This window comes from Eriocheir sinensis, chromosome 31 (assembly GCF_024679095.1).
Source record: "Eriocheir sinensis breed Jianghai 21 chromosome 31, ASM2467909v1, whole genome shotgun sequence".
In the NCBI taxonomy this organism is placed as follows: Eukaryota; Metazoa; Arthropoda; class Malacostraca; order Decapoda; family Varunidae; genus Eriocheir; species Eriocheir sinensis.
Window position 1 is genome coordinate 17,569,339 of NC_066539.1, and position 72,089 is coordinate 17,641,427.

The window sequence follows — 72,089 nt, forward strand, 5'->3', positions numbered from 1 at the left end:
TCGCCTCACCTGGATGTTAGTACGTTATACCTGGAGAGACAGACAGACACAGACAGAAAGACAAAGAAAGTAAGAATGACGATTGAGTTGTATGAGGAAAAGTAAGATAAATATTCACACAGAGGAGGCCGCAGTGTCAAGGTGAGGTGAGGGTTTAGTCTTCACAGCCTTCCGCCGCTAAAGGTAAATTCACTTGACGAAGCGAAGAAATGCGCGTGATACTCTGCCTGAAGTGTCTCCATGGACTAGTGGGCGTTCTCCGTGGGTTGAATGGAATGAGTGGGAGGGAGGGAGAGAGGGAGGATAAGGAGAAAAGGAATGAAGAGAATGAGGAGATACGGGGAGGGAGGGATGGGAGTTAGGAAGAAAGGAAAGAAGAGAAAGAATGGAAACAGAGAGAAAGGGACGGAAGGTAGGGAGAAGGAAAGACCAGAAAGAGGAGGAGATACAGGTGAAGCGTAGATAATGAAACTACGCGGTTGGCTAGACCGAAAGAAATGGAAAAATGAGTTCAATTAATCAAGCACTGGAAGCATTAGCCGGGAGCCGCGTTGTCTAACTCACCTTGCTGGCCCCTTTACCAGCCTAAGGAGTTCATGAAAGCCATCCCCTTTGTATTGTCCTTTACAGAAATAACTCATGAGCAGGATTGAATCATGTGTAGCTTGCCACATGTCTGTATAGCTAGAGTTGGCGTTCGCGGACTTTGCAAGTAATAGGCTTCGATTCTGTCATTAAGAGAAATCGTCAATTTGGAACATTCGTTTATTATTACGGATTTAATTTTCCTAACTTAAAGTGTAAATACAGAAGGGAATGTAACGCTAGGCAACACTAATTTTCACTTAACAACAAGCACACACGCACAGGGGGCCAAGCAGAAACAACTTCATTATTATTTAAGTTTGTAATCAACTTCATAAGAAAATTTTCACTCTAATAATAACAAGAAAGTGCAGGGCGGCAGAGCTTTTCTTTTAAGGATTCTTTATTTTAGTTCTGTACTCAAAGGAGCCTTGGCGTCTTCCTCCATCGCACTCACCCGCCTCCTCCTCCTCCTCCTCCTCCTCCTCCCCCTCTTCCTCCACCGCCTCCTCCTTAGCGAGAATGTCGGGTCAAGGGGGAAGTTGTGCTCCTCCAAACACAAACTTTTGCTCTGCTGCTCCACCGCTTCCATCACCTCCTCCTCCTCCCCCTCCTCCTCCTCCTCCTCCTCCTCCTCCTCCTCCTCCACCTCCTCCTTCAGCACCCATGAGACTTTCCTCGGGGATGATGGAGTTCGGAGGTCTGGGAAGGAATGACGACAGGATGAAAGGGAGAGAAAGGAGGGAGAGAGGAAGGGACGAAAGGAACCAGGAGAAAGTGGAATGGATGAAAGAGAAGGAAACGGGAAAAGGAAATGTATCTGCTGAGGTAATTGGGTGCGAGGGGTGGGCTGGATGGAAAGAAGAGAGCAAAGTAAAAGAAAGGAAGGCAAAGGTGAAAGAAGTGAGAAGAAATTAAAGAAAGGCAGGTAGAGGAAAGCAACAGTGAAAAGTGTCCGCCGAGGGGAAGGTGTGCAAGGGTAGAAATGCTGTCCACAAAGGCTAAAAATTCTTCCGAGGTGGGGAGAGAGGGAGAAAGGGAGATAGGGGGAGAGATAGGGGGAGAGATAGGGGGACAGAGGGAGAGAGGGGGAAAGAGGGAGATAGAGGGGGATAGAGGGGGATAGAGAGGGAGAGAGGAAGAGAGAGAGAGAGAGAGAGAGAGAGAGAGAGAGAGAGAGAGAGAGAGAGAGAGAGAGAGAGAGAGTAGGGGGGGAGGAGGGACGTAGCTACTATTTCTCAGTTGACATGGTTCATAAGGCAGTTCTAGATATCTTGCAATTTTTTCGCTGTTTATTTATGGGATAGAAATACCGAGAGAAAATAATAAAGGAAGGAAGATTTATATTGGGAGCCGTGAATAATGGCGCATATTATTTTGTTTTTCTTCGATGTAAAGTTCCCTTATTTATGTGCGCTCCGGTCATGAACCTTTTTTGTGGGTCTGTTGGGCCGCGTTTTTAGCACCGATCGTTCAGTCGTCGATTCAGATTCAGTTAAGTATTGAATTATAAGCCGCGCGCTAAACTGAGTACCACGAGTGTGTCTGTATTGTTTTCAGTGTGATATTTTTGTCCCTCACTATACGTAGCTGTGTTACCGGCTCACTAGTATCAGAATACACACAAATATTACAGGCTGTGTATTATAACCACACCAAAAGCAAGTATTACATAGTTTGCGTTTGGTTATTATATTGTTTAAAGTCGTGCATAGATCGAAACCTTTGATCTGGCGCAGGTGTAAATATCCCAACACCTGTTCCTGCGCCGCCACATTCTTACCTTCCCACCCGAGGATCGGACGCTGGTACTCACTTTTAATACATATATTTATTTTCATCAAAGCGTACTGCAAGATTGGATATTTTTTTTACAGATTGCTGAACTTTTAATTAAAGATTGTATCTTTGTAATTTATTTGGAATCCCAACGATCTCTCTCTCTCTCTCTCTCTCTCTCTCTCTCTCTCTCTCTCTCTCTCTCTCTCAAGGTTGTTCTTGCCCCTAGAACATCACCGCTGTGGTCGTGACATTATAGCTTGTTTTATGTCACTGCATCAAGTTCTTTCTGCCCAATTTAGAAATAATAATAAGGTCTCATGGAAAATATATCAATAGGAAACAATAGCAAAGTACAGCTGTCTGTAGTATATTGTCTTTGCGTTGTGTAGCTAATATGTTAAATAATGCAGATTGGAGTCACTGGCATAAAGAAGGAAAGATAAGTTTTATTTAAAAAAAAAGGATCTTGAATGAACAACAGAAAGAGTCGAATATAAAACAGCACCCTTTGGAACACCACTCTTCTTAGGTGTACCACAACGGTAATCGATCGGCCATAAAGGAAACCGAAGGTGAAGGTACCGGGAATATTTACGAGCACTGATTTCTAATGTGATACTTGTTTAGGGGCGTTGGATTGGGACCTTGGAAGGGGACTGGAAAACCCGCGGAAAGCAGGGCACCCCTTTAAACACCCTCTCACTGCTGGGTGAACCTGGCAGGATTGGAAACATCTGTGGTCTGCTATCAGAACACAGACAGACTGACAGACAGACAGACAGGGGCAGTACAGTCCGACAGACAGAGTGAGAGGCAGTCACACATTCACACAGGCAGGTTAATTAAATTAATTACTTTATGTTTGCAGATAATTCCACATGGAAATAATATACTAATGCAATTAACAGTTTTAAACACGTCAAAAAATTACGCTCGAAATTACGCAGTTTTAAATCAGCACCGTCATCACCATCACTATCAGCATCGTCAGTAATTAAATGTGCTTGTGTAATAATGGCAAAACTAATTCGCACACAGTACAGGAGGGAGCCCTGTATGGTATGTTTTTTTTTTTTATATTTCTTTCACTTATTAAATAATACAAATAATTAATATTTATGGAGAAACAAATGAAGAGGATTTTGCCGACATAGTGTGAATATATAATTTTGTCTTCAATTCTACGGCATCACCCACCTCTCTCAGATCCTTGTTTGTGGATGGGTTAAGGCAAAGGTAGGCATCGGCATGGGGGCAGGGAGGTAGGGTGGGAGGAGAACGAGGGGACGTAGGGTCGAGGCCGGCGGGAGTGTGGGGAGACAGGGAGAAAGAGGGAAGGGAACAGTAATGAAAATGTGGGAGTTGCACATCAAAGTCGGAAAATGAAAGGGTTCACACACACACACACACACACACACACACACACACACACACACACACACACACACCACAGTAAAGTAGGTTTCATCAAGGCTCACCACGCAGCACCATGTCTAATACCTAACACAATTACTTATACGACGACTATCTATATCGAGGCACATGTATTCTCTGGCAAGAAAATAAAGATATCCGGAATGTGTTTATTGCATACTAAGCCGGGGGAAGCTGGAACACCCGCCAGAAATATGTAATATGTCACAACAGGGCGAGGCGGAGAACATTTCAAATATGCGTCGAACAATTCAGCGACCGACGTCAGTTAATGGCTCGATCATGTATTTACCTTTGTCTGGTTTAGTTGCGAAGATCATGGCCCAAAATATGATCCGTGAGAGTTGTATTGATAGAGATAGATGAATGATAGGTATTTTGAAACGCAGAGAGAGAGAGAGAGAGAGAGAGAGAGAGAGAGAGAGAGAGAGAGAGAGAGAGAGAGAGAGAGAGAGAGAGAGAGAGAGAGAGAGAGAGAGAGAGAGAAAGGGGGAAGGAGTTGCAATTGATCCTTTCCTCTTTCTCCTTTCCCTTCCACTCACCTGCTAATGCCCAAGTGGCCTGGCCGTCAGTATTGGTCTTCTGGAGAACTCTAATTCACTCTCCCCCCGCTAACCAGCACCACCACCACTACCACCAGCAGAATCACTACCATCATCAGTACCACCACCAAAAATATTAAAGAAAAAACACAACCACCAAAACAACCACCACCACAAAAACCACCCCCACCTTCAAAACCACCACCACAACCAGCACCACTAACACCATCTTCACTACCATCACCACTACCATCAGGAACATCACCACTACTAACCACCACCACCACCACCACCACCAGTAATTCCCTCCCAACATTCGCCTGCATTCCCTGTACCTGCGTTCCTCTCTGCATCCCATCTCCCTGCATTTCCTTCCCCAGCCTCCCGACGGCCTCCTCCCAGCCTCCCCTCACGGCCATCCAGCAACAATCACCTTCCACTCTATCCCAGAAACTTGTTATCCGGAGAACCGGAAGCTGTTCTTCCGATAACGTCAGGGTTCCTGCTGACAATACCCGCGGCTGATGGATTCGTCGCCCACCCTAATGGCTTCAACGTGGAGGGGCGGAACCAGAAAATCCTTCCCTGTCCTTCGTGTTGCCCTCTTCCTTTGCTGGCGTTGTCTTGCTGCTTTTTAGGTAAAGACGCGATGTCCTCCTATTTAGAGATACAGTAAATGAAAATAATTACTTACCCGTTCTGTCGCCCTTTTACTTTGATGTGTCGATGCAAAATAAGCAAATTCTTCCTGTATGTCCCCGCTTTTCCTCTCCTATTGCCCTAACTGCATCTTGTCCTATAGATATAAAAAAAAAAAATCTTCTGTCCCCTTCCTTCCGCTAGTTCTACTGCCCTGTTGCTTCGGCCGTTAGAGGCGCAACAGGAAACCCCTCCTTCTCCTCCCATTGCCGTCACGCCCCATAAAGGAGGTACTCGAAGGGACGGCAGGTGGGTGGGTGGGTGGGTGAGGGCGGCGGAGTGAGGGTGATGTCGCCTAATAATCCGTTCGCAGCGGTTCAAATGCCTCGGATGTCCTGGATCCAATTAGGCCACCGGACCCTCGGAATCGGTGGCGTTTAAAGTCCGGCTCAATGGGTACGGATGGCCGGCTCTGGTGCTTTATTGGGCTGGCGAGGCGCCGCTGCCCCGGCCACTTTTCTCCCTTCCATTTACTACGGCGGAAATATTTGTTAAGGGGAAGCAGAGGGGCAGCGTCATTTTTTCTCTGTATCTCCCCTCTCTCTCCTGCGTTCTTTTTCCTTGTGTGGTATTTGATTCTGTTCAGCACACGAGGAGGAACCAAGGTGAATTCATGACTTAAAGGAGGCGGGAGCGAGTGAAGAAGATAAAGGGGTGTGGAAATTTATTAAGTCTGTGTCTCCTGGGCGAGTGAAAAAGCATGCAGGGGCGAGGAAGGGAAAGGAAGGCAAGGGAAGATGGAGAATGACGAGGGCAAAGCGGTGGAGATGGTGGTGGTGGTGGTGGTGGACCGGGACCGGGAGAGAGAGAGAGAGAGAGAGAGAGAGAGAGAGAGAGAGAGAGAGAGAGAGAGAGAGAGAGAGAGAGAGAGAGAGAGATTTGACACACACACACACACACACACACACACACACACACACACACACACACACACACACACACACACACACACACACACACACACACACACACACACACGCAAACACACACACACACGGATTAAAATCGCAGAAAGAGGGGCTGGCAGTTAGATAGACAGAGAAACAGGGAGACACACAAAGAGCAAGGGACGCAAGACGGAAGAGAGCGGCTAAGGGGCTGCCGTGGTCTGAGGTTCAATCTTTGGGTTTTCATTTTTACCCTTGGAGTGGCTTGACCCGTTGCTGCTGGTATCTTTTTTTCCCTCCCTCACCATCCTTCATTCCACCCTTCCCTGCTCATTGCTTCCTCCCTTTCCTTCCCTTTCCTTCCTGTTTCCTCTCCTTTTCTTCATCCCTTACTCAACCCTCTACACTCACCTCCTCGCTCTTCTTTTTCTCTTCTTCCCTTTTACACTTTTTATCATCCTATATCTCTCTTATTTCTCTCTCCTATCATCTCTCCTATTTGCTTTACCTTTTTCTTTCTCTCTCTTACCCATTCAACCACTCCCTCCTCTTCCACCATCATACCCACACACGGTAACTCATCCTTTCCCTTCTACCCATTCCATCTCTCATTTCCCCAACCACTCCTTTTTTTCCACTTTCGCTCATTCATATTTTTCCTATTCCGCCTCCCACTTCTGCCTCTCACTTCTCTCCTCTTCGTATCCATCCCTTCAACCTCTTTTATCTCTCTTCTTTTTCATCTTTTATCTCCATTTCTCTAATTTTTCGTCCTTTCGTTTTTGTTCCCATTTTCCCCGCTTTTCATTTTCCGCAAACGGTGTCGTGTGCAAGTGTTCTTTTTGCGATGAATGTAAAAAGAAATAAGTACAGTCTAGCCTCTAACGAAAACATAAACTCGCATGGCTGGCTGGCGTGATGACTTGTTGTGCGCGTAGTAACTCTTCCTCTCGGCTTGTACGTAACTCTTCCTTTCTCTTATATATTGTATATTTTTTTTCCTGGCAGTTAAGCGAGAACAAAGTGCATTGGCGTGAAGAATGTATGTGTGTGTGTGAAAGAGAGAGAGAGAGAGAGAGAGAGAGAGAGAGAGAGAGAGAGAGAGAGAGAGAGAGAGAGAGAGAGAGAGAGAGAGAGAGAGTTTTTTATGTGTCAACTTCGTTCTAATTAACAGGTCAGTCCTCGAATATTTCTTTCACGACTTTTTGCGACGAATTTATCGGATGGTTGGCTCAAAGTACTAATTGCACAGAGAGAGTTGGACGAGGCGCTGATGCATAAAACTGAGAGGAGCAAAAACAGTAGCAAGTGAACAAAGAACAACGACAATATTCGCAGCACCTGACTAACACGATGCTGCAAGAAGAATCGCGAATAAAGTCTACCAAAAAATCCCCAATTACGTCGATTCACAGTTTTCTTTCACACATCACGCCACTGCTCGTTTATGGAGCGTCCAATATACATTTTTTTACAGCAAAGGAGACAACTCAAGGACACACAAAAAAAGGAAACAATAATAAAAAAAAGCCCGCTACTCGCTGCTCCTAAAAAGAATCCAAAGAGGTGGCCGAAAGAGGGGTCAATCTACTTTTTCTTCATTGATCGTCGCTTTCCAGTACTATCCACTCCCTCTTTCCCTTTCTCCATTCCTCGCTGCTCATCTCTCGTCCCCATTCTCTCCCTCTATCCTTTAATCTTTTATGTTCTTCTCACTTCTTTTCTTGATCCATCTTTCTTTTCGTCTTTCCTTACTTTCCGTTCAACTCTCTCTTGCTCTTTTCTCCCTCTATCTCTCTTTTCCTTCTTCTTTCCCACCCTCCCTTCTTCCATCCTTCCATGCCCATCCCCACACAAAAGAAGATAAAGAAAAAAAAGTTTGTCGTAAATTCTGCACGGCTATCTTTCATGCCTCCCGCCCGCCCATCCGCGCCGCACGTCCCCCTCCCACAAGATATATTGCCGACCAAACTTCTCAGCAGCTGATCACAAGCCTCCAAGTGCCGGAGCTGCCTCGCCACTCCCCCGTCACCCCCTCCACACCAAGGCACGGCAGGGATTAATTACTAGAGGCAGGCAGGCAGCAAGCACTCTCCAGACCCCAGCACAGTGCCTCGAGAACTTGCTCTAATGGCCATCCCTCTGTGTGTGTGTGTGTGTGTGTGTGTGTGTGTGTGTATGCAGATGGGAATAAATCACGATGCCAAGTCTCTTCCACGCGTTTCCATACATTGTTAAGTTTGGTGCCATTCTTGCCGTCTTATTTGTTTGTGTAATATGTCTTTTAAGAATGAGTCTCAATATTCAGTTCTTCTGTCAGGCGAGTCAGCCTTAGCGTGGGCTTGTTATGTACGTCAAAGTGGAATGATTGATTGTCCAAGTCTTGTATAATGCCCCGGTGAAAACAGTATGTCCTTTTTTGTTACCAAAGTTGCACAAAACAAATGAGTGCACGGTGAATTCATTGGCCACTCAGTTGTGCAAGTATAGGGGTACCTTCTTAATTGTAATTCTAATTATAGAAAAAAATTCAAATTAGTAATTTTTGAGGGTGACTTTGTTTCTTGCGTCGACGTGGTAAAAACAACAGGATTATAATTTAAAAAAAACGGAAAAAATAAAAGTGGAGTAGAGCATGTGGTCCTCTTTGTATCGCTTCGCTGCACGTGGCTCACCCAGATATGTCTTTGAATATTCATAAGTTGCTTCATCTCGCTCTACTTACAGCTGAGATAATACGTAATGCTCGTGTAAGTATCAGTGAATGAAAGAATGCACTGTAGAGTTTGGTAGGAAGTTACCGAAGAGCGCTAGTTAAGGGTAATCCGGCTTCATTGCTCCGTCCCTTATCATGTCGGAGCGCACCTCAAATTTTCATGAATCGCCGGAAGTCTTTGTTCGCCTCATAAAAGCCCAGCGACGGATCGTTTGTCCAGAGTACTGTAGCAGCGCGGCTTCCAGACAAAGAACTGGTTGCTCCGCGTTGTAACCAGTACTTCCACCCCATGTTTATCGGCCGAGTGCCGAAGTATTTCCCTCCCTACCTCTCTTTGCTTCCTGTCTTTTTTTCTTACCTAAATACTTATCGCTCAACCTAGATACCTAACATCCTTAATACTTATACCTGTTTACCAACACACAAAGAACTTACCCCCGAAAACATCCATTAGCTTGCTTATATTCGTAATTTGTTATTTACCTGCAACCTTCTTACCTTCCTACCTACCTACCTATCTATCTATTCACATACAGACCGACCTGCCTACCCACCTACCATCTAACCTACCTACCGACCTACATCCCTATCTGCCTACCTTCCTGCCGATCTATTTTCTTACCTGCCTCTCACCCTAAATTAGCTTCCTCAAGGTTGGGCGTTCTGTGTCGTCTCCACCAATTATCTTTCCCCTCCCAGATGCTAATCATATACAAGGGCCTTGTCTGCCCCTGTATAGGTTATGAATCGCATGTGCTGTTGGCTCCACACACTCAGTCCTTATGGACAGAGTAGTCAGAGACTTTTCGCCGTTTAGTTCTCTTCTCTTACCGATAGTCTTCTACCGCTCTAATGTTGACACTGTTGCCTCTCTTTCTATCGTTCATGCTTAAAACTTTTCTGAATTTGCAAATATCATGGTTCCACCCCTTAAGTGTCCCTTCTGCATATGACTCTTGCTCTTCCCTAAGCTACCTAGATTACTTATGCAAGAGTTAACCAACATCTTCATTCTCTCATCCTTTACGGTGCTAAATCCTGGAACAGCCCTTATTCGCCTGTAATATCTCCTTCGTACGAATTTAATGCTCTCAAGGGGGGGGAGGGGGGTATCAAGATATATCACTAACTGAATCTGATGCTCCGTTTGATTACTCATACTTTTTTTTCTTTGCGGAAGCATCGATTATTTTTTTTGTGTGTGTCTGTCGATGCTGCTTCCTATAATGTTGAATAAATTTAAAACACCGTACCTAGACCCAGAAGGAAGCAAAAATAAAGTCCTCTGTAAACAGGTTTGCGACAAGCAAATTGGTTTATCATTACACAAGGAATATTTTACGAATCCGTAAGTGGCCTCAATCCCTTTGACCCGCTCGTGTGCGCTCCCGTCGGTCCAAGCCACTCCAGCCGTCTCTGAGGCACGTGACTCTTACCTTTCCCTCTGAGCCGCCGCTTTGTTGGGCATGCGTGAATGCAGACGGGGGATGGAGGTGCGGAGTCTGAGTGTGGGAAGGGTGGCAGCGTGCAGCAAGACTAGAAATCTTAGTTCATGTGGATGATGAGATAAAAAAAATCCTAACAGACAGTTTCTAATGATTGGTTGTTCTTGTGGTTTTCTCTCTGCCTCATAAGTTTGTTGCATGGTCTTCAGTGCTTCCCTTGGATTGCGTCTTTCTGGTAAGGTTTTGATGATGCCTGAAACAAGAACATGGAGGGAAGAGAGAGAGAGAGAGAGAGAGAGAGAGAGAGAGAGAGAGAGAGAGAGAGAGAGAGAGAGAGAGAGAGAGAGAGAGAGAGAGAGAGAGAACTGTTTTGTTATGGAATTATCGATGAGGTGTTGAGCGAGGGGAAGCATCACCGACCTGGCTCAACAAGAAACGGGAGAAGAACAAGCAAACAAAACCAGAGTAAACAACAGAATAGACAAATAAGCAGCAGCGTAAACAACAGAAGAGACAAACAAGGCTCAGAGTTAACTTCCGAACACACAAGAAGAAAGGAAACAGACATGAGTGCGTACCGACGGCCGAGTGAACCGAGATATTTCTAGACCAACTTTCTCGTCTCTGTTCTCTCAGCTCCACTTCGTCGTTGCCTAAAGTCGTGTTACAAAGGGAAAGGGGGCATCGTAAGCTTCATTTTAAGCCCCTAAAGAACCGTCAGCTTGAAAGTTATACGATCCTTGAGCGTCTATAGACTATAAGGAATTGAATCACTGAGACAGTACCATTTCCTTCATTCCTTACTGGGGAAATGAGTGTCTAAAACCAATACAAAACGAGAAGAAAAGAAAGTAGCATCTCAAAAAGTATATCTTCAACACTTTAATTATATATCAAGAAGCTTTCCGTTTTTTCCCATTTTCCACCAAGAATTATTGAAAAGAAGTTCTCTTCCATATTAGAAAAGAAGGAAAGTCAAATAAACGTATCTCGGGAAACGTCAGGTACATTCAGAAAGGGAAAGTTGAAATACTCGATAGTGAGGGAAGCGGCGAGGGCAAGGTAAGGGGAGGAATAGGAAAAAACATTGAAAGAAAACTTAGTGTTGCAGCTGAGAAAGAGAGAGAGAGAGAGAGAGAGAGAGAGAGAGAGAGAGAGAGAGAGAGAGAGAGAGAGAGAGAGAGAGAGAGAGAGACGACGACGACGAGCTGATAAAACTAATACAAACGAACATACAGGTTGGCAATGACAGTCCTGCAGGCAGAAAGAAACAGACATCAACCTAAGGGTCAAACAGACAGACAAAACAGAGGCTCTGGGACACACAGGGAAGACAGTGTGGGAAGTGTGGGAACGAGGCATTGCAGGAAGAAAAAAAAATATGTGAAGGAAAGCAGGAATACTGATACAGAGAGAAACGGAAAGACAGAAAGACATGCACAGGCAAATAAATATATAGGAAGGCAGAAAAGGGAAAGAGAGGGGATTATACGAGTAGAAACACACAACACAAAGAATGTTGAACTGCTCCCAGGGGTTAGAGGGTCGAGTGCCTGCAAGCAAAAGGGTCGAGACTACAAGACAATCAATATTTAATTAACAAAATGTACCGCGGCCACAGGTGAGTCTGAGGAAACTGACCAGGTGGGGGAGAAAGGGAAGGGGGAAAGGACGAGAGGGCGTGGAGAGAGATTGGAAGACCAGGTATTTTTTTGGAAGATGTTATTTAGATGGATTTGCTGTGTGTGTGTTTGTGTTCTTTTTTGTGTTTGTGCGTGTCTGTACGTGTGTGAGGCTTACATAGGCTTAAACGAGTACACATAAAGTTACAGGCAAATATACCCGTCAAGGGATGCGAAAATATGTAAATCTTTTCGTTTGTCGTATTTTCGGACGGATAAACTTTTCCCCTTCCACACGCACGCACGTCCCTTTCTAGCCCTTTCTCTCCTTGTCAGCCGCCTTCCGTCCGCCGCTCCTTCCCTCGCGTCAGGTGTGAGGGAAAATCATACATGCAAATCCTTCCAATTACCAACGTGTGTCGGTTTTTGCTTCCCGCATTTCCCAACACTCCGCGGCTTTTATTTCAGAGCTCGTGTGTATCTGGGCGAGTGAAACTTATCCCTCATAGATTGCTGGGCTGTGTGTGTGTGTGTGTGTGTGTGTGTGTGTGTGTGTGTGTGTGTGTGTGTGTGTGTGTGTGTGTGCGCGCGTAGACTAACAACAGTTCTTACCATTTCATTTCTTTTCCTAACTGAGACTGTGAACGTGGGGGGAATATTTTTAATGGCCAAAAATATTCCGTTTTTATTTTATATTTTCAAGTAAATGTCCTGCACAAAATATTCAGACCTCGTGTGTGGGGAGAGAGGGAGGGGGGGCGTGTGTGCTGTGTATGTGTCAGTTTAGAGTGTGTGTGTGTGTGTGTGTGTGTGTCGGAGAGAGAGAGAGAGAGAGAGATAATGGAGTCAGAAGCATGCATATACCGTTCACCTGTTATCTCGCTCTCAGAATGATATGCCCTTTTCGTCCTCCCCCAATCTTTCCTCTTTTCGCGGCATCTTTTATCCAAGCCAAGACTGACTGGCAATCCCGCCGCATGAGATGAAGATATTTGAGTCGCTGTCGGAGGTTGTGGTGGTGGTGGTGGTGGCGATGATGGTGCTGGCGGGGGAGTGGGAAAGGTCGATACTCTCGTGTAGACGCTTCCACCCCTCATATCAACTACTTCCAAAGGCCAAAAATAAGATCAATTGGGTTTTAATGAGTGTTATTTTAGGTTCATGGCACAGAAGAAGAGTCAAACTACCACCACCAGGGTCAGAAAACTATGGACCCCTGGAAATGCCCACAAACTCCTACGAAAGCCTTGTCTAATATGTTTGCTTGGGCTCCGAAATGTTTAAGAATATAACGTGAAGAGCGGAGACAATACTTCAAATTATCGTTGTTTTGTTGGTGATATTCTTGGTGGGTTTTTTTTTATGTGGGGGGATGGGGGGGTAGGTTGTCATGTTTTGGTGGTGGTAGTGGTGGTAGTGATGGTGGTGCTCCCCTTGCTTGTTGTAACGTTGAGGTCAAAGTGTCAACGGTGGGGATGGTGATGGTGGTATCGATAATGGTGGTGGTGGTGGTGGTGGTTTTGGTGTTGGGGGGGGGGGGAGGGGGGGATGCGATGGTGAGGACGGAATATCAAGGCAGGGGCGGCAGTCTTCACATTCTTCTCCTTAATATAGATGCTTCCGTTAGTTCAGTTATGTCATATTCTCTTCAGGGTCCGTTTTTTTCCCACTCTTTTTCTCCGCCCACTCTCTCTTCCTCCTCCTCCTCCTCCTTTTTATCTTCTCTCCTCTCCTCCATCTCCTCATTAGCCGCTTTTTTCTTATTCTCCTCCTTCACTTCCTCTTCACTCGTCTTCTTTTACATATCGGTTTTCACATCCTCTTTCTTCTCCTCGACCTCAAACGTTATTAACTATTTCTACTATCTCTCTTCCTCCTCCTCCTCTTCGTTATCTTTTCCTCTTCATTCTCGTCCTCGCCCCATGCTCTCCTTATTTCGTTCTCCTTCATCTATTCCTCCTCTTCCTCCTCCACTATGCATCACAATAGTTTCCGATGCTCGACTCGGAATAAATCAAGGGTGGGAGAATTTGTCACTAAAACCATTCGCCTTCAGCCCGTCACCTCTTCGTCAATCCTTCAGTCAGTCGGCCGGGGAGAAATTTCGTTGGGCCTCGCGTGGAAGGACCTTAGTTTGAACCCCGCGCCGTGTTCCTTTCTCTAGGTTAACTCTATTTCCTTTTATCGATCATTTATTATTTTTGTTTCTTCCCTCTTTTTGTTGGTCACTCCTTTCCTTTTTTTTTTCATTCCTTCCTCCTGGCATTCCTTTCATCCTCTCTTTCATTTTTCTCTCCTTTCTTCTTTCTTCTCTCTCTTATAACCAGTGCTTTTCGTCGTATGTATTGCCATTGGTCTTTTTGCTTCCCCTTCCTTCCTTCCTTTCTTCCTCTCGTCCGTTCTCTCCACCGTCACAGTCGTTCACGTTTTACAGTTCGTCCTCGTCCGGTCACTCACTTTTACGCCTTGCTTCGTGCGCAGGATTTCAGTTTGCATATGTATTCCCCGTTCAGCTTGGTACGCTACACTTTTCCTCTTTTTTTTTATCCACGTGAGTAGTGTCCTGATATTTATTATTCTTTTAGTTCATTGTGTTTTAGGGTAAAGCCGGGGAGGGAATTCTGCACACACTTAATTTCTTTATCTTCATGTCTCAAAGATTTTTAATACACGGAATCTGCTGCCTTGTAATTGATGGCACGCAAACTGATGCACCACAGCAGTTTACTTTTCATTGTTATGCCGCGAAGAGAATATTGTGCATGCATACACCTTTATCGTATACCCATGTGTCAACAACCTTCCGTGCTCAATGCCGCTTCCATGACTCTCATAAACATACAGACATGAAAACCACAACGGCCTGGTTTGTTTGTCTGTTTCCTCCCGCCGCGGCCTCGTGCCGTGTGGAAGTAAAACGGGCGGCAAGGAATATCTGTCCAGGCGGTGAATCCTGCCGAGGCGGAGGTCTCGTGGCTGTCGCTGTTAAGGAGGGACGTGGCGAGCTGACTGTCGGGAGGCTTCGGCCAAAACAACAAACGGCGGTGCCCTCTCGAACCCTCTCTTTTTGCCACTCGTTTCCCAGTGCTCTTTTCTTTCTCCTTTTCCTGTTCCGGCTTTTCTCCTCCTACTCTTCCTTTACCTTTTCCCCGTCCTCTTCCTCTTCTTTCTCTTCCCCCTCCTCCTCCTCCTCCTCCTCTTTATATTCCCTTTTTCTTCCTTCTCCCCCTATTTCTCTTCCTCTTTCCCTCTAACCATATTAACAGCCAATATGACAACGAAAATATCTCTCACTAAATAAGAGCCAATTTACGTACGGGGAGGGATCGTTTTTCAATTCACATGTAGTTCCTCTCTCCTTTTATAATTCTTTCTCTATGCGTGTTTTATATGTGGAAGGGAAAGTGAATAAATTAAGCTAACAATTGAGAGTAACATAAGAACATATGAACTAAGGAGTCTGCAAGAGGCCGGTAGGCCTGTACGAGGCAACTCCTCTGAACCTAAGCTCCCGTGTAGCTCCCGTGTATCTAACTCCACCTAATATCGCTGTCCATGAATTTATCTAATCTATTTTTGAATGTGACAATTGTATTGGCACTCACCACATGACTGCTAAGCCTATTCCACTCATCCACCACCCTGTTTGTAAATCAATTTTTGCCTATGTCCCTGTTGAATCTGAGTTTATCCAGTTTAAACCCATTACTTCGTGTCCTACCCGATTCTCTTACCAACAAAACCTTATGAATGTCTCCCTTATTAAAGCCCTTCATCCATTTATAAACCTCGATCATGTCTCCACGCACCCTTCGCCTTTCTAGAGAATGCAATTTTAACTGTTTGAGTCTTTCTTCGTATAGTAAGTGGAATGTTAAAAAAATACAAATCCATCAGCAGAGGAGTTTAAACGGAAAGCTGAGTAATGGAACACTTTTTTTTTAGCGCTTTTATATTTCTCTAACGTGTTTTACCGCGGCACAATCTGTAGCACACTGCGCCGGTGAAATAATTGCTCCTAAACTCTGGCAATTATAACATATCGTCTCGCAAAATTACGTTTAAACCCTCTCTAATACCTGTCATTAATTTTAGAAAACACCAAGCTAACCTCGGCATTCTTTCCCTGCCTTGTTTATCCCTTCTTGACCTGCAATTCCCACATTTTTGCACCTCATGAATCTCGTCTCTGTTTACCTTGATAGCCCAAAACTTTTCAGGTAGATCAGGTTCCTCCGTGATAGCTCTACCTGTCATACTATTTATATTTCAGGTTGTTTCTCACTTTCACGTAAAAAAAAAAAAACTCTATTCACCAAGCTCTTCTCTTTCATTCTCATTCCCTTCCGTGGTATACAATCTCCATTTTTCTGAGGCTCTTCCAGAAAATGAGAATAGGGGGGGAGGGAAAGAGGCCGGTGTTTTTTACCCTCAAAGAATGAAAGCCGCTCCGTAATAATTTGTATAATTACAGTGAAAATTTTATACTGTCAGTAGAAAGGGTAAATGAAGATTATTTTTTCCTTGAATGACTTTTAATCTTTACGACTCTTTGAATTAACACTAGAAACTTCCTAGACACTTCTTTCCGTTTTGATATTTTTAAGTGTTACTATACATTTTAGGAGACCTCCCCAGGTTCCTAAATTATCTGGTCTGTTTTGTTTTTAGCGTATTACACGTTTATTCCGCCGTAGTGATATACAGGCAATGGGACTGTCAAAACCAGATGGCACGGCTGGCGGTGCACTCAACACGCTGTCACTCTATTACAAGTGACCAAGGATGTTCAGTATTTGACGTTTAGCTACACATCGGCCGTTACTGGCCAGCGACAGTGATGTTAAGGTGTGCTTCGACACGTCCGTAAAAATAACACACTCCTTATCACAAGAAAGTGGGCGCGTGTTCCTTGATTATGTAAGGTTTATTTTAACATAGTTGCTTAATAGGAATCTTTTGATTTGGTATCCAGAGAGCACACATAGACACATTCACTTTCTTCCAAATATATTTATATCTATATTTATTTATCTTTCCATACAGATAGATAGATGGATAGATAAATATATATATATATATATATATATATATATATATATATATATATATATATATATATATATATCTATATATATATATATATATCCTTTTTTTTCATTTTCTCCCCTTTTCCCTTCACTTTTTCTCTATTTTCCTCCCTTCCTTTCCATCAAACCATCAGACTCCTCACTTCCCTCTCTTCCGCTCTCCCCGTTTCTCTGCCCCACCCTTTTTCCTCTCTTTTTCCTTCCCTGTCTTTCTATGTATGTTTCACTTTTGGCAGTCCGCGTTCACTCTATATTTTACCCTCAATTGTTCACAGTATTTGTTTTCTCTTCCCTCTCTGGTTTTTGTATTTTTATTCCTAACGTATTATTTTAGTGTTAGTTCCTCGCACGTCGTGTTTCCTGGGACGATTTTGCCTATATTCTCTTTTCTCTTTATTCTCTTTTCCTTTCTGTGCTGGTTTTCCTCTTGGCTTTGTTATTTCTTTATCTTCCCCCTCCTTTTTCTCTTTCTCCTCCTCCTCCTCTTTGCCCTACTCATTCACCTCCTCCTCCGTGTACTCCTCGTCCTTCTCCTCCTCGCCTTTATCTCCTATCCTCCTCCTCTCTTCTCTCCTCTCCTTTCTTCCTCAGCTCGTTCAGGAACTAATCTTTTTATCTTTCCTTGACATCAGACGTTGCCGCCTTCCCCTCCTCCTCCTTCTCCTCCTCCTCCTCCTCCTCCTCCTCCTCCTGCGTCTTCGTCACATCCTCAACCTCTTGTCTCCTCTTGGCCGCCTCTTGTGCCTCCAGGCCGCCCTCACTTCATGACCCCCTCCCGCTCTCACCCAACCATCTTATATTTTTCTTTATTTGCCTTGTAATATAAAGCGTCTTAGGCGGGAGGTCCTCCATTCAGACCCCAACGCCCCTGTATGGGAACTAATTAAAAAAGGCTTCTGGGTATTTGTCCGTCTGGTAATACTTTCTTTACTTTTAAACAGCTTTTTTTCCACTTATTCATCCTCCACCCACTTCTTCCCACATTTTCCTCAGGTTTTATTTACAAATTGTGTGTGTATTTAAGTGTGTGTGTGTGTGTGTGTGTGTGTGTGTGTGTGTGTGTGTGTGTGTGTGTGTGTGTGTGTGTGTGTGTGACATCAACAAATTGGCAGTTGTACGTATTTTTGTGGTTTTTGACATCCTAACCCTTTTGCTCCTTTTCCTTTTCTTCCTGCTCCTGTTCCCCTTCCTTTTCCTCTTCCTCTTCTTCCCGCTCCCCTTCATCTTCCTTTTCCTCTTCCTCTTCTTCCTGCTCCCCTTCATCTTCCTTTTCCTCTTCCTTTTCTTCCTGTTCCTGTTCCCCTTCCTTTTTCCCTTCCTTTTCTTTCTGTTCCTATTCCCCTTCCTTTTTCCCTTCCTTTTCTTCCTGTTCCTGTTCCCCGTCCTTTTCGTCTTCCTCTTCTTCCTGCTCCCTTTCATCTTCCTTTTCCTCTTCCTTTTCTTTCTGCTCCCCTTCATCTTTCTTTTCCTCTTCCTCCTCCTTCCTCCAACATCGTGTCATCCTCTTCCTCCACGAACTGCATGTGGCCCAGGACTAATGATCAAATTTTCGGGACACCAGATGCCGACAGACAAACACAGGTTTCATCATTACCCAAACCACAATACCTCCACACAGCGCCAGAACACACACACCTTATTAACACACACACACACACACACACACACACACACACAGACACACGCACACGCACACGGCACCTCATCACCCTTTCCTTAGCAATGTGTTTCCCCATTTCATGCATACCAGAGTGGGCCAGATGCAGCAAGTTATCGTCCATACGCGTGTATATAAAGGGCTTTGCATATATACAGGGCGGCGCAGATGAGCTCTTGCCCTTAGGAGAGACCTGATGTTGGGGCGATGGAAGTAGAGGAGATGGAGAGGGAGAGGAATGAAACAGGAAAAGGAGAAGGAGAGAGTAGGTGTGTGGAAGGTGGAAGGGCAGGAATAGGGAAAGGGTGTGGGAGAGGAAGGGTGTGAGGGAGGAGGGATTTACTGTATGCGAGGTAGAAGGAAAGGGAGGAGAAGGAGGGTAAGAAGAGAGACTATAGTTGGTGTGTGGGAAGTGAAGGAAGAGGAGAAGGACAGGATACGTTGGAAGAGGAGGAGAAATGAGTGTAGGTAATCAGGACCTGTGTGTGTGTGTGTGTGTGTGTGTGTGTGTGTGTGTGTGTGTGTGTGTGTGTGTGTGTGTGTGTGGTTCAAGGTCACGCTTCTACACCTGGTAATTTTCCTCACGGTTATTATTATACGAGACTCTTGGTTTGTGTGGCATTACCGCGAGGGGGAGAGAGAGAGAGAGAGAGAGAGAGAGAGAGAGAGAGAGAGAGAGACTGTTTTTCGTGTACTGGAATTAAATTAGAGAATGTATGTTGTGTGTGTTTCTGTGTAGTCTCTGTTTTATGGTCATGTTAATGTAATGTAATTTTTTCCTTCTTTTATTTCGATATTTTCAGGTGTAAACTTTATACTCTCTTCATTTCTTGTGTAAATATTGTGAATATATTTTTTGTTTTTCTCCTGCAGTAAATACTATCCGTTTTGCTGCACATTTTGTTTTTTCATTTATAATTTACATGAACATTCTTCCTACCATCTGTTACGGCCTCTTCCCTTCATCGCGTTTCTTTTGCGTTCTCTAACACTTTCCTTTTTTAATCCTCCCAATAGTTATGCTCCCTTTCCAACCTATATAACCCGTTCATTCATCATGCTACTGCAATTCATCACATCGTAACATTTTGTCTATAAACACTTACCTGCGCCACAACGGGCTGGGGCCGACAATCAGGCCCCACCAAGAAAGCCTACCGGCGCAATAAGTGGAAAAAAAATCAGCACTCACTGCTCACATCAGCATCATAAAGACATTCAAAACACTCCATCTTCCCCTTTCTTTATTCGTGGAGTTTTTATTTTTGTTCCCTTAAATTCTATACCTCCAGTATAAATTATCTTGCTTAGCGATGAGGGAATATCGTTCGCCTTTTTCTTTCTTAAAGCGTAAAGCAAAAAAAAAAAAAAAAGGTAATATATATGCGGAAGAGTTCCTAAGTGTCGCAAGAGTAACAGCCTAGTGTATCTGGATGATTGAGTGTGTTGGCAGCAGACTCAGGAAAGAAGAAGGACGTGGAGGGAGATGTGGCGCCAGGAGCAGGGTGATCAGGCAGCAGGCAGGGAATGAATGATGCTTCAGGAGAGGGATACTGGCCGCTGAATGAAGACCACGAGCGGAAGGCGGAGGTGAAAAAACGCCGAGCTTGCATTCATATTGAAGTTGAAAAGGAGAAAAGTTGAGTGCAGATTAAACCTAAAGTAATGAAAATCATACAACAGAAAATAGAAGATGATTCCTATAAGAACATTTCAGAATAATTCATTGTAATATCAAAATGAGAAATACATATCCTACGTATGCAAAATGCCAGAGAAAATAACTATAAAATTTGTAGTAACTAATTATGTATATATATATATATATATATATATATATATATATATATATATATATATATATATATATATATATATATATATATATATATACTGTGTGTGTGTGTGTGTGTGTGTGTGTGTGTCTGTGTGTGTGTGTTAGAAGGGACAGTTTAACAAAAGCAATAGAGGCGATCACCTACAGCAAGGTGGTGGAGCCTGTTGGCGGTGGTGGTGATGGTGGTGCCAGGGGTGCTGATGCTGGTGCCGGCGGCGCCTCGACCGTGAATGTGGAAACTAATGCTTCTCTCCAGGGCGTCGAGGCGGTACTGGGCCCGATGCTTTGCTCCCACAGCGCCGCGTACCGCCGCTGCTGTCACTCCCTAAATCTGCGAATATGTTATAATAGTATATTATGAATACGCTTTCTCTCTCTTTTACTGTTACACCACAAAATTAAAAACAACCACTTTATTTTCTTTCTCTTTTTCTGTGTTCATCGGTTTTCTGTCAGCGGTGTCGGCGGCAAGACTTGATGCATCTAGCTGAGGCTTTGTTTGGTGTTCTGGCGTCATTTTTGCCTTTCCTGAGCCAGTCCTCGTTCACGCGTGGTGTGTTCAGTTCCTAGCAGATTATTATTACCTCGACCTAGTTCTGGAAATCCTAACCTAAAGGGATTCACTAATTCGTTGCCTGGTCTTCGTGTCTATTTTGTTTAAACAACATTACATTATACTGTAGATTATGGATATATTGCAAATAATCTACATATAGCGAGAGGAAATATATGGCGGACATATGTAATTCATTTTCCACAGATCAATAAATGCCTTTAGCGAGGCACCTTTTTTATAAACCTCGCTTGCTGAATCTAAGCGGATATTTTGAAATATATTAAAGGTATGCAAGTTCACGTGAGACTAAACCTCGAAAAAGATTTTGTAAAATTTCACCTTTATCTGGTAAATGGGACTGTCCCTTTATCAAAGATCAGACCCAGAATAATCAAGTTTTGGTAGCCATGTGATGTCGTTTAACTTAGATTTAAGGACAAACCATACAGGTATTCAGGACCATTAGGTTTGTGTGGAGTGATCTGTGTAAATGTATGTAAAATTCTATCGAATTATCTATCTATCTATCTATCTATCTATCTATGTATCCATCTATCTATGTGACTTTCTCAATCTCTTGCTCCATGCTAAGGTTTCTCTCGCTGTCTTTCCTTGTTCCATCGTCTCCTCACCCAGCACTCTCCCTTGTTTTATAGTCAGAACTTTGAATCGTCCTCCGTTTATCCTCTTATCCCCCTTCCCTAAGCTTCCCTCCCTTCCCCCTGCTCTTTTTCCCTCTCAGTAACCCATCATCCTGCCTCTCTCGCTGCCTTCCTCCCTCTCCCACTTTATCTGCCTCACTTCAGGTATAAAGAGGTTTCGTTTTTATTAAGAATTCTTTCCTATTGTGTATCATCTGAAGCGTAGCCACTTCCCAGTATGTTTATCGCTTCGTCTATCTCTGTTTGTCTATTTTGTGTGTCTATTTGTTTTTCTGTCTGTCTGTCTTGCCTCTTCGTCAGCTTTTATGCTTCATCGTTTTTTGATAAATAATTTTTCGTATTTGCTGCGTTGTAGACTCGACTCATTAGCAGCCACGTATTGACCGGCACATTTTTCCTTGTGTTGTTATTTCTCTCTTGGAAATGTTTGAAAATTTGGTTTAATGCTCTTCATTTTTCTCCTCTTGACGTTCGCGTTGAAGTGTTATTTTCTCATCCTTTGAATATGTCTTGTTTTTAAAGCTTTCTTTCTTTATCATGTTTTGTCTCGCCGTCGCGTATCGTCATCCTCTGTTTTCCTTCTATTTATGATATTTTGCTCCCGTTTCATTGTTTGTGTGTGGTATTATTATACACATCCCACCCTCCCCTTCCTTCTAGCACCCTTCCGCTCCAGGGAGATTTAAATGAATTATTCATCACGTTTTTCCCCTCCACCAACTCATACTATGTGCTTTGTTGTAGGGAAAGAAAGAGTCAGGTTTTATCTTCTCCAAACCCCTAATTATATATATGTTTCATCTGTCTTTTGTTTTTTCATGTTCCGCCTGTGCTGCCTGTAGCTACGCTTTTTTTGTGGAGTCGGGTGGTCGGCACCAACCTGTTATGGCGCAGGCAAGTGTTTATAGTGGCGTCATCTTGCTTGGCTGATGCTGTCCTCCGGAGCTGATTTCATTCTCTATTCCTAATTCTGACTTATCCTCTTCACAAACTCCAATGCTCTTAGCTTTCCCACCGTCAGATATATATATATATATATATATATATATATATATATATATATATATATATATATATATATATATATATATATATATATATATATATATATATATATATATATATATATATATATATATATATATATATATATATATATATATATATATATATATATATATATATATATATATATATATATATATACGTATTAGTATATATAAATAATATAGGCTATACATGCATTATACACGTTTCTGTAATGTGAATGTACGATAGGTTGGTCCCCGTCCCGCATAATGGTAACACACAACATGTGTGGCTGAAACTCGTCATAAAACTTACAAAATTACAAAATGTAGTATTGTGCAACAGAAACAGCTGCCATCTGGCAATAATTGGTGCTATATAGTGAATTACCAAAATCCTGAACACATCCGCATCTGCTTCCGTGAGGATGTCATAATTTGATATTCGCATCCGCATCCGCGGATCTCTGAAACCTGACATCCGATACATCTTTAACACACACACACACACACACACACACACACACACACACACACACACACACACACACACACACACACGTCTTCCATTGAAAGGTTCTCTGCTTTTCGAATGAGTTGATTAATCATCTTCCTCCTTTCCAGATATGGCTTGTTCACCTGCGCATTTTAATATGGCAGTCGGGTTGGTTTGAATGCCTTATGGAATATCATTCTGTATCTAAATTATAACCTCCGGTCTGCCTTAATGAAAACGTACGACTCTTATTTACAGTCAGAGTCCTGATATATAAGAACATAACGAGTCTGCAAGAGGCAGGTACGACTATACAAAGCATCCTCTGGAAGCCTCATTCCATCTGTTGTCACTATCCGTGAGTCTATCTAAAATTGAAAATTAGTAAAAAAAAGATAAAAAGAAAATTAATGTGAAGAACGTTGCAAGACCAAAATCAAGAGCAATTCAGATTTGTCAAAAAATAAGCCTCACGAAAACCAACGTGGTGAGGAACACTAAAAAAATAAAAATATTTCAAGCAAAAAAAAAATTGACAATTTTTAGAAAAATCTGAGATTGAGGGAACAGAAGAAAAAAAAATTCCTCTTCTGTTACTATCAATGTTTTCCGGCCTTGAGTTTCGCTGGTTTTCAATATTTTCTCTTCTGGCTCGGGTCTTTCTTCTACCTCTTCCTCTATGTCTTCGTTCTTGTCTTTTTGGATGGGTTTGTCTTCCTCTTGTTTTCGCATCATTATTTTTTCATTGGTTCTAACTCACCCTGTCTCAGTGTCTCATGGTCTGTGTTTTCTATCTCGTGTTTCATTATATTTTTCCAATCAATATTTTATCGTCTCTCTCTCTCTCTCTCTCTCTCTCTCTCTCTCTCTCTCTCTCTCTCTCTCTCTCTCTCTCTCTCTCTCTCTCTCTCTCTCTCATCCTTTTCTTCCTTCCTCCCAACCCATTCCCTCTCTCCCTTCCTGCTTTCTTTTTTTTCTTTCATTACTCACTGCTCCCCATAACCTTCTATACTCTCATCTCGTTTCCTTTTATTCTCTACCCTTCCCACTAAACCCTCTCCCTCTTGCTCCCAATCCATACCTTTCTTTTCCTTTCCCTCTCCTCCTCCTTCCCCTCTTCCTGCTCTCAACCAGACAACGGCGGCTTTGGAAACAACAGAGGCCCTGACGCCGTATACATGCAAACTGAGTATTGGACGGCGGAGATGGTGCCCCCGCCTCCCTGATGACTTACTGGGGCGGGCGAGGCGCTCAGTCAGTCAGTGAAAAAGATTCGGCCCCTTTGCGGAAGGCCCATGAGCCTTTGTCTCTTGACGGATCATGACGAGGGTTGGTTTAGGGTGTGTGGAGATAACAGGCTCTCAGAGTGGGTTGCCAACAGACCGCAAACAGCAGCAGAACAATATCAAGACACCTCTCCAACCAGAATAAGAAAATCTGTTAGAATTGTCTTCCACTTTTTTGGGGAGCAGTTCTTCTACTTTAAGAAAAAAGGAGGAAAATGTATGTTGAGGTAGCGAGAGAGTTGGTGACATGCAGTTAGGTATTTCAAAAGATTAGTTAGCATAATGCGTGCGGTAAGATAAGCAAATCTAGGAAAAACTTAACGAAATTGAAGAAAGTCAGCTTGTGTGGATTTTAGATTAGATATAATATATAATGCATAATATATCTATATAATGTATAATATATCTCTATCTATCGATATCCGCCCATTTATTTATTTATATATCTCTAGCAGCTTGCTATATATTTGCTTATATATAAATGCATACATATATCGAATTACCTATCGTTTTTTATTATTGTTTTTATTATTGTCGTTGTTTTTGTCGTCGTTGTAGTGTCGTCCGGGAGTGGAGTGAGTCGAGAAGCAGGGAGTCAGACGGAAGTTCCCCGTCCAGCCGTGCGTGTGGCCGCTTCCCAGCCCTGCCGTGTGTCTCCCCGGGGAGCGTGTATCAGGACAGCAGCCCCCACCTCCTGTACCCTCGTGGCTCCTCAAGGCCGCTATCGTCCTCAGGAAACAACACTTCCAATATCCAAGACAGCGGCGGCGGCGGCGGCGGTGGTGGTGTTGCTGCTACTATGTGTCATATTGTATCAGTCATTCCTGCATGTCTGTCTGCCTCCCATCATCGCCTCCCATCATCGAGTGTCATTCTCCTGACGGTTTTGTCATGTGCCACTATTTGTCCTTCATACGTCTCTCCCTCTCTCTCGTTGCCTCGCTCTCTCCCTCCCTTCCATGGGCCAGGCGTCCATGGGCCTCACCGCCAATTTTAATCCCGTAATGACGCATATCTTCCGCCCTTCTGTCAGTAGGACAGTGGCAGGTGTCGCCTCGTGATGCCCTCGACGTTTATTGCTCCTCTCTCTGGGTCACCTGTCTGGACGTGGCCGCGGCGCCAGAGGTATTAATAAGCATCCGTCTTGGGCAGAGCGTTCAGCCTCCCACGGCAATAACCTTGGCTGCCCGAGGAGGACGGCTGGCCGTGATCGATGCCGCGCCTCCTGTTACTCCCTCGGCCGCTGGATTTAGATAGCTTTGCCTGGAGATACTACAGATGCCGCAGACGTGTGCCCTGGGGTGATGTCGAGCTGGCATATTCATCACTTTATATCTTATTGAGCTCATGTGGAGGACAAATGCGGCCTTTTTTATGTGTAAAAGATTTTTTTTTTCACATTATCACGTCCCTTGACATGTTAACATCCAGTTATATCTTTGCGTCACATTTCATACCTTAGCTTTGTTCCATTTAGTTTCTGCCCGTCGTCTTTTGCGTTGGTACACAAAGGTTATTAGACTCATTATGTTTGTTTCTCGTAGGTGGCGTTTCTTGCACGGAAAACATTTAGATCCTTTTTTTTTTTTTTTACGTATTCGTGAGAAGGTATGGAGAATATCTAATGGACTCCAAGTCACAGAGATCATACAGGTGACACTTCCTTTTCCCGGTCAAACATGTGGACACGACCCCCGCAGAGCCCACACCGCCACGCCCTCTATAGCTGTCGTGGGCGTAACATTTGTGACATGCACCTCACCCTCACGCGCCTCGCTCCTCATCATGGTGTGACGGCTCCCCTTTTCTCTTCCGCTATCATTCGTTCCCTTAGTACTCTGGTGGTTGTGGTGATGGTAGTATTTACTTAGCATGACGCTGTTCCTGTCTGTTTTGGGCTCGTCATATCCTTGAGTCCCCCTTTCTCTTATGTTATTACCCGTTCCCTTACTCTTGTGGTTGTGGTGATGGTAGTGTTTACTTAGTATGACGCTGTTCCTGTCTGTTTTGGGCTCGTCATATCCTTGAGTCCCCCTTTCTCTTATGTTATTACCCGTTCCCTTACTCTTGTGGCTGTGGTGGTGGTAGTTGCCATGACAGTGTTCCTGCTTGTTTTTTGTGCTTGTTATATCCTTGAGTCGTCCGTCTCTCGTGTATACAAAGGAAAAGAAATTATGGATAGTTCGCCGCCTCACGCTCCTGTTCCCGCCGCGGGGTGTCGTTGCCTCGGCCGGCCACTTACGTTTCCCAGCAACAGTTGTGTAGGTGCCGCGCTGTCACCCCTCATAACCAAGACAAAGGGCGCAATATACGTCCCTGTTTATCATATTCTAACGTCAGCGCCGGAAATTTTTGGTAAACTTTGGAATACATTGTGCCAGCCGCCGTCACCGTCTCGTCTTCTGCACACCGAGCCATCTATCTTAAAAGCCGAGTTGTTATATATATATATATATATATATATATATATATATATATATATATATATATATATATATATATATATATATTTTTTTTTTTCATGGGCTCAGATGATATTGGAAAGGTTAGGTAAGCTTTGGTACGGAAGGTCAGGTTGGGTAGTCTTTGGTACGGAAGGTTAGGTTAGGTAAGCTCTGGTACGGAAGGTTAGGTTAGGTAAGCTTGGTACGGAAGGTTGGATCAGGTAAGGTTTGGTACGGAAGGTCAGATTGGTAGGCTTTGGTACGGAAGGTTAGGTTAGGTAAGCTTGGGTACGGAAGGTTTGGTTAGGTAAGCTTTGGTACGGAAGGTTTGGTTAGGTAAGCTTTGGTACGGAAGGTTAGGTTAGGTAAACCTTGGTACGGAAGGCTAGGTTTTGGAAGCTTTGGTAGGGAAGGTTAGGTGAGGTAAACTTTGGTATGGAAGGTTGTTAGGTAAGCTTTGGTACGGAAGATCAGGATAAGTAAGCTGTGATACGGAAGGTTAGGTTAGGTGACTGGAGGGTATGTATGGTTTGTTGGGAGAAGTCTAGTTAAGTAAGGTGGGAGAAGTTTGGCAGGTAGCAGCGGGGATCATGTTTCTTAATGGTCCCTCTAAGCGAGAAAAATGAGAAAAAATCATCACTCACACAAACCATCTCATAATATATATCAAAGCATTTGTGATCAGTTAATGTATCATCTATGTTGGGGGGTTTAAATCATGGCACAAATTTGGACCGTCGCTGCTACACGGTAAAGCCACAAATTTGCCCCGTCGCTGCTACACGGTAAAGCCACAAATTTGCCCCGTCGCTGCTACCGGGTTAAACTTTGGTTAGCATATGTTTAGTGAGTTAGGTGGCCTCAAGTGGGACTGTGCACGGCCATTACCATTAAATGTCCCACCTCTTGATTGTGCTGGTAACTGTTCTGTTTGTCTTCCCACCTGTCCGGAGCAGCCATTAAAGGGACCTACACGAGGGCGTCTTAAAGCAACGGGGTAATTCCAGGTGCCTCGTAGTGGTGGTGGTGGGGATGGGGGTGGTGGAAGTATGCAAGTGTGTGAGTGGTTGTTTAGGTGGGTGGGTGCTTGTATTGGTGGGCTCAAATGTGTGTGTGTGTGTGTGTGTGTGTGTGTGTGTGTGTGTGTGTGTGTGTGTGTGTTGCGTGCCATGGTAAGATGAGTGATGACAAGTGATAGTGGAGGTGATTGGGATGACGGGCGAGTTGGCGTGGCGCACATGACAGCAACACACACACACACACACACACACACACACACACACACACACACACAAGCACACACGGATTCGAAGAGACAGAATAACAATCTAGTACACTAACCAAAGGAGAAAACAGAATAAGTCTGCAGATATGAAGGGAGTCAAGCGCTCAATATGTTAAATTATTAGACTGCAACAAGGTGTACTGAGCCATATATTTTTAAGAAGGAACACAGAACCAGAGGTAATGTAGCTGAGCTTTATTCGTAATCAGTGAAATTTCCTGGTAAAATATAGTCTTACGAAAATAAATGGTTTTCTCGTATAAGTTTTTAAAAGGGAAATACCTTGGAATGTATCAAAACTAATCAACTTGCCCCCCAATAAAACATGCACTGAAGAAAAAAAAAGCTAGTAGATAGTAGTAAAGAAGCAACCCGCGTCTTGAACACAACCCTCCTGGTAAATGGGTTTCAGAGGGCAGAAAAGAAAGGAAAGGTGGCGGGTGTGAGGAGCAAGTGGCGGGCGAGGGGATAAGTAACAGGTATAGGAGGGTATTTACCTAGATGTATTAACCTAGTTGTAGTATACGGGGCCTGGACTATGCTTTCACTTTTCTCTCTCCTTATTTTCATTTCTCCAGTGTTTCTCTAAATGTGTTAATACTCCGCTGTAATCACTCATTCCTTTAGTTCTTTCCAAGCCTTTATGATTCTGTGGGGAAAGGTGTAATTCTTGACGTCACTCACGCATCTAATCTTCCTCAGTTTTGATTCTTTTGTCCAGTTTCCGGGTCCTTTTCTTTACTACAGTGCAATCAGGAGGAGGAGGAGGAGGAGGAGGAGGAAGCGGGAGGCGAAAGGAATACAATACAGATCGGGGCAAAAAAAAGAAAAAGGATTGGGAAAGATTGACTCCCAAGAAGAGCCTCGTAGCCTCCTCATCTTGTTGTTGAGACGTTGTTGGCTCTGACCTTGTTGGAGAAAGTAAGACGAGCGACAGAATAATAAAAAAGAAAAGAAAAAGGAGAGAATGGACGAGACACGGGCGACAAAAAAGGTTAGGAGAGAAACAGAAAAAGAAGTAGGAGAAATACGAAAAAAGAGGGCGAAAAAGGAAAGAAGAAAAAGAGGAATGGTAATAGGAAACAAGATCAGGAACTCTTTCTCGGGATCAGGGTGTCCGTCTTCCTCGACCTTCGTCTGCAAGGCTTGAGCCAGTGTTGACTTTGTCCTTGTTGACGGGGAGACAGGATTGGAGGAGGGGGGAGGGGGTTAGGAGGAGATGGAAGAGGAGGCGAGGAGAGGAAAGAAAGGAGAGGGAAGAAGAGAAAAGTAGAGAAGAAGAGAAGAGAGGAGAGAAACAGGAGAAAGAGGAAAGAAAAAGAAAAGAAAAAAGATGAAAAAGATAAATGAGAATTAGGAGAAGGGAGGAAAAAGGACGACAATAATAATAATAAGATTAAAAAGAAAAAGAAGAAAACAAGCTGAAAGAGATGTGGAAGAAATTCATAGAAATAATCCACACCTCAAATATGAATATGTAACATGTGCCTAAACTGGCTGCCACTTTTTCATGAGCTTTGTAACTTTATTTAATACATTATGTTAAGAAAAATAAAATCAGAAAACGGTGAGTGGCGTTACGGACACCTTTTCTTTAACAACGTTTGCATTAGTGTTTTTGTTTTACGCCCTTGGTAAAAAAAAAAGTCATAGGTACAAAAGTCCTTCATCCATTGACATATTCAGCTTACTCCCCCTCCCTATACCCCTTCTCTAACTATTTCTTTCCCTCTTTCTTTATATCTCTCTCTATCACTTATCTATCTATTTATCATTTCCGTGTTTTATCAATTGACTTTGTATCCTCTAACAAAGCCTATCCACTAAAAAACTTCGCATAAAACTTCGCATAAGTCTTATCTCCCCTCACGCACACATACGCACAGAATAAAATCTGAGATCACCATCACACAAAAACGATGCCCATTAACTTTTGCCACTCTCTTCAATAACACATTTGGCCGCGGCGTGTAATTACATGACTTAACTTCCGGGAAAGGTCGTTGTACGCGCCTTGTGATAAATTGACGCTCGCTGCCGCTTTTCTCTCTTCCTTCTCTTCGTCCTTTCTTCATTATTTACTTCCTCTTCCGATTCTTCGTGGAAAAACAACACTAAGTTTGTCCTTTTAACCTTGGAGGAAGTGAAGCGAAGGGGGGGAATGAGAGAGAGAGAGAGAGAGAGAGAGAGAGAGAGAGAGAGAGAGAGAGAGAGAGAGAGAGAGAGAGTGGGGTGAGACAAAGTGCAGGCTCAGTAAATTTCATGAGCAGGATGGATGGCGCCCCAAAGAGATAGTTAGCCGGAACACCTTGTCATCTTGAGAGAGAGAGAGAGAGAGAGAGAGAGAGAGAGAGAGAATATACTAAAAACGATGATCATAATATGATAACGTTAATGTGCAGAAAAGAAGACTACGAAAAATTATTGGAGCATAAGAACGAGGTTACTGAGGGTGAAGGAGGAGCGTGTAAAGGTTAGATGAAAAAAGATGAGAAGGGTCTTGGATGAGGCGTTAGGGAGGAGTGGATGAGGGAGGGAGGGAGGGACACCGCCGAGGTCGAGACAGCCTCATACCTCTCCTTATACTGGTCCGTCACGACACCAGAAAATTGTAAGCCTTCAGTATCACCACCGTCATCATCCCCACCACCACCACCACCACCACCACCTCCTCCTCCACTACCATTGTGTATGTATGCATATGTGTACCTATATCATCGCAGGAACTACCATTTATCGAGTCTACCTGTACTTTCGTCGATACCTTCGTGTTAGTGGCAGAAGCGGCTGAAAAAAAAAAGAAAACGTATATCTTCGAAGAATTACTGACCTCGCTCACATTTTGGCTTTTGAGAAATAACTAACTTCAAAGGTTTTACGAGGATTTATTGTCGTTTTATGGAGTGAAAAGTGATTTTTACCTGGTACGTTCACACACACACACACACTCTCTCTCTCTCTCTCTCTCTCTCTCTCTCTCTCTCTCTCTCTCTCTCTCTCTCTCTCTCTCTCTCTCTCTCTCTCTCTCTCTCTCTCTCTCTCTCTCTCTCTCTCTCTCTCTCAACTGCTTTATTCCTTTCTTGATCTGCTTACCCTTTCGCCTTTCGCCTTTCCTCTATGACTCGTATATTTAGTTCTATTCCTTACTCTTCTCACATTCATCCCCTTTCTCCTTCTTTCCCTCTTCGTCCATCTTTTCCATATCATCATTTTCTCCCTCTTCTCCGTTCACTACTTTCTCTTTTTCCCATTTCTATCTGACCCATATCTTTACTATCTTTTATCTCCTTTACAAAACCCACTCCATTTTTCCAAACTCCCACTGCCTCCTCTCTCCTTTCTTTTCCCGTTACTCCAACCCCTTTAGCCCCCCAAGCCTCTTTCTCCCAAGAGCTCGTCTATACTTGCTGATGTGGTCCGTGTAATGCTCAACAGGTGATCGCTATAAAATTGAAATATATGTCGATATGTCATTTTTAAATGCGCCAGAAAGCCTTTGTGTGTGTGAATGGTGTGCGCTGAGTGTTCCCAGGCCTTCTTGTTTAGCTAGCTTTCATTTGACCCCCAAGATACTTTTGTGTTACTTTATGGGCATGTGGTATAATAATGTCTATATATTATGTTGATAATAAAATAAATAACTAAACTGAAACCTTTAATTAGTTATGAAGAATTATATAAATATGACCTAATAGCCCATCCAGAGCTGATGAAAAGAAAAGGCTCGTTGCCCCGCGTGATATACAACCTGCGCCCAGCCGGATATAAATTTAAAGAAAATAATGTTCATACCACTTCTACTAATAATGCTGCTACTAATAATAACAATAACAATAATAATAATAATAATAATAATAATAATAATAATAATAATAATAATAATAATAATAATAAGTAAACTAAAGCAGGAAGCAAGAAATCTCGTTGTATTATTGTCTCGTGTACCTGTTTACTCGCCAGCCCTTATTCATTATTTCTAAGGATTTATTGAAGTCATTTGTTTAATAGCGACATAAAATATTGTTTCTTATGAGTCTCCGAACCGCTGGTGCCGCCGCCAACGATTGTTTTAATGTCATTATTTGTGTCTGAATTGATGGAATAATACTCGTTCCTTTGGCTGAAAAGAGTTTGCTTCCATGTCTGTGTCTGATCGTGGCGTTGGAGCTGTATCTGTCTGCCTCTGTCTATGTCTGCCATTATGTTTGCGTTTATATCCTTTTCTGTCTATATTTGTGTTTGTAGACAGTCTGTTTTGTTATTTGGGTTAATTTCCATACACATGTCTATTATATGATTGTTTCCGTTCCGTTTTTATGTCTGTGCCTTTGTTAGTATTTATGTCTTTGTCTTTCTTATATCTGTCTGCATCTGTGTCTATGTGTGTCCGTGTCTTGTCTGTCTTAGGGGGGGGGGGGGTAGGGTGATGTACCGCATCGCCGCCACACCGATATCACGTTTACATAATTTATTAGGCGAGAAAATTGTCTGATTATCATTAATATCTCCCACAGCCTTCATGTTCCCATTTTCCTTGTCCTTCATAACGCTGCTAGACGCTGTGGATATGAACACACACACACACACACACACACACACACACACACTCTCCTCCTCCGCCACGCACGCCAGGACACATAATCACAGAGGGAGCACAGGTCACAGCGCCGTCTTGGCCTCGGCACCGTGTCATTACCTCTCTTTCACCCACGTTTGTCGTATCAATCAATCTTTTGCCTTTAGTGTTTTTCCCCTCTCACTTCCGGCCCCCTCCCTGTGTGTGTGTGTGTGTGTGTGTGTGTGTGTGTGCTATGACGTATGGTGCTAATTGCATACACATGTATAGATATAGTAACAGTCCTAGTTACGATAATCAATCTGGTCACTCTTGAAGCTGCGTGTGAATGATCTTGTATATTGACGTTAGATCAAACGGCAATAACAAGGCGTTATGACAGGCAGCATAGCGTCCTGCAATCACTGAACAGGTAGTCTAGTAACCATCAGCGTCGCAACACCATCTGGTGCCCGCGTGCCGCTACCAATCATGTCCCAGCTTGCCCTCAGCAAATCGGGAGAGTGGAAACGTAACCCTCTCGCTTCCTCCCTTTCACCCCCCTTCTTCCACCCCTCCTCCCCGATTCCCCTTCCTTTTCCACCCACCAGACCCCTCTCTCTCTTTCTCTCCCTTTCTCCCCGTCCCACCATCACGTTGCCTCTCTCTTCCAACCCCCCTCTATCCCTCCACATGACTGCGTCATTATTCTTTCTCTGCACGTACGCGTGTGCTCAGTGCTCGCCTGTCGCGTGTGGTTGTCTGCTTCCCAGAGTCTAAAAGGTGAGCTCAGAATGTGTTTGTGGCAGCTATGCATGTTGCCGCGTGTTAAGGTTGTTGCTTGGAGTTGTGGAAAGGTTGTACTGCTGGTGTTTCGAGAGTGTTGAATCATTCTCACTAAATAGTAGGTTCACATAAGATCGGCAGGATGTTCCCGGAAAGAGTAATATGTTAAGTAAATGAAATAGTCGTCGTCCAGAACAAGTAGGGTTTGGTGCCCCAGGCACTTCTTGCAAGAAACTAATTAAAAAAATAATAACAAAGAAGAAAAAAACACGCAAATTAGAAGATTATAATTGTTTCTCCGTATGACATTATAAAGGTTTCATTTATTCCGTTCATTATATTACTAAATTACAAGAGGGAAATTTTTAATTACCCTTGATCGGTTTTACTTCCCCGAGAGACTATAATTAATTAACACGAGTGCAACATCTCTAAATTTGTTGCCAGTTGATTGTAGTGAACTCGACTGTGACACCCGCGAGCCTTCCGTTGCGTCACGCCCAGGCAATTTGTTCCTTCATGAAATTGTGACACATAAGTAAAGGGTTTTCCGGTTACGTGAGGCAAAATTGTTCTGAATCGCTTGCAGCACATCACAAATACTTGAATGTTTAGTATTTAGCATCAAAATTGTAAATACACATTTGCGATACGCCAACAACTCATTTTAGTCAACTCAGCAATTCCATTTTTATTTAGGCGTGGGATGTTCGCTCATTTACCTAACTGCATGACGCTAACAACACGTATTTTTGTTATATCTGCTAAATTGATCCTTTTCGTTTTCAACACGCCGACAACTTTATCTTCAGTTTGGCCCTGCAGGAGTAAATGCTTGCGTTACAATACACCGCCTACAGGACACATTTACCACCTCTGCAGGGATTTTTTTTTAATTTTTTTTACCAAAGGCATGCCAACTTCAACTGCAACTGCAACTTTCTCTCTCTCTCTCTCTCTCTCTCTCTCTCTCTCTCTCTCTCTCTCTCTCTCTCTCTCTCTCTCTCTCTCTCTCTCTCTCTCTCTCTCTCTCTCTCTCTCTCTCTCTCTCTCTCTCTCTCTCTCTCTCTCTCTCTCTCTCTCTCTCTCTCTCTCTCTCTCTCTCTCTCTCTCTCTCATAGCTTGCATATTATATCATCTTGTCTGTAAGTCAGTGGTTCAGAAATTCCATCGTTGACCTTTGGAAGTGACGATCGAAGCGTTGTCTAGACGATCATTTGCCACATATACAGTGGTCAAGCGCGTGTCGGGGCAGTGTCGAAGCATGAGAGGCGCCGCTGATGGCCCCGACTGTTGTTTTAGAAGCGACAACAATAATGATAAAATAACGTTATTGAGTCTTCTGTTTAAACTATTTTTTATCGTTGATATAAACTCGTATGCTGTGTGCATTTATGTGTGTGTGTGTGTGTGTGTGTGAAGACCTACCAGGGAATGAGCTATGTGGCTTTGTGTCCACACTATGTACCATCCTGGTAATGCATGATATATTACTGGTTGTGGCACGATTCTGAAAATTTCATGGACAGAATAAGATAAATAACGTTCCCTTAATGCACTTTTGTTGTCAGTGTAAATTAAAGAAATTTAGGGAGATAAATTTTTATCTGCTTGATATTTGAAATTCATTAAATCAAGTAAAGGTCAAAGGGGAGGCGGGAGACTGAAACATACCTCTGAAAAAAAAAAAATCGATGTCCAAATCTCGTGTGTGTTAGTGGGAGGGTGAGTGGGTGTGAGTGTGGGTGTGTTTGTTTTAAATCACGAAGGTTTATGGTGTTGCTGTGTTGGTAAGAAAGCTGTTTGTTTTGACCGTTGGCACCTGCTGAGGGCGAGGAAGGTCACTCATTCCACGTGTGACGATCAATGCGGGCGAAGGAAATCAATTCAGGTTTTGCATTAAACTTCTTGTGTGTGTTTGTCTCTCAGAGCGAGTCAGTTTGCTAAATAGTCTCTCTCTCTCTCTCTCTCTCTCTCTCTCTCTCTCTCTCTCTCTCTCTCTCTCTCTCTCTCTCTCTCGCTCTCTCTCCTCCCCCCCCCCCCGTGTTGCACAGAGCTTCTTTACTGTAGATTTCCCATGCAACACACACACACACACACACACACACACACACACACACACACACACATTTCAAATCACGAAGTAATATACGCTTGCACATGCTACACGCACAAGCACACTGAATACGCTTGACACTAAGAGAATGGCAGAGCGGAGAGACCAAGGGAGGAAGGAGGTGGTAATAATTTCAGAGGGTATGGGTGGTGCGGGTGGGAGAGAGTAAGAGGGGGGTGGAAGGAGCCAGGGAAGAAGGGACGACCAGGGGAGGAATGAGAAGCCAGATGAAGGAGGTATAGAGGGAGGAACAGCCTGAGAGGGTAGGGGGTAGGTAGTTTGGGAAGGGGTGTGGGTGGTGAGGGATAAAGAAAGAGGGGGGCAGGGGCGGAATGAAGTAGAGAAGGAACGAAAAGCTGGAAGAGGAAGGAGGTATGGAGTGAGGGAGTGTCTGAGAGTGGAGGAGGTAGGTAGTTTGGGAGGGAAGGGTTTCTGAGGGAGAGATGGAAAGGGGCAACACCAGAGAAGAAAAGAGATGGGAATGGATGAACGGCCAGGGAACGAGCGAAAAACTGGAAGATGAAGGAGGTATGGGAGGAGGGAAAGAGCCTGTGAATGGAGTTGGTAGGTAGAGTGGGAGGGAGGGGTTAGTGAGGAAGAGACGGAGGGAAAAAAAAGGAAGAAAGGGAAGGACGGCCAGATAAATGTGTTAAGGGGAGACAATTCTGGATATGTCACAAGAGCAGAAAGGGAGGGAAAAGGAAGCATAAGAGGGAGGAGTTACCTGCTTAACCTTGGTGTGTGTGTGTGTGTGTGTGTGTGTGTGTGTGTGTGTGTGTGTGTGTTGAAGGGAAGGTTCAGTACACCCGCAACTCACCAAGCAGCACCTTTTGCATCCTATGTCGAAATGTATTATCCGTGTCGTCCCTCTGTTTAACTTTCCTTTACAACTTTTTACTGTCTTTCGTCTATGCTTTGCCCGTATTGAAAATGTGCACTCTTACATTTCAGTTTCCTTATATTTTCTGTCATCATTAGTTTCTTATTTATCCTTCTCTTTTGACTATTGTAATTTTGTTTTTTTTATCCGTATCCACGTTAACTATTCCCATATTTCCCTCACCTTCCATTCTCCCTTCATTGCTTTTCAACCATTTCATTTCAATACTGTATGCTGGTTCTGCTGGCTTTCTTCTCGTCGGGTTTTCTTTTCGCTTTTATTTCCTTTCTTTGTCCTGCTTTTCTCTAACATCATTATATTTCCTTGCCTTTCCTCCTGCAACACCATCCTCCCTTTCATTACAGATAGACTTTCATCACCATTTCACCTTTACCAGACTTGCCACACTTACTGATTCACTCTAAGTCCCTCAACTCCAGAAAGTGCGAGGAAAAATCCATGTCTATTTTATTTGTTTGTTCACTTGTCCCCTGCTAATATGACAATCGATGAGACACTTTGATACCACCCAGCCTGCCGCACACACCTCAAGACGGCTAAAAGGAAAGCAACAGGCGTGTCGTATAACAGAGGAAGATTACACACGTATGTAAAATATGTCGCAGGTAGAGTACTCGGCTTGAACTCACCTCTTGGGAAAAAATAAAGTGTGAGCGGTGTAATATTCAACATAGGATTAAATGAAAACCTTATGGGAGATGGAAGCTATGAAAGGGATATAGATAGATAGATAGATAGAGATAGGTAGATAGATAGATAGAAACAGACATACAGACAAACGGAATCTATATTTACGAAGTTCTCAACATGAATTGCGATTGCGTTGTGCTACAATAACATGCTTTTCCTTTCCTTCCCTTCCTTTCCTCTGCCTCCTCTATATATTCCTCCTCCCTAACCCCCTCCCGCTCATCCCCCGTCTCCATCATGCCCCCCTCCCTCCCCCTCCTCGCGGACATGCACACGGCACATTCTCCTCTTGTCGTGACTCGCCTCGCGCCTCGTCCGTGTGTCCATAAACTCGTGCAGGTTACGTCGTGGTGTCGTCGATCTTTGCACACGTGGACACGGACCTGGCCACTGCCCTTGCCGGCCCTGCCCTGCTGACAAGAGAACCTGTCCTGAACATGCTTATCTCCACCTCACTTTTACTTATATATTTCTGCTTTTTTTCACTTTTTTATTGTTTTTCTTTTCCTGTTTGCACTTGCTTTGTTTTCTTTGTTTTTTCTTTCTTCGTGTCTGTCTGTCTATGCTGCTATGTATGTCTTTATGTAGCTTATCTCGGTATGTCTGTCTGTCTGTGTGTCTGTCTGTGTGTCTATCTGTGTTCTCTCTCTCTCTCTCTCTCTCTCTCTCTCTCTCTCTCTCTCTCTCTCTCTCTCTCTCTCTCTCTCTCTCTCTCCCACGCCCCGCCCCCCTTACCTGTCTACCTGTCCCTTACTGAGTGGCCCAAATAACCCATGCACTTCTTAAATGACACCGATAATGTACATAAAAGGTAGTGACATGGCGTTGTATGTCCTCTAGTGTTTCTTAACCAATTTATCTTGTTTTGTTTACATGTTTAAAGTGCTTGTAATTGGACCTCTTGCTCTTTACATTCTCATTAGCTTCATATTCACTTTACTTTTGTTGTGTTCATGCAGTTACACTTCTTGCGTCTTGTTTTCCTTCCCTCTTCAGTCAGTAACTTTATTTTTTCTCCCTCCCTTGTTATCCTTTTTTTGTCTGACCTCTTGCCTTTTTCTCCCTCGCGTTTCACCTCACCTCGCGTGCTCATTAACTCATTAACGTCATTTTTTTCATCCCTCTGCTCATCTTCCTAAACATATTCTCTCTCTCTCTCTCTCTCTCTCTCTCTCTCTCTCTCTCTCTCTCTCTCTCTCTCTCTCTCTCTCTCTCTCTCTCTCTCTCTCTCTCTCTCTCTCTCTCTCTCTCTCATATTGATCCCCCCTCACTCCATGCGACTTCATTTTTCCATCATGTTCTCTTGCATTATTTTCTCTCCCTCCCTCCCAGTTATGCACCAAGCTCTTCTATTTTCTCCTCGTCTAGGATTTACCCCTTCTTCTCTTGCCTCTTTTACTCCATTCTTCGTCTTCATCATCTTCCTGTCCCTGCCAACCTTATCCTATTCCTTCTCCCATTTGTCACTCTCCCTCACAGCCTCACTTCATCCGTTTTTTCTCTCCCACAGTCCCGCCGAAGAAGCCCCAGATGTACAACGCCTCCAGCTACCCTTTTTGTCTATTTGGGGGTACCTCTAGTTATGTGTGTTTGTGTGTTATTGTGTTTTTGTATGTATTCTGTTGCTGGTTCGCCAGTCGCAATACAGGCGAGGCGCTGTAAACCTCTGCAATAGTGATATGAAGACCGCCAAGAGCACCGCCGACTATAATGGACTTCCGTGGCCTCAGAGACCTTCACTTGACGGCGCGGCGCCACGCACTCTGGCAGTCTGGCGGGGCCTTTATTATTTATCCGGCTTTGTGATATATGTTTCGATGTTCCCAGGCTTTTGGTAACACTACAGGAATTCTAGTTATATTTTATTGGGAATGCTCCTCCACTGACAAGTACCGGAGAAAGTGTGAGTAGTGTTGGCAGCCACGGAGAAGCGGCGGACTGAGGAATTAGTGTGTCATTTTTGGTAGCTCTGGCGGCGATTTGCTAGATTGATTTAGATTTTTATTCCCGGTTGCCAAATTAACATAGACAACACAGATTTAAACTACGACTGACTAAAAGTACCTAGTTAAAGTATTTTCTGTCCTTGATAAGGTACAATTTTATTTATTAGGTCAATGATAAAACCTCTCCAACTCCACCATTTGCTGAAGCTTTAAAGTTTTGATGGCTTCGCTTATCCCTGCTTCCTACCTGCTGCTTCCCGGGAACACCATACACAAAGGAACACAAAGGAACACAAACAACAGCAGACCTGCTGGTCCTTACGAGGCTGTTTGTGACAAGCTACACTAACTACCTAATCAAAGGTGGAAGGTGAAGGACATCAAAGGCGAAGGCTCCTCCCCACCCCCATCCCTCCAGCCAAAGCTGGCAGGAAAGGAAAAAGAACCATGCAGCATGGAAAAACTGCATGGAAATTATACTACTGTGGGGGTGGTGGCTAGGGTATATATAAGTAGACAGACAGATATATATATATATATATATATATATATATATATATATATATATATATATATATATATATATATATATATATATATATATATATATATATATATATATAGATAGATAGATAGATAGATAGATAGATAGATAGATAGATAGATAGATAGATATAGATATAGATATAGATATATAGACAGATAGATAGATAGATATTGGGAGACGCTCGTTGTGTTCAAATCATCATACTTTTACTTGTCTCGTAATGTGTGTGGTTATCAACATGGCCAATACAGTTATTCCATGACGGTAAAAGTATAGTGACAAATCCATTATCTTTTCGGAGACGGATTACGGTCCATTAGAGGAAGAAACAAGATTATACGCGGCGCGCAAACAAGCGGGATGACACCCGGGCAGGAGAGATAAGATTACCTGCCGCTGATCCATCACGCACGACGCGGCGCGGTGCGTGAACCCTCCGCCCCCCCATCCTATACCCCCCTATCCTGCTGCCCCTGCGGCTGACCCCCCACGCACGGAGCAGCACGGTATGTGAGGCAGGCCGCCCTTTGGCCACTACCCTGCTTCCCGTTCCCTGTTACCGTTACTTCCTCGCCACCATTAGCCACCCTTCCCTGCCATCCTTTACTCTCCTTCCCTGTCATCTCTTAACCTTCCTCTCCTGTCATCTGTTACCCGCCATCCCCTGACATCCTTTATACCCTCCCTCCCTCTGTCACACCTTACCCTCCCTCCCTCTGCCACACCTTAGCCGTCCTCCTCTGCCAGCTCTTACTCTCTTCTACCACCCTGTTCTAAGGTGCACTTTCGCCGACCTCCCTCAGATATTCAGAGTCAGACGCCAATCTTAAATAGCGGCGGAGTGTACGCTGTGTTGTGGAGGCTCAAGGCGTCTCCGGCAGCAGTAATGTGTGTTTTGTGACTTGGCCTCGTAATGGGCCGGAGAGGGCGTGTTCTCGTGAAAGTTTCCTGCCAACCCAACCCAGGCACACGCACAGACGGGCACCCACCCAGGCAGGCACCCACCTATGCAGACACAATGGCAGACACAAACCCTTTCACCCGGTTACCAGAGTACCAGAAGCATACGTAGAAACAAATGGAAACACTTACCCACCCAGACACTCAGACACCAACCCTCATAAGCACCTTCCTCATTATAATTTTATGTAGACACCAATGAGCACACGTGCCCGACAGCCACACGTACAGACTGCCACCCACCCAGGCACCTACTCAGGCAGTAACAGTAGAGGACACCTACCCACTCAGGTATGCAGCTACCCATGCAGACACCAACTCACACCCATAACATGTCTTCATCGTCGCTTCACTGACGCAAGAAAGTAACAGAAAAAACAGTTGCATAAAAAAAATAACCCATGACTCATTTCACAGAGAAGCCTGGTAATCACAACGAAAGTATACCCGAGAAAATAACGAGTATAGGAGTATTGGTGGAGTACAGGTGGTGAATCCGGTGTTAATAATTCCTCTTTCCAGCATGAAAGTGAACGGAGCAGAGAAGGCACTCGGGTGATGTCTGTGACCCGTCCGCCGCCATCGCCTTTCATTAGTGTCCCCGCCCTGGGTATATCGCCGCATATAGAGAGAGGAAGTTCCCCTGGTTGCTGGGTTGTTCGTAATTTTTCCTTATACATACGATGGAATAGTTATAAAACAGATTAATTTAATTATCTTAAACACTTCTTCAGCAGCCTTTCGCAATTTTAAGGCAAATAAAAAAGTCGCTTGTCGCTAAATTTAAGTGCCAGGAGTAGATTGGAACTTCTTGAAAAATGAGCTACAAAATACATGTGATTATATTATAAATCAAAGGGCGCTCCAAGATGTGGATACTTTTAAGGGAAGCCTTTTGAAGACACTTTTGAAAATATTTTGCGTCGCCGTTATTAATAGCACAGGCACGTCCGTACCCTGCGACTCAGTAATCCCGACTCTCATCAGCGTCATGTTCTCGGTAAAGCTTAAGTGTATCGACAGAACGTTGTGTATTACCTGCCGTCCTCTTCTGCGCGTACCTCGACGGCTCGGTGAGGACGCGTACCTTAGTATAATAATGAACGAAAGCAGCGGCGGTGAGAGCAAAGCTTTTATTTTTATGGCAGCCGATACGATGATGACAAAGAGGGTGTGGAGGGACAGTTTTCGTAAGGATTGTGACCAAACTCTCACCTTATTCCACCTTGATATTTTGCCGTAATCACTGCTATCATCATTAACATCTATTCTTTACTTTTTCTTTAGTTTATTGATCGTGTTTGAGGCTCAAGGCGTTACCAACAAACATGGGACGCACGATATGAAGAAAGTAGTAATACAAATGAAGACAATCGAGCAGATAATGTGGCACAACTTATCATTCACAACCATTCGATGTTTTAAAGTATTTACTCCGTGTTTAAAAAGTCTGGACATCAGCAAACATTTGGCTCAAGATACAAAGCAGAAGGGACGGAACATTACACGCCGGCGACCAGGAGTACCCCACAATGCATCGCCCAAAAGTATCATCGCCGCGGAACATTTCTCTCCTCGATGCTCCGTTTGCCTCCTACCACGCCATGACGAGTGACAACACGAAAATGGAGTTGAAAACGAGACGGGAATATGAGTGAACCCTTCCGTCCGCCTGTCCCTCCGTCGCTTCCTCCACGCACCTCTTCGTCCGTTTCTCTGCTTCGCGTATCCAGTCTTCTCTTTGCCTCTTGTGTTAAAGAAATTTACAGTTCTTTGGTAAGGATTGTTCTACGTTGAAACAATCTATCTGTGTTCTTTGGTATACTTATCTATCTGTATCTATCTATCTATCGGTCTAGCTCCGTGTGTGTGTGTGTGTGTGTGTGTGTGTGTGTCATTGTGGGGCGCAATTTCATGTGTATACACGTTTGCCGTCGAGTTGCGTGTTCACTCTATTCAAAGTTTTCCGTCCGTCGCATTAATGATGAATCCGCCGCATTTGAAATATGCATCGAAAAGGAAACTGTTAAGCACAGCACGCCAAAAAAAAAAAAAAAAATAAATAAATAAATAAATTAAAAAAATCATGTTCACATTTTTAAACCATCATGGAAAAGTTAAGACACTCGTGTTTTTTTGTGTGTGTAAATTAGATTCTGGGTGCATTTCTGTATAAAAATGTTAGGGTATGTATATTTTTATTCCGACATATAAAATGGTATAGTTATTTTTTACTTGAAATTTAATTTGATGACGGAATCTCATTTATTACTCCTCTGTGTGTGTGTGTGTGTGTGTGTGTGTGTGTGTGTGTGTGTGTGTGTGTGTGTGTGTGTCGCTATAAGTTACTCAATATTAACATTTTATGATATTATGAATTAATGAGTGAGGCAACTTTTTTATATGATTTATGTAATTTTGTACAGGACTTTTGAGAATGAAGTAATTCTCATTTAAATTTAGTCCGTTACATTTTGCCAACTACAAGTTACACTTATTTTTCTTAATGTCAAAATGGACAAAACTAATCACTGCGGTTTTTTATGATTTTAGATTTGTACTTTGATATGATGCCATTAATATCTTCTACCACTGTGTGTGTGTGTGTGTGTGTGTGTGTGTGTGTGTGTGTGTGTGTGTGTGTGCTATTTGTGTACCTTCATGCTTATTCAAGACATGCACCTAGTTAACACTCCGTAACAATACTGTGTTTCTCTCGTGTGTTACGGCAGGTCGGCCGACGCCCACGGACTGGTGTGGCTGGTGAACGAGGTGTGGCTCGGCGATCGCCAAGGACATGCCGGGGGAGATCAACGCCAACGCGAGCCTCCACGCCGTCTTCGAGTGTCGGGCCTTCAACTTCAACGGCTCCCTGCCCGCCTCCGCCACCGCCACCCTCGACGTGAACTGTGAGTGTAAACATCGCTCTTCGTGTTTGCTCTTGTTTTCTCCTGCTCGTCCGCTCGCTCGTTCGCCTTTCCTTGGTTTCTGTTTTTGTCCCCGTTCTTTCTTCCTCGTCCCTTCGTTTCGTTTTGTTCTCGTATGCTCACATTCTATTTTTATTTGATGTTCTGTTATTCCATTTTCCTCTTTCTCCACGTTTTTCTCTTCCTTCCTCCCTCTCTTTTCTCTCCTCCTCCTCCTCCTCCTCCTCCTCCTCCTCCTCCTCTTCCTCATCCTCATCCTCCTTCACCCCTTCATTCTAATCTTTCTTGCTGTTTCCTTCTCTGGATTCAGTAGTATTATCTTTCTTTCTCTTCTCAAGTTTTATTTTTGCAGTCTAGTTCCCTTGCTTTATGTGGGAAAAAATATCTACTGATATTTATACAAGGAAACAAAGGATTGAATTGAATTTGTGACTTTAACAAGAACGTAAACAACAGATGAAGCCTTTGTGTGTTTGTTTGCTTATGTGTCTGTGTCTGTGGTTGTGTGTACGTTTGTGTGTGTGTCTGTATGTGTGTGTGGGAGGGGTTGCAAGCGCTTCGGCTGCCGTGCAGTGCCTCGGGGAGATTGAAGGCAGGGCAGGCACCGCCACTCTCGGCCAACAGGAATCCCGAGTGATTGATGGACCTTTATTTTTTTGGGAGTGGGTGTGAGAAGGAGTTTTATTTTTACCAGTGCCTCTATTTTCTCCGCGGCTAGACGGACGGAAATAGAAAGAGAGAGGAACGTGGATCAACTTGATGTTATTTTTCATTCTCTGATTTCGAACGAATCAACCTTCGATGATTTTGTCTAATTTTCATCGAAGTTTTATCGTTTATCCCATATTATGGTTATTTGGTCCGCTCCTTGACGGTCCTGTTTGTGATATCAATTTCATAGTACTTATTGTTGAAGCCTCGTGTTCCTCTCAGGCATTTCTAAATATTTTAACTCCAATTCAATGCACATTTCTATGTTCCTTGTTAGGGAGCGGTGATCGCTACCACATTGTGTCTTCCGGATTCTGGTGTGCGTGGGAGGGTCAGCTGGAGATCGTTATGTACAATGTGATTTAATTAAATGTATCCCCAGGACGAAATGAACTGTTGTAGTTCGGGGAGGGAGAAAGTGAAAAGAGGGAAGCAAGGTGGGAGTGATTCGTATAATGTATTTTGATACAAAAAAAAGTGTGGAAAAAGGAATAAACACGAAACAGAAACGCACGAGGAACAAAATAAATAAAAAAATGTTGGTGCTGAATATGTAATGAGAACACTGGTAAGGAAGCTTGGGTAGAAAAAAAAAGGGTTTGTGTATTTTGTACAGAAGAGTTGTGGTAGTGTGGCTTAAGAGGCATACCTTTATTCTCTCAACGAGGACGCAATTTGTGTGTGTGTGTGGGGGGGGGGAGGGGGGTATGCTTGGTTGAGCGTACATACGTGCGCGCACGATTGCGTTTTCGTGTGTGTGTGTGTGTGTGTGTGTGTGTGTGTGTGTAATTTACTTTACACACACACACACACACACATACACACACACACACACACACGCACGCACGCACGCACGCACGTCTGTGCGTGCGTGCGTGCAGGGATGGTAAGACGTCACTGTTGTTGGCAAAAATGTCTCGATATGGTTGGATGAATAAGGGATTTTCGATACAATTGATGTATGATGGAGGGTGGAAGGCTGTCTGGTGTTAGTAAGAGAGGCAGGGAGGGTGAAGGTAACGAACGGGCGGAGCATGGACGGACCTCTGGGCTCTGGCCTTCGAGTTGAGAGGCGCCGTGATCAGATTAGAGTAGTTAAGACGGCTTCCCCCACCATTATCCTCCTCACTACGTGCAAGCTCTCTCCTGCCTCGTCTTTAGCCGCCACTTCGCTTCTCATCTCCTCCTCCTCCTCCTCCTCCTCCTCCTGCTCCTGCTCCTGCTCCTCCTGCTCCTCCTGCTCCTCCTCCTCCTCCTCCTTCTCCTCCTTCTCCTCCTCCTCCTCATCCTTCATCATATCCGTCATTTCCACCCTTCAGAATCCTTTCCTCCGGCACTTTCATTACTTTGTGTCACTTCACTCCCCTTTCCACACACACTTTTTGTGCCTCCGTCATCTTGCTTTCAACTTTTATTCCCGCTCTCCCTTCAACACAATAAATACAATTGCTCCTTTACCGGCTCTTACCCACAGACTCTCCTCTCCTCTTTCTCCATTTCCCTCCTTTTTTTTCATTTCTCATAATCATCATCATATCCCTCCATCCCTTCCCTTTCTGTCTGTCCCATCTCACGCTCTTCCCTTGAATCAACCTCTCTCCCTACCTCCCTCTCTCCCTCCCTTTCTCCATCTAGCCAAATGCCTTTTTTTTTGCGAGAATATTTTTTGCGAGAATAAGAAATCCTTCCCCGCGCGCCTCGAGGGGACTAGAGGGCAAAATTAATGGTATGAAAAAATAGTGTTTTATTCCGCGTCATGTATTTTAAAGAAGAAGTCAGGTTCATGGTATTTGCTTCCTTCCCTCCCTTCCCTTCATCCTCCTCATTAGACCTTTCATTGTTGCTGTTTTCATGTAGAATTACATAGTTCCTCGCGGCCAACTTTTATGTTGATTTTGTTAACTTTGACAGGACGAGAAAAAAAGTCTTGGTTTGATTATTTCATGTGAAGCTGTCCGGTGATGTAGCGTTCTTTTTGTTACTGAGATTAAATACAGATGAACTGGAAAAGGTTATCGAGAAACCAATCACACACACACACACACACACACACACACACACACACACACACACACAACACACACAACACACAAACGAGTCATGTCCGTCCACCCTGACACTCGTACAGGTCCCGCACAGGTTAAGGTCACTCCCGGAAACTCTTTGGTTCAATATTTGTTTTCCTCTGCAGACATTATTGGACAGATTTTTTCCCCTCCCTAACTGTTGTAAAACTGAATTGGAGTGACCGAAACATGAATCTGATAGCTACCTGTTGTTCGTTGTTTTATTTCTGTTCTCTTCCCCTGGCTTGCTCGTGCCACACAAAACAGTTTTCTGGATAGGTAGGATAGGATAGGTCTGATAGGGAGGATAGGTAGTCAACAGATATCATTATACTCGTTTCTGTCAGCAAGTCTATAAGCAACATTCCAATGATTGCCGTAGCATGCCAGAACGGACCAATTGTAGTCTCAGCATAATAGATCATCTAATTTTGATGTATGGTGCTGTCCATTATCGTGTAAGCAAGTAGCACCCCAAAAATTTCGCATTGGCAGTCACTTGCGTTCCTAGAGCTAATAGTTTACGATTGGAATAAGGAAATTTATACTCTTCCATACCTCCCTTCTGAAATTGGATTCATGGAGCCGGAATTTGTCAAGTTCAATTGTACGTGTATCTGAGAGAAATGTGAATTAGTGGTTTGTTCGAGCGAGTGAGTGAGCGAGTGAGTTAAGTGATTACTTCTTTGAATTATCATCCCTCATCTACTGACTCCGGAAATTTTCTGGTCTCCCGAGGATGTGACCTACTTATGACATTTTTTATTTTCAGTGTAAAGAGGCGGCAAAATTCATTGGAAGTCCACACGAGCCTGTAATAAGTAGCACAATTATTGATTTTTATATACATTAACTGTCAGTACTCTAAACACACACACACACACACACAGAGAGAGAGAGAGAGAGAGAGAGAGAGAGAGAGAGAGAGAGAGAGAGAGAGAGAGAGAGAGAGAGAGAGAGAGAGAGAGAGAGAGAGAGAGAGAGAGATAATGTATATTTTTTTCAATGAGTGAAAAGTTCGAATATAATACCAGGGTCACGCGGCAGCCTGCGATAGGCTCTGTTTGTTCCAATCCATATATCCTCTCTCGTGCCGCGTCCCGGAACAACTTTCCTCTGCCCGAGTTTGCCTGCCTGCTAAGTTTGGCGCTTTCCCATGACTACAAAACTCCTTCTCCTCCTCCTCCTCCTCCTCCTCTTCCTCCTTCCACGCGTGAGTTCTTCAGGGAAAACCCAACTGAATTACAACTTCCCGGACCGCGTCAGATGAAGCTCCAAGATACAGAATCAAACTCTCTTCAGGAGGAGCAGGAAGTGGCGGGACCCGAGCTCGTTTTCTTCGGGGGACGAGGCGGGGCTTAGGCCAGTGCTCTCCCGTGCGTCGAGTTGGCGTTGATTATGCATAATAAAGGGTCGTTGCCTTGTAATAAGGAATTCATAAACACTCGGCTTTACTTATATTAGGAGGAGACCAGCGAGGAGAGGAGGAGAGAAAACACGGAAGAAGAGAAGAAGCATAAAGGATGATAAAAGGGAAATGAAAATAAAGACAACGTTGAGAATGACAAATTAGAGAGAAGGGTGCTTTTGTATCAGGATAAAAGCGAGATGATAAATATGAAGGTGACGATAGGTAGGATAAAAATGAAAAGAAAGTATAAAAAAAAGATAATGAAGTGTGTGGAAAATGGTGATAAAACAAAAGAAGTAAATTTTGGAAGACTTATGTATTTACAGAAACGATGCGCCTAGTTACTCAGGAGTTTAATATCCGTAAAATATTCAGTAACTAAACTAATAAAGAGCATCTTGAAATATGGGCGACAAAAAAGTGTTCAGAGAGAGAGAGAGGAAATATATATGTTATTAAAAGTATGTCAAAACCGTTTATTATATTTCCGGATGTCGCTTATAATTGCGTCCTCAAATTTGCTTCTCGGGATATGAAGGCAAGGATGAGTTAGATAAACCTTACACACACACACACACACACACACACACACACACACACACACACACACACACACACACACACACACACACATACTAAACAAATTGCTCAGGCAAGGGAGGAGAAAGGTGAAAACGTAGTAAGCCTCTAATAATGTTATTTATCATCTGCCTCTTTAGTTAATAATTTTAGTGAGGCATTTCTCATCCTTTTTAATGATCAGTAATTACATCCAGCTATTGATTGCGTCAGCGGTAGTAACCATTCAGAAACACAGAACAATGAATAAGCGAAATTGATATTCCTAATTAACAAAGGTGAAATATGAAAATGAGCAGATATGCGAAACACTTACCTGTTGAAATTTGAGCTCTAGTAATTTACCAATGTTACAGGAACGAATGAAGTTGGTAGAGGCCCGAAGTTATTACAGCAAAATATGGATGGGAAGAAATGTATAATCAGAAGGGAGGAGACAGAGTAAAATCAGACTGTATGATGTAATGAGAAAAGGAATAGATGGCTGCTGATGGTAAATAGTGACGGTGGTGGTGGTGCTGCTGGATTTAGCGGTGTAGTGGTGATGATAGTTGAGATAGTGGAGATAGTGGTAAGTCAGGGATTAGGGTTTGGATGCCTCTTGGTGTTGTCAGTGGTTGTGGCTTCAGCGATGGTGCATGGAGGTGTTGACCGCAGAGGTGAAGAGGAAGTAACGGTGAGTCAGAGGTGTTGGTGCTGCAGCAGTGGCGATGGTGGTGGTACGTGTTGTTGTGGTGTGTGTGTGGTGATGGTGAAAATGCAGCGGTAGTAGAGGTGGTGGTGGGGATGGAGGTGACGGCTTCGGTGGTGGTGGTGGTGGTGGTGGTGGTGCAGGTGGCTAGGTCCGTGTAATTCAAAACTTAGAGCCACTCACGGTCACGCTGCCTCAAGTTTCTTTATTCTTTTAGTTCTTTTGCGTTTTGTTTTGTTTCCTGACTCGCGTCCTGGGTCGTGCTAGGGTGAGGGGAGGACGGGATGTTTGAAGGTGTGGGTTGGCTCTTCCTCGACGCCACACAACTGTACCATAAAATCCCTCTACAAACCCACACCTCCTACCTCCACACCCATACACCTCACGGATACACATTCACACCACTTTCACATCATAATTCATAACACCACGCTTCTCCGACAGCACTCTATACCACCGTTGCCAGATTATCGTATTCAAAGCCACGCATTTACCGGTTTCTGGCCCATAACTTGCCTAGAAGCACCAATAATTAACTATTTAAACGATAACCTTATATGAAAGCAGTTATTTGGGTGATGAAAGCAGTTTTTGGGTCGGCAATCGGCAAACATTTAGGGGCAGAGTACGACAATCTGGCAACGTTGCTCTAAACACCCACACATCCCACCTCCACACCTATCCACCTCACTAACACACACCTTCACACCACTTCATATCGAAACACCATGCACGTCTCGACAGCACACCTCATAGCCACACATTAGCACCTCCACATCTCAAGGAATACACATCACCTCACTATTCCTAGATATGTCCGCACCTCGTCTCTCCCTCCTTCATATCACTAGACACATCCCCACATCACGCCTTGCACATCATCACTATACATCGTCGCTACCATACAGGCCAACACCACGCCTCCTCCTTTATATCACTTCACACACCACACACATACACCCACACACATACACGCCCTCGACTACACGCCTATGCACCACAATACAAATATACACACATTCATGCATCCACGCGGTCCTTTATTTTTTTCCCTCCCCCTTTACAAGTCTACACATGCCGACACGATACATGAAAAAAATAATAACAAGGAGTGACCAGTATACGTTTATATGTTTGTATGTATATATATTTGTACGTTTATTTGTTCGTGTGTGTGTGTGTGTGTGTGTGTGTGTGTGTGTGTGTGTGTGTGTGTGTGTGTGTGTATTTGCCTCTGCGTGTTTATTTTGTGGCTCACGCTTTCACTTTCATCTCCTTTTTTATTTCCCTTTAACTTATTCTTTCCCCGCCGTCGTGTACCTGCATGCATATTGGTGGTGTGTTCACAGATCGGTGTGTGAGAGTTAAAAAAAATGTGTCAGCAGGTGTGTGTGTCTGTGTGTGTGTGTGTGTGTGTGTGTGTGTGTGTGTGTGTGTGTGTGTGTGTGTGTTTGTGTTTGTGTGTAGTAAATGTAAAAAAAATAAAAATCAACAAAGCACAAGATTAAATAACCAACCTATCAACAACCAACTCTTTCTTTCTTTTCTCTTTCAGTATCGCCTTCAGTCTGACCCCTCCCTTCAGTGATTCTTACCTCAGTTGACGAAGACGTTTCCTCCCATCCTTTCTAATTCATGCGTCCAGCTTTCCCTCCCTCCACACCTCCATCTGCCATCATCCCACTCGCTCTGCCTTCCTCCCTCCCCCCCTCGAGAGATGCCTCCTACGTATAATAAACCGACAATATTTTCTGCTACATTTCATTGCTTTGTCTCTTAATTCGCAGCCAATTCCTCCTTACTTTCTACTTCGTCCTCCTCACTATCCTTTAAAGGTAACAGGACGAAGAGAAAAGAGTATGAGGATATGAGGATGAGCAGGCATAGCAGAAGGACGTGGAGTAGGTGGAGTAGGGTGTGGAAGAAAAAGAGAGGGGAAAAAGTAGGAAGTGGCGGAAGAGTCAGTATGTTAAAAGCAGGAGGTGATGGAAAAAAAGCGGAAGGAAAAAGTAGATGACGAAAGAAAACGAGGAAAAAAATAGGTGCTGGAGGAAGGAGAATAAGAGGAAAAAAGGTGAAAACTGAATGGGAGAATACTTACGATAATATGAAATGAGAAAATGTGTACGTGAAGGTGGAGAGAAGGAGTAAAGAGAAAGAAAAGAGGAAAATTGGGTGAAGCAGGGAGAAGCGAGGAAGGATAAGAAATGAGCTATAAAAAAGAGAGAGAGAGAGAGAGAGAGAGATGGGGGTAACTAAATAAAATCCTCTTCAGTGGATCGTTTTATTGTGCCCTGAGCCGCGTCAACGAGATAATATTTTCTGTCCCCGAGCTCCCCTTTCTTATTTTCTTCCCTCCACCCTTCGATTTTTTTCTTCGTTTCTTTATCCTTTCGTTTCCGCTTCCCTTTTTTGTGATTTTCCTTTTAATATTTTTTCTTCCTGTTCGTTTTTTTTTTCTTTTTACATCTGTCCCCTTTTGTTCTCCCTTCTCGTTCCACCCCCAACCTTTCTTCTTTTTCTTTTCTTTCCGTTTCCTCAAAACCTTTCATTCTTTCCCTCTTCTTTATATTTCAGTCCTTCTCGACCCTCTTCTCTCTCTTTCCTTTTTTTTACAGCAATGGAAACAGCTACTGAACTTTACTTAGTTAAATCCAATAAGTTATTCCAGTTGTGTTGTTCTCTATCTTCTTTTTTTTTCTTTACCCAGCACTGTTTCATCCCGTCTCGGTTTTCCATCTCTTCTCCATTTTCTTCCCCTTTTCTCGCCCAGTTTTCGCTTCTCTTCTCCTGCAGTCCCCGTTACACCCTTTCGTATCTTTCTCTCTTCTCCATTGCTTTTCTATCTCTTCCCTTTTCTTCCCCTTGTCTCGCCCGGTCCACGCTTTCCTTCTGTCCCCGAAAAAGCACCCCTGGTTCTGGCTCCCTCGGGGGATTAATGTTGATGTAGAGTTCAGCGCTGCTAGGAAGGAACAACGCTGGATTTTGTCTCGCCTCCAAATATGACTCCCGAGATTTTACGTAGCAAGGGAAGTCTTTTGCGCCCGACGATTCTCCTTTGTTCTCAGCTCCAGTCTTTCTTTCCGTTCCCTGCCCATCCCTCAACCCCACCCCACGCCTCCTCTTCTTCGTCTCTTAAGTTTTCTGCCTTCTTTCTTCCAGATTTTACTTCATTTTTGTTTCTTATATTCTCTATTATTCCATCCTTTTCTTTTGGTTTGAATGGGATTGTGTGTGTTCTCTCTCTCTCTCTCTCTCTCTCTCTCTCTCTCTCTCTCTCTCTCTCTCTCTCTCTCTCTCTCTCTCTCTCTCTCTCTCTCTCTCTCTCTCTCTCTCTCTCTGTTTATCATCATCTTTCTCTTACCTCATCATATTTACAACCTTCTTACTGCTCTTTCTTATTTTTCTCTTCCCTCCTTCCCATTCCCATTTTCTTCCTCACATCCCTGCTTTTTTTCCTCCTCCTCCTCCTCCTCCTCCTCCGGTACAATTTACTTACCCATCATTTTTCTGGCGTTCCACTTATTCAATTCTTAATTTTAGCGAGTTCATAATTTCCTGTTGTTTACTGTTTTTAATTTACGTCCTGGATTCTATTTAAATCTTGAACGCTGCTGGTAATCATTTTCTTTCTGAGTATTTGCCTTTTTTTCCCGTTCTCTCTCCTCCTCCTCCTCCTCCTTCTCCTCTTCCTCTTCCTCTTCCTCCTGACTTCTTCCTCCGTTGCTCCACTTCCTCCATCTCCTCTTTTATTTTTTATCTCCTCCTTGTCCTATTTTTAAGTGTCTTGTTATTATATATTTTTTTAGCATCCTTGACCTCCTTGTATTTTTTATTTATCTTTTTTCATCATCATTGATCCACTTGTATTTTTTTTTCAAACACTCAGGTACCCTTATTTACTAACCTCCTATTTTTTCCACCTTTTTAATATTAAGTGTATGTGTGTGTGTGTGTGTGTGTGTGTGTGTGTGTGTGTGTGTGTGTGTGTGTGTGTGTGTGTGTGTGTGTGTGTGTGTGTGTGTGTGTGTGTGTGTTTGTGTGTGTGTGTGTGAGAGAGAGAGAGAGAGAGAGAGAGAGAGAGAGAGAGAGAGAGAGAGAGAGAGAGAGAGAGAGAGAGAGAGAAATCCTTGGAAGTAGTAATGCAAAAAACGTAATATTCTCTGTTTACCATCTCAGCTCATATAACATTATTAATCTCATCATACTTGATTTCGAAGGTCATTATGAGCGAAAAAATATGAGGCTCACGAATGTTTCTTCACTCTTTTTCCTTATTTTGTTGCTTCTCTTTTCCTCGCTGCTCCTCCTTGTCTGTGAGGGTCTGGAGGCCATCGCGCAGCAAACTCGGGAAAAATGAAGAAAAGTGGAAACAGAGAGTAAGTAAAAAATGTGTTTACGAAGCAAGTGAAGAGTAATTCTTTTGAAGCAGAACTTACGAGCCCTTTTGTTTTAGTTCAGGGAAAGAGATCGACTGACGTAGATGTGTTTTTCATAAAGTTATTTTTAAGTTGTTTGTCATCCAGTTTTATGTACGTGGTTGTTCGTTTTATTATCATTATTTAGGAATGTTATTGATGCTCACTTGTTTTCCTGAACCGTTCATCATTTTTTCGCTTCGACCTTTCATCATTTTTTTTTGCGTTTTGATATCCAATAATGCACTGCCGATACCATTTCTTTAGCTCTTTATCTTATTTCTTGCTCTTTTCTTCATCCCTGCTGCGTCCTTGTTCCGTGAGAGATAATAATATTCAATAAAACTCATCTTTAATATTCAATTTTGTTAAACTTAAATAGGTTTGGGAGGAACAAATCATGTGAGTGGGAACCTGACAGAGTGAACTAATGACTCGGAATTTAAGCCGTGGTTGTAGGTAAGGAAAGGAAAGGAAGGGGGCAGGAAGGGATTAGACCGATAGATGAATAAAAAAAACTAGGGTAGATCGAAGGAGTGTGTGGGTGATGAGTAGAGCCAAATATATACTACGGCAAGGAGGTGAAATGATTGGAGGTTGGTGGATAGAGAAGGGGAAGGTTGTGAATAAGAGTAAAGGAAAGGAATCGAACATGAAGGGTGCTGGAAAAATTGGGCAGTGGGTGACAGGAAGAAAGGTTCTGGGAGGTCAGTGGAAGGGAGGAATCAAAAAGGGTGTTGGAGGGCTAGAAAGCTGGTGGAAAGATTGTAAGCGGGACACAATAAAAGACGCGTGTGGTGTGAGAGTGAATAGGGAAGGGAGGAAGGAAATATACAAATTACTTAAACAACTCTCAACTTCTCCTTGAATAGTCCATAGCAAGGATGCGCCACGAATCACAAACAGACGGGATCAGAGGTCTCCCCGCTGGGTGATCTTCCACTCACCTGAGCCCAATTGATTCAGAAGAAACGTCTCGGCTCACGGTCGGACGGCGTCGTGTCGGGGAGAACTACTCGTATTGACGCGAAATTCAAAGCGAATCTCATCGGCATGTATGAGTGACTTGGAAAGCCTTCACGGAATGTCGCTCAGGCAGAGGAGGAGCTCTACCCAGTCTCTCTTATAATTTTTCTTCATTCTGTCGCTCTTGTCAGTGATTATCTTCAGTGTATAATGTTATTACTTTTCGACTTGGATTTGGTTGTATTTTATTTTATTTATTTTTATTCCATGGGACAAGTATCGGAGTTCGGCACTCGCTTTTCTTGGTTTATTTCTCTGTACTTTTGATAAATCTCTTTGTCGTCAATATATGAATTCTCCGCTATAAATGTTTGTTTGTGTGTGGCTATCGTCCTACTTTTTTCCTAGCCTTAACGGTGTGCACACGTATATCCCGTGCTTTATAAAATTGCATTATCGTTATTCCTACGCTCCTTCCCTTTACAGCTAACTTGATGAGTAAGAGTAATTTGTCGTGCTTACGACTATAAACTAAGTGTATCCGTTAGTCACGTCAACATTTCACTTACATTTTATTACATCAGCGTGATATTTTTGTCTCCTGACCCACTCATTGAGGATCTATTTAGTAGGTTCTCTGCCATGGATCATCTGAGACCGACCAACACGGGCATGACCCTCTCGCCCCTACTACCCAATCCACGCCCCGCCACCTCAATCTTCCGTTACTCTTATCTCACCTTCGCCCACCCTATAGCGAAGTTGTGTAAAGGCTTGTCTTTATATGACCTCCCTCTCTCTACTTCAAACAGGCCACAATCTGAATAATTATAAACTTGCTCCATCTTTCACCTTCTGCATATCCAGCCATTAAACTCATCTGTCTCACTCACTCAAACGGGCTGGCGTCTGTCTGTTTGTGTTTCATTTCCCACACATTCCGTCTTTGCTGTGAACACTACTCACCCTGAATAATTATAAACTTTCTCTATCATTCAATTCCTCTTCATATTTGTCGTCTGAATTAGTCATCAAAGTTTTCATAAAGTGCAAGTCTGTTCATTAGCATTAGGAGCGGAGTAGTATGACGCAGAAACAGTAAAGTTACCCGCAAGGCGAAGGGAAGGAAAGAAAGAGGACGTTGTCTGGATTGGCAGCATTTCCAGGGATAATGGACAGAGTCTTAGGAAGGGAACAGGAACAGGAGGAAGACTTGAAGGTTAAGTTTGGGGTGAGGTCTGGACTCTGGGAAATAGGTAGTAGGAGGGGTGGACAGACGGATGGCTGAGGAGGAGGAGGAGGAGGAGGAGGAGGAGAAGGCGGCGGCTTGGCGTACGAGTGACAGGGATTTGGGGGCTACAAAACACTTCTCAGAATGGCAGTATGCGTGGGATATGTAAACCGCCAGTGGAATAAAAACGGGAATTAGAACTCAGTGGCGCGCCGTGCATACATAAAACTTGAAAGGACAGTGTCGAAAGCTGAATTGAAAGTGTGAGTGGGTGTAGGTTACGTGCGTGCGTGTGCAAGTACTAGTGTAACCTTCACAGTCCCTCGTCTCTGGCTTGCAGTAAAGAGTATGAGCCAAGAAGTGAGGCGAAAAATTCAGCAAACGTATGATGATATAACATTATGCAAAAATGTTAAAAGTATACAGGCTGTGCATGAGTCAGATAGAGAAAAAGAAGAGAGGAAAACTGAAGAAGGATTATATGAAGGAAACCGACAGCAGAGCAAGGCACGAATCAGGGGTTGGTGTATGACCCAATGTGAACTTGAAGAGGCGTGGTGATAAAGAATCAGAGAGGCGAACGGAAATTGTGCCGTGTAATTGTGATTTAAATATGAGGAATTATTTTGCGGAGATAGACAAATAAATAGTGACAGCATAAATAAAATAAAAAATAGACTATATCAAATAGTTAAGGTATTGGTGAATTTAGAACCTTGCATTAAATGTTTACAACTGAATGATTACGTCACTCATGTGTGAGGGAGGTGTGTGTGTGTGGATGAGTATTTTCTCTCTCTCTCTCTCTCTCTCTCTCTCTCTCTCTCTCTCTCTCTCTCTCTCTCTCTCTCTCTCTCTCTCTCTCTCTCTCTCTCTCTCTCTCTCTCTCTCTCTCTCTCTCTCTCTCTCTCACACACACACACACACACACACACACACACACACACACACACACACACACACACACACACACACACACACACACACACACACACTTACTTTTACTCCCTTTTCACTGCACCACCCACAAACCGTGACTTTTCAGCCGCCTGGAAGAGTAATGACAGCCGCGCCCATCATCACCAAGCCTGTATGGAGCACGCCACACTCATCAACATTATTCCCCGTGACAGTAATGCTTCCTAATCCCGATTCCACGTGACACGCATAACTTTACATGTTTATCCTCGCCGCGCCGCCACCAGCCAGGCCATGAATTGTTTCGGCTTGAATACATTTCCAGCCAGCCATGAGAAACGTCATTCTTTGTTACGTTTTGATTTATTTGTATTGAAATATTAAGTATTTATATTTCTAAAGGGGAGGTTATTATTCAGACAGGTGTTTTAAGTCATGACTTTTCGTGCTCTGGCAAATTTAAAGACATTTTTTTAGTTTTGTTACATTCACAAAAGGGAATTACGTGAAAAATGTGTATCTGCAAACACACACGCCCCCCCCCCCCACACACACACGCATCTGTAAAGGAAAATGACGGAATATTGACAAAAGAATGATGTATAGTCAGGTTCCGCGCATCGTCAAGTCTTCGCCACTTATCAAACAAAGAGGCTGATCGATTGAGGATGCATTCACACGGCTCACAAGTCTTGTTTTGCGTGCAGTGATATGTGTGGGAGGGTATTGATGTGTTTATATCAGGGAAGGTAAGAAGGGAGTGTGTGGGCGAGGTGAGTGTTTAGAAGAAGGTAATATGTAGCTAGGAAAGTGGGTCAGCTGAGTTATGTCCTTGCGTGTATGTTTTATTTATTTATTAATTTGGATGTGTGTGTGCTTGTGTGTTAGGGGGGGGAGGTTAGTGTGTGTGTGTGTGTGTGTGTGTGTGTGTGTGTGTGTGTGTGTGTGTGTGTGTAGGCGGACAGCAGGTAAAGACGTAGGGATCTCGTCTTCACGTCTCAGAAGTTTCTTTAAGCCCTGAGCAGCTTCTTATACTTTTAAAAAAAATGTACATAATACACACAAATACACACACTCACCCACTCACAATGTTAAAGAAAAAGAATGAGAGAAAGTTTCAATTTGTCATATATTGCTGCTCACTAAGTTTACAACACCTGTGACTTGGACATGCGTTCTCGTGCCCTCCTTCCGTCCCTTACACGTGGTCACAGCCGAGTGCAGACGTGTAAATGAACATGCCTTCCAGAGGTCGCTAAAATATCCAGGATTATAAAAGGATATTGGGTTCATTATAGGCAGGTAATGTCTGTATACCTACATATGTGTCTCCATAATACGGAATGTGTGTTATACTCTACGGGTTTATCGTCCCATGTTTCACTGTCTCTTGTCATGCGTTTGCAATTATTATGATTCATGCATACGAAAGGAAGGCGGCGGTGCGCTGCGATACGCTGTGAACCAGTAATTAGTGATGTCTGTTGAAAATTAAAACCCTTGCACTCATACCAAGACTCCACAAGGTTTTCATGGCTTAATATTACGTTGAGATTATTTGATTTTGTGAAGGGCCTTCCACGTTTGCCGTGTTTGATTTGTTCCATATAATCACAAGAGAACGGGGAAACAAATGCGTTCACGGTCTCGTACAGACACATAAACACAAACACACACACTCGCTTCGAGACTGTTTCCCCTTTCTCTCTCTCTCTCTCTCTCTCTCTCTCTCTCTCTCTCTCTCTCTCTCTCTCTCTCTCTCTCTCTCTCTCTCTCTCTCTCTCTCTCTCTCTCTCTCTCTCTCTCTCTCTCTCTCTCTCTCTCTCTCTCTCTCTCTCTCTCTTACTTCTTTTCCTTCTTCTTCTTCTTCTTCTTCTTCTTCTTCTTCTTCTTCTTCTTCTTCTTCTTCTTCTTCTTCACTAATCCCTTTCTCCCTTCCTGACACACTTCCCATCACACACATTTTCACAAACCCTCTTCGGTATTCTCTCCACAACCCTCCTGCCTTATAAATAAATCACCCTAATGCTGTCTTCACTTATCCAACACAGTCACTCTATGCGCTGTTCCCCGTGCATCATCGCGTCTGTTCTGCGATTTATGTGCGCGCCGAGTGTGCTTTGTCAACTCTTAAGTATTCATGCCTTTCATGTGTCCAGGTTTATATGACTCGTCGTCGCGTGTAAGAAGGATATTTGTCATTTTTCTCCACCATTCCTTGTAATTAAGTATATTGAACCTAATATATGAAGGAAATTGTCACTAGTTATGTTTTTATTTTAGACTTTTTTTTCCTGCTGTGAGTGCTATATATTTTTTTTTATCGCGTGCAAATTGTTTTTCATACATTTTTTTTTTCAAATCTAATGATGTTTGGAAAATCTGCCTCATCATCGGAAAATTAACTGTATTAGCATATTTAAATGGATATTATTTTTTCTACTTGGATAGTAATGTCGAATGTATTGCTGAAGGTGGATGGGTGGGGAGGTGGACCAGGGGAAAGGGCTATCCCACCCTCACAGTCCACATCGACACGCTTCCGCCACTCACTCAGTGAGGAGGAAAGGCGAGGGGAGAGAGTGAGTGCCACGAGAAGGAGGAGACAAAGAAAGATGTATGGCGGTAGGATGTGAGGGACGGGAAGGGTGATGATGGTGATAGAGAAGATGTCTGCAGCAATGTATGGGGAATGAAGGGGAATGAACCCGTGTTACCTCGTCCAGGACGGTGTGTTTTTTGCATGGCACTGAGTAAGGAGCCAAGGTGTTCTCCGGAGAAGGAAGTGTGTGTGTGTGTGTGTGTGTGTGTGTGTGTAAGGACGAGGAAGAGACAGGCATGAGGGGCGTTGATTTTGGTCGTTTGTGCCAGTAGGGGAAGAGGGTTAGAACAGCGAGATATATGAAGACATTCGATAGCTGACAGGCGGGTGGCCGGCTTACTGGAAATGTGTCGAGCTGCGGAATGGGTTGTCTAAATCCTTCGGGGAAACTTTAAACACACTGTCATAGTAAAACACATACCCTACCTATTTCACACTCGTCGAGGTCCAATTATATCTCCCTGGGAATGTGTACGTGCAAATAGACATGCGAACACATTGTGAATTGTTCTAAACTTCATACTGGTGCAAATATTTCCTTCTCTCTCTCTCTCTCTCTCTCTCTCTCTCTCTCTCTCTCTCTCTCTCTCTCTCTCTCTCTCTCTCTCTCTCTCTCTCTCTCTCTCTCTCTCTCTCTCTCTCTCTCTCTCTCTCTCTCTCTCTCTCTCTCTCTCTCCACCCCTCTTGTATGCTGACACGTCTCTCCATAACAACCGTCCTCTTAATACCAACAATTACAGTCCTGAATTTTAGGAATCAACAATCAAGTGGCAATTATCGCGCCCCCTCAGAGTGAGGCGAGGGAGCGGCGGGATGGAGTCCTAATGGGCTGGTGCTTATTTTTGGCGCGCTTTCGTGTTGCCTGTTTGCTGTGTAGATCCTTGTCTATTGTAGTGGCTGAATCCGCAACAGTGATTTTAAATTTAATGCAACGGCTTACATTTAAGCAGCCTTCCCTTTCAGTGTTAGGCATAAAGGCGAGCTGGTTCAAACATAGCCTTCTCGCAATTTAGTTCGAGAAACAATGGCGTCGACCTTAATGATTTGACTCCATTTCGCCGCAGCCTTTTGTTTGTAATCATAACTGAACACATTCTTCGTTGTCTGTGATTGCGCCGAGGAAAACAAGGGTCATGAGCCGATTCTCAACACTACATTTGAAGCCTCTATACAGCTCGGCCGTGTAAGCCATCCTCCGTGTGTGTGTGTGTGTGTGTGTGTGTGTGTGTAAGCATTTACCTTTGGCTCCTGGACGGCTCATTTCGCTCACACGCGCAGCTCCCGGGATCCTAATGGTTACGCAGGGTTGCTACAGTATACATATATATATATATATATATATATATATATATATATATATATATATATATATATATATATATATATATATATATATATATATATATATATATATAACGGATAGACGAACAGTCATGGTCATGCTTTGTCTGGTTTGTAGCTGCTGGGTTTGATATAATATTTTTTTTTGTGTGTGTGTATGTGAGAGTAGTGCTGCAGAGTGGTAGGAAGAGGATGAGGACCGAAAATCGTGGCAATGTTTGTGTGGAGCAACATGTTGGGCACAGGGATACGAGGACTGAGCAGTGGTGGAAGGGGGCTGTGTGGGTCTCAGGAAAGGGTAAGGTATGAGTAATTGAGTAAAGGAATAAAACTGCTACTATGAAACAGTAGGTCAGGGAGTTGGGAAGCCAGGCAGGAGCAAGGAGGTGGACCCGAGAGCCTTTGGTCGCTCATAACTTTCAAGAATTTTGCATTCGTCGGAGCTCGAGCTGAATTTCAATGGGAATCGGCTCTTTAGCTTTCACTGGAAGATGAATGTAAATGCTCCCTGACCACTTTTAAAATTGTCATTTATTAAATGTTTCCTTTTCTAGTTTTAGTTCTCTCTCTCTCTCTCTCTCTCTCTCTCTCTCTCTCTCTCTCTCTCTCTCTCTCTCTCTCTCTCTCTCTCTCTCTCTCTCTCTCTCTCTCTCTCTCTCTCTCTCTCTCTCTCTCTCTCTCTCTCTCTCTCTCTCTCTCTCTCTCTCTCTCTCTCTCTCTCTCTCTCTCTCTCTCTCTCTCTCTCTCTCTCTACCCCCCCAGCTCCGGTCCCCTCTCCTCATGCCGGCGAACACAATTCCACGCCACAGGATTAAGCATTTTAATGGCCACCAGTAATTAGCTTTGTATCTAAATATATACAAAACTCAGCTATTCTGAATTCAACCAAAACTGTCACAATTCGGTTCAAATGCGATTAAAGAAGGTTTAGCTCACCTATTAAAGGAATACGTTGAAAGCAGCAGTTTACGTATGAAATATTATTATTCTGGATTTACATTTCATCGCTTGAGTTCCTCCTTTTCCTCTTTTTCTTCCTACTCCTCCTCTTCCTCCACGCTATTATCCCGTGGTGAGGATGCCGGTGCTCTGCTTGATAAGGTTCGCAAATAAAAGGTCAGAGCGGCATTTACTCTGAAGGTATAGTCTTTGATCCTCTTCGTCGTGAGGTGTTGGTCGTTGTTTACTGTATCAGCTGTTTTTGAAACTCCTTTATTTCCTCCTCCTCCTCTTGCCTTTTCCTCCACTCTTTCTCATAGCAAGTAGGTTGTCGTTGATTACTTAATACCTATCTCCTTTTCTTCGCCTGTCTTCTCCACCTCCTCTTCTCCTTTTTCCCCTCCTCTTTCCCTTCCTTCTTCATCCCTATCTCTACCTTGATCTTAATTTTCTCCTTCATGCTTAAATAGAGAAAATATCGTAATTTTAAGAATAAAAAACTGCAAATTTCTTGCTTTTTAACTCCTACTGTAGAAAATAAATGAAAAATCGTACTCTTTCTGCAGTTCGTTAGTACTAACGTTTACTGCCAGCAGCGTTGTGTTCCGCAAATGTACAATTGCATCGGTTTTTCATTACGGTGCAGACGACGAACATGCAAGTGTCATGGCGGGCCGTGTATACGGACGTAGAGCGAATACGGATATATTTTTCGTTTGTTTGTGTCCCTCACACGCACACCCACCGACGCTGAACATTAAAGCAATATAAAAAGTATTAGTTTTCACTCGGCGTTCATTGCATTGTGTGTGTGTGTGTGTGTGTGTGTGTGTGTGTGTGTGTGTGTGTGTGTGTGTGTGTGTGTGTGTATGTGTGTGTGTCCATAAGGGTCAACGGGCCACACCATCACCACCACCATGACCTCCAGCTCCACTTTTTCAGTCTCCGCCGCCGCCGCACCGACAATCACTCACTCGAGTAATACGTCGCTATTATGTTTTGATCACTCATTAACAACCTTGTGCGTCGTGTGTGTGCCGCCAAAACGTACTACACCATAAATCGTAATATTTCATGGCAGATATGAATGACCCGGCTGACGGGTAGGGATGTGATTCATTAATTATGTAGCTTAATTCCTGGTATGGGGTTTATCATTGTTAGGAGGTTTATTAATGCCATCCCAGTTACGTGCCTCTGTGTTCTTTTTATTTGGTTGTGTATAATATCCATCTTTTTCATGTTTCGTCTTTGAACACATTAATCTTCCATGTCTCCCTGCTCTTTCATTTATCAGTTAGCTCCATTTTTTATTCCTTCCCCATCTCATCCATTATTTTTTTAATTTTATCCTGTGCACCATAAAATCTGTTGTCTCTGTGGACGCGTCTTGGTCCCCGTGTCTCTCTCCCTAGAGCACTTCATCCCTCGACGCTTTCCTTATCCGCATGTGACGCTTCACCGCCTCTTTACTTCCACTTCATAAAGCCCCGAACATTAAACTTTATAGATTTCGGTGATGGAGACAAACATAAGGGAACGCAAATAACTTATACTTCAAGTGTAATTGGAACCCGTTGACGTTTGTTTAATTTCCTACCCATTTCATACTACTAAACCCATACCTATAATCTTACTTTTCCCAGTATTACTCTTGTTTCTCTCTCATGTATCATATTTCCTCTCCCTCTCATTATTCCACATATACCTCCACACAAAACTCTTATTTTCTTGCTCTCCCATTGCATTCTCTATCCTCATGACTCATATTTCTTCATCATTTAACTCAGTTCTCTCAGATTTCCCTCCTCACAAGACCCATACATTAAACTATCCTCAAGTATCCCCACCCTTTACATTGCCCCTTTCCCCTTGATTTTTGCTGACCTGTGATCATGTCGTTCCTCTTCAGATCCCCCGGACAAGCACGTGACCACCTCGATCGTCAACTACGGCACCGAGATGACACACAGCGGAAAGCACTTCACCTGCCAGGCCCTCAACCACCACGTTCATCTGTCTGCACGGGAGGACAGCCTGAGCCTCAACTGTAAGTGCTTCTCGTTGTTTTGTGCGTGTGTGTATGGAAAGGGAGGTGTATGTAGGAAGGGGGAGGGGGAGGGGGTCGTAAGTGTGTAGGTAAAAAACTCGTTTGTAGATTTTGATTATTTGAGTTTTTTCGTGTTTTCTTTCCTCTGTTTTCCCTTCTACCAGTCGTATTTATATTTCTCACCTTGACGTAAGTTCATGAGGGGTTGTTTTTGCGTTCTCTTGGTGTTTTGCCTTCATCCTCCCTCGCCTTTATCCTCCTCGCCCTATTCGCTTGAAGACATGTTTACTTGGTACTTGCTTTTGCCTTCTTCACTCTTTCTGTTTTTTGTTTTGTTTTTCCTTTCCCTCGCCGCCGTGATCGCGTTGAAATAAGGCGCTGCGAGGTGTTTCCGAGTGTTTCTTTACGTGTGTTGTGGGTCCATTTATTTTCTTTATAGCTTTTGTTTTTTTCGTATATTATCCCCCTTTACTTCCTCCCCTACCTGGCCTGGTGTGTGTGTGTGTGTGTGTGTGTGTGTGTGTGTCCTTTTCCTCCGGCCGTTCCTTCCATGCAGTGTTTATCATCACTTGTTTACGGGCGGGTGTTTGCCTCGCCCCCGTCTTCCTCTTGTGCCGGAGGAAAGGAAAGTCTGGTGTTGGGTTCTTACAGTTTGTTAACTTTAATGTCACAGGAGAGTTTTTTGTGAAGGCTCCATTTGTTTATTTGCTTATTCTTTGTAGCTGCACGTGTTACTTTATCTTTTTCTCCTCCCATATTATATTTTTTAACCAAGTGTTTATATTGAACTCTTACTGTTATCGATTATTATCTGGTAAATTGGTTACGGCACCTAGTTACGAATCCACGGGCCTCGGGTCGAATCACAGTTTGGCCAACCGACGCGCAACCCAAGCAGCTCTTCATCCTTCCTTATGGGCTGTTTGACAGATGGGTACCTGGGGAAACCTGGAGAAGGGTAAACTGTGCTAACTCGGATGTTGCCCTTGCCCAGTGTCCCCGTTTGGTTATTTTCTCGACACAAGCTCAGGGGGCAGTAGTACGGAGGTGAGAGCAGAGGAAACGCTCAACTTTAACGAATGCCCTCTACTTCATTTCAACACATCATTTTTTTATTACAGATGGCTGAACATATTTCTTAATTTTCATTTTCTATTTCAATATACTTGTGCGCTAGTCATTCTCAATACTATTTCTCTTCTATTGTTACTTTTCAAACCAATTCCTTTCTCTATTGATATCGGGATTTTATTTTTATTTTCTTTCGATTAGCGTTGCCCATTACTGTTGTTTTCCTGCCTCCCTTCCATCAGCCGCTGTTTTGTCGCCTGCCATCAAGGCATTGTTTGTCTGTCGGGCCTGACGCAGGAGTGTAAACAAACTCAAATGACTTCACTGCTTGCGTCTGATGGCAGACATTATGTGTGTCTGTGTGTGTTGTTTGTGTTTGTGTTTGTGTGTGTGTGTGTGGGGGGGGGGGGGGACAGTGAAATGAACAGCCGATATAAAACGATGCATGTGTGTATTTGTGTGTTTGTGTCCTTGTTTTTTTTGTGTATTTGTTTGCGCATGAATACGTGTGTGTGCATTAAATTCACTAGCCGTGATAAAACGATATGTGTGTGTATGAGCACTTGATATGTATGCCTGTTTTATATAGATAGCTATGTATATGGAGCACATAACATCATTTATTGTGAGCGTTATATTAGTTCGTAACGTTTCTTTTTACGGAGCTTCCCTATGCCTAACAATATTTCACAACCCTGGTTCGAACTCGCGTGCCTGGAGGACTAACCAGCCAGTCCGTGATGTCAGTGTTGTTGCGACTGTGTGTATGTGTGTGTGTGTGTGTGTGTGCACTGCTCGAGAACGAAAACACATACTGGGGCGTGCTTGAGTCTCCACTTTTGGGGGTGAACACACGCGTCATACTGAAGAAGGGTGACGGTGCCTTGTGCTGGTGCTGTGCTTGAACGTAACGAATGGTCGTGGCGGCGCAGGCTATCAATTGCTTCGTGAAGAAATGTGTAGAATTGTGGTTGAAATGACAGGAGTGGAGCGCTTGACGTTCCTAGAAAACACAGTGCTATTATCTTTTTATGAATCTAGCGTGCTATTTCTGGCCTTCTCTTGTCATTATAATGTTGTGAGTAAGAGCTGTTTGGTGTTTCTGGTGGATGTGTTACTTGTCTGGCCATCAAAGTGCTCGAGAAGTGGTTAGTTTGTATTCATACGTATGTTGGCACGGAACTGGCCACCAGCAGAGTAATGGTTGCCGTGGTGAGTGTTTCCGATGGTTTAAACATCCATAGTGAATTTATTTCGTGAAATTTCTTCAGAAATTCATGAAAGCACAACGTCGACCTACACCGTAACAGTAGCTCCATCTTGCTCCTGCTCAGTCTTGCGCGTTGAAAGCAAAAGAATGTCAAGCAAACCATTCTAAAAAGATTGAGGAGAATGCATCACGTTAAATTTGTATCGCCACGTTGTCGACACGACACGGGAATGGCTCTCCCTCCTGCCGGGACCCAGTGATAACGGCGAAGAAACAACTGGAGTGTGACGAAGACAACTTAACTATTAAAATGAGGTCCTAGATGTGTGTGTGTGTGTGTGTGTGTGTGTGTGTGTGTGTGTGTGTGTGTGTGTGTGTGTTTGAGGGGACAACTTTCCCGCCCCAACCCGCACCCCCACACTGCACTCCTTCACCCCCCCCCCCTCAAGCATTACCATAACTTTCCCACAGTTAATGTAGCTTACCAACCCCCCCATACCCTTTCACATTGTACTTTTTATATTTCGACAATGAATTCATAATATGTACATTATTAGCTTAACGGCTGCAATTACTAAAGCAACCGATTATTATTATTATTATTATTATTATTATTATTATTATTATTATTATTATTATTATTATTATTATTATTATTATTATTATTATTATTATTATTATTATTATTATTATTATTATTATTATTATTTTCATTATTTTTATTATAATCTTTATCATTATTATTATTACTATTATTATAACACAAAAATAACTCTTGACCTGCAGTGTGTAATTCTTAAAGTAATTTCCACCTTCCTTTCTCCTACGGTTAAGCTAATCGATTTATTTTTTCGCCCTTCCCCAAACTCAACAATTCTCACCTTTTTATCTCCTAACTTTCTGTAGCTTTTTTCTCCTCGCATCTTTCGAGCTACACATTTTCACTTCTTTTGCTTCTTCCCTTTCTCTTCTTCCTTCTTTTGTTTGCTCGTTCCCTCCGTTATGTCTTTGTCCTTTCTTCCTTTTTTGCATATCTCCCTCTAATCCTTCTTCCCTCCCTTCCTTCCAACTCTCTTGCATTTTCTCTTATCTGCAGCCTTTTTCTTCCACTCTCCATTTTTCCCCTTCACTAACTCAACATCACAGTGACCTTCATCTCTCCAGGAACTAATTCTGTGCCGACTTTTCCTTTCTTTTGCATTCCCACCTTTCTTTTCCTCCACCCTTTCTTCCCGACTTCCTCTAATCCCTCCCTCTCCACTCTCCTCCCTCCCTCCCTCCCTGCAACTTACCTTGTCTTCGTCTTTCCTCACTTACCTGGAGTAAAGAAATGCAGGAGCGTGTTTCTGAAAGTCACATTTTTCTCCCTCCCTACATGCCTCGCCTCTCTCCCTCACTTTCTCTCCTGACTTAGTTTTTTTTTTTTGTTCTTCCGGTGGAGATTTTTTTTTCTTTGGGGGGGGATGACTGAGCTTCTTAAATATTCCGTTTTTTATTATATCTGAGATGATTTTATCTTTTATTTTGTTGTTGTTTGATGGGTGCATGAATATCTTTTATTATTTTCTTTCACCTTATTGTTTTTTGTGCGGCTGTACACTCACACACACATGCACATGCACACACACACACACACACACACACACACACACACACACACACACACACACACACACACACACACACACACACACACACACACACACACACACACGCGCGCGCGAGACAGAGAGAGAGAGAGAGAGAGAGAGAGAGAGAGAGAGAGAGAGAGAGAGAGAGAAGACCCTCAAGGTACTCGGGAAGATAACACCTGAAATAAGAAACTACACACGAGAGACGAATAGAATATAAACGAACGAAGAAGAGGAGGAGGAAGAAAGAAAAAAAGGTATATAAAGGATCTGCGAAAGTCGACTCAAGAAGGGAAGAGAGTGCGAGGGGAAGGGGAAGGCTCTGAAATAGGACGTGAGGGAAAGTGCGAGAAGAAAAGGCGAAGAAATATGACGATGGTTCTCCGTGGATTTATCGTATCCGATCCGAGCAGGATAAATGTACTGTAAAGAATGTGGAGAGGAGACGAAAGGTGTGTGTGCAGGGGGAGGGGAGGGGACGGAGGCGGGCAGGGAAGGAAAAAAGAAAGGATGGAGGGGTTGAAGGAAGGGGAACACGTGTGGAAGAAATAGGAAAGTGGAGGGCAAAGAATATTAGCTTTCACCGGTTTGAAAAAAATAATGTATGGAGGAAAAGAATAACTGGCTTTTACATTGAGTGCCAAGAAAACATTTAGCTTACTCTGCGGAGACTAGTAGCCATTAGAAAACTATGATTAACGGAAAGAAAAAAAGTAGAAAACGAGACAAAAATTAAGACTAAGACCTACACTCCCAACTGACGAGGCGAAGGACCCGTTAAAAGGCAAATGGAACGACCACACAAAATGTATTAAAAAAAATGAATACTAATTTATATCACACTATTTCTTTCAGGCGACAAATAAAAGCCATCTTGTTACCAAGTTGAAAATGCCTCACAACGTTAAACAGCACAGCAATTAGTGAAGCCTCCATATGCAAAACGCAATATTGACAAACGAATGAGGGAAAACAGGAAGTGACGGAAGGATGACTCACCTAGACTGCCCGTCCTAAAATATAAATTACTAACTCCTGTGATTAATAACACTCATTTATAACATGTTGCTGGGCGCTCAGGAAAAGGAAAGGGTGTATAATATGAAGTCGCTGTCTTGTTATTACATCAAGAAAGAGTGAATAAAATTAAAGACTCGTGCCATTATTTACTGATGAAGAATAGGCAAATTTGTGAAGGTATGAAATTATTATAAAAAAAGGGGGAAAGAAACTAAACGAAGTATATGATTATTTACACGTGTTTCATTTTTGTGTGTTTAGATGTATATGGGTGTGTGCGTGTACTGGGTTGTTTATGTTTGTGTAGGTATGAAGGGACACTCACGGAAAGGTAGTGTGTAACGTTTTTTTTTTTAATAGTTAAGGTTTGTATTTAGTCCTCGAGTACACTCCTTCCATACACCGCCTTTATTCACTCAAAAATTTAGGGTCGAAAGGAAAAATATATGGGGGTTAAAGTGTGTAAGTGTCAGCCCCAGCACCACTACCCCCCCCCCCCTCACAGCCCATACACCGCCCCTATAATAACAAAAGCCACCCATACCAACACCACCATCACCACCACTGCCAAAACTGGCCCTTCAGCCCTGTTTTGCCCAACTTCCCCCCGCTCTGCCCCACTCCAACCCTGTTCCTCCCCCTCCAGCCCCCCACCCCTACTGGGCCCCACTCTGCCACACTCCACTCACTCTAGTCCCATTCCTTCCCTTCCCACCCACCCCTCCCCTCTCCGCCCACCTTCCACCCCCCTCCGCCCCTACACCCCCACCCCGCCCCCCCTCACCTTTTCATTCCCACCGGCTCGGCAGTTCCTCACACTCATTTCACACACCTGTAATTAACCTGCCTGGCATGTACCGTATCATTGTTCGCAGGTGCTTTGCAGTTTTATAAAAAAAAACTATTTTCACTTTTAAAATCAGTTCCGTTGTTGATTTATTCATAGGAGTTTCACTGCATTTTTCTGCTCATTAACCTTGGCGTAAGTAAATGCAAACGAAGATATATTTTTTGAAGTACACTAAAGAAAAGTAGATCAAGGAAATAAAATAAGATAAACAAGATGGATAAAAGAAGATGAATAACACCACCAAGACATCTTTGACATAAATATCTGTTCTAAAGTTAATGTGAGTCATGCCACAACACTTTTCTTCCACTGTAATACCTTTCCTCTTCCGCATCTCTTTCTTTTTCCTTCACACGTCGCAATCAAAACACGCTGCCATAAATCTTTCCACAAATTGCAGTTTTAAGACGGTGCTTTCTAATTCCTAATACTGACACCCCATTACACGTCAGGAGTAGGAGAATCTAAAAAGCAGGAATGGCGGGAATGTGATGAAAGGGAGTAAGTGGAAAGGAGGCAGCTGGAGGAATACTAAGAAAGGAGAGGTATTAGAATTCGAGGCTCAAGAATGGCGTGAATGATGATAAAATTGAGGTGAACGAGGGTGAGGGGCGAAGGATGGGGTGAGGGACATGATTAATCGAAGGAAGGAGGGGAGGAGCAGGATAGGAGGAAGAAGCAGGAAAGGGGGGGGGCAGGCAGACGGAATAGAATGAAGGAGACTTACTTAAAAGACGCTCTTCTGCCTCTTGTGGCCTGCGGTGGAAGATCAAAGAGAAGAGAAAGCGGACCTGAAAAATACCTGTGATCTGTGTGCAATGAGAGAGAGAGAGAGAGAGAGAGAGAGAGAGAGAGAGAGAGAGAGAGAGAGAGAAATGATGATAATAATAACAATTATAGATTACCTTTGATGTATTTTTAATGAGTTCTGAGTGAAATGAAAACTTATAGGTCATTATATCTTTTAAGACGACAAATTTGTAAGTAATCCCATGTGTACGTGTTCATTAAGTGTGTGTGTGTGTGTGTGTGTGTGTGTGTGTGTGTGTGTGTGTGTGTGTGTGTGTGTGTGTGTGTGTGAATATATCTTCGTTTTCGCGGCTCTGTCAACCGTCCGGTGTCGATTTTGTTTCCCGTCTTCCTCCATTCCTCGCGTCGTTCGTCTTCCTCGCGGGTGAATATTTTTCCATCTTTCCATCTCCCTGACTTTCGTTTTCTCTCCTTTACCCTTCGTATTTTGTTCCCACCTCCGCCTTGATCCCTGCCATGCGTCTTGTTTCCGGGTCTTGATCTTTTTCCGGCTGTCTTTCCCCTCCTCCTCCTCCTCCTTCACCTCCTCCTCCTCCTCTCCCTTCTCCTCTTTCTACTCCTTTTCCACTTCCTCTTCCTCCTCCGCCCTCCGCCAACTTTTCCTGCCTCCGCCAATTTCTCCTTCTCCTCCTTCTCCTTTCTCTTCCTCTTCCTCCTCCTCCTCCTCTTCTTTTTCCTCCTCCTCCTCCTCCTCCTCCTCCTCCTCCTCCTCCTCCTTCTCTTCCTCTTCCTCCTTCTCTTCTTCTTCTTCTTCTTCTTCTTCTTCTTCTTCTTCTCTTCCTCCTCCTCCTCCTCCTCCTCCTCTCCTCTAACTTTATCTACACTATCTTCCCTAGCCTCTTTATGGTCTCCGCTTCACCCTTCCCCCTGCATCACTTCATCTTCTCTTCAGAAACTTTACTCTGCTTAGAGACTTACGATTCATATTGATTATATTGTCCTCTCAACTATCACTACCGAAGGGGGAACGTTGTGTTTGTCGGTCTGTCTGTCTCTGTTTTGCTGTGTCTGTCTGTTTCATTGTCTGCTTCTCTAACTATCTATGTATGGCTGTCTGTCTGTCTGTCTGTCTGTCTGTCTTTGTCTGTCTGTCTCCCTCTTTTTAAATTCATTATCAGGTTTTTTATAAGGTTTCGTGTTTGGACTTTGCAACCTTTACTTTTTCTTTTCAAGCAAAGAGGAAAGAAATACTCCCATTACCTTTTTTTTTGTATGTGTACCAACCTTAAGTAACCTGCCTCCATCAAGACAACTCGGTCATTTTAACACAAGGCATTAACTACACACTGCTGTCCTGTCCAGTCTTACCTTACGTTGCCTTGCCTTGCTCTGCCCTGCCCTGCCCTGCCCTAACTTGTCTTATTATGCCTTGCCCTGCCCTGCCCTGCCCTGCCCTAACTTGTCTTATTATGCCTTGCCCTGTCCTGCTTTACGCTGCCCTGCCTTGGCTCATCCTGCTCTGCCCTGTCCAGCCTTTCCTCGCCCTACACTCACTCATCTTTCATTCTCCCCCGCAGGACATCGTGTCGGTGGCCAGCTACGCTCCCAAGAGCCACCTGGACTACGGCACGCTGCTCTGCCGGGCCTTCAACAGCATCGGCGAGCAGCGTGTGCCGTGCGCTTTCGCCATCATTCCGACAGGTGAGTGTGTGCGTGGGGGCTGGGGGTGGGTGGGGGGTATAAGTCATGGTGGTGGTGGTGTTTGTTGTCGCCGTGGTGTTGTCGGTTGTGTGACTATCAATAGTCGTTCACTTTACGTTTCGTTTGTAGAAAATCTTTTGACATGTTAATGGCTGTTTCTCTTTTTTCTCTACTTTTTCTTTTTTAGTGACTTCTTATTTCATATACTTTTTTTATGTTCATTGTTTTTTTTTCTAAAATGTAAAATTCGCTGGATTTTTCTAATTTGCTTGCGTCAGGCCGTGTAGCGTGTGAATGCCATGTAATTACGTTCCGGCCCGAGGGAGCCTTATTGTTTCAGTGTGTTGTTCCTTCTTCCGGCAAACAATTCACAATTAAGCGAGAGATTCTTGCTTTTCTTCCACTGAATGAGTTTAAATTTGCGATGTTACGTACGTAGTGTTTTTATTAAG